The sequence below is a fragment of the Danio rerio genome, chromosome 22, assembly GCF_049306965.1.
Source record: "Danio rerio strain Tuebingen ecotype United States chromosome 22, GRCz12tu, whole genome shotgun sequence".
NCBI lineage: Eukaryota > Metazoa > Chordata > Actinopteri > Cypriniformes > Danionidae > Danio > Danio rerio.
The window spans coordinates 26292943-26354826 of NC_133197.1; the positions used below are offsets into that span (position 1 = coordinate 26292943).

Sequence of the window (61884 nt, forward strand, 5' to 3'; positions counted from 1 at the left end):
TAAACAAAAAGGATTTTTTTCTAATGGTCTGGTAACTTTGGTAAATAGTTTTTGTATTAATGGAAGAGCATGTAAAGGGATGTGTTGCTTTATTTTTCCTTCCATGATTAGGGAATTTAATTTGGAGGATTTGCTGAAAATAATGTAACAGCTGTTATAAATTGAATCTCTTAGCAATAAAAAAAACTGATTTGGCCAGATTGGGTAGCTTTACTTGGATAGAGGGAAATTAAGAACTGTTTAAAATGATTTAAGACCTACAACACAATATTTCAGTGAACTTAAGACTATTTAAGGCCTAATATTTTGTTTTTTATTTAATTTAAGACATTTTAAGACTTTTTAGGACCCTGCGGAAACCCTGTATACAAATTAATACAATTAAGCAATAACAGTAGCACCAAAAGGAATAGAATATAAAAACAAAAAAGCAGCAATATTTGTGTGTACCAGCAGATTTGTACATTTTTAATCCTTCATGATATATAGTTATATGTGAAATCATGCTGAAGTGTTGCTACTGCTGCATCTCCATTTGAGTGTAAAAGGTGTGTGTGTGTGTGTGTGTGTGTGTGTGTGTGTGATACACATTCACAGGCTCCTATCATAAGGGTTAATTTATTTTTAAATAGAGCCACAGTGTTAAAAGGGCTCACATGAGCTTCTATTTTGAAGTGTTTCTGGCAATCAGTGATCTCTTGATCTCTCGATGATCTCTTGATGATCTCTCAGTGATCTGTTGATTGTACATGGAAGTGTTTTAGTATCTTTATTTGTATAAGGTTTTTCTGATTACTTAATTTGTTTATTTTAATTTGTTGTAGACCACACCAACCCACAATGATACCCAAAGTGATTGTTAGCACTTGCATACTCAGTACTTGTTGGAAACTCTGTGGAAAGAATAAAGAGTCACAATAATTCTGGATAGATTGAATCTCATTTTCCCTGACAATAATATGATTATGTACTGTAACCTTTGCATGTGTTTAATGTATTATATTATAAAGACTAGCTATGTATTCAGAGTTTACTACAAATTCATACAGTACTGTGGCTATAGCAATGACTGTAAAAAATATGGACGACGCGACAGCCCTTTTTCCCATTGAACGCCTTGAGGGCAAAACGCCTGCTTGACGGGCACAAACTGTCGCAAAAGACTGCTGAAATTGGAGCCAGACATGCGCAGAAGGACTGTCTGATGGAGCCAGAGGAGGAGCCGCGAAAATGAGCAGAGTCGAGCTTCCAATCAAACGCTTTATGTAAAATCAACTACGCCCCCCGAACTTCTCAGCATGCGTTTGCTGTCATATCAACACAAATGGATGTAATAACGTTAACAAATATGAGGGTTTTATATATTCAATCGCGCCAGCTCCAGGCCGCAGCGCACAACTTACTCGCGGCGTCGCGGGCTGATTCCGGCTCGCATGCGGCAGCGCCTGCTCGCTCGGCCGCCGCATCTGGCTCGATTGACTCGGACTGGAATCGGGCAGTGAGTCCAGGCATCCGGAGTAGGTCCAGCAGAGGTAACATTAGTCAGTCTGAGCTCTAAGAGATAAGTCTCCGGCAGGCGAGAATCTAGCCGGAACTGTGTTTTGCTATCTGGGTGGCTAGGCGTGTATCAGCAAACTAATAAAGCCAGAAAAAAGCCCTGAACTTAGCGAATAAACAGTGTTCCACCAGGATCATGTATGTCAGAAACTATAGTTTACTGCTGAACTTATTTTGTCATGGTAAAATAACACAGAAATCGAATAATAACATTTCAGTCTACTTCAGTCTCCTGCCGAAGCTCAGACGCCGCGCTTTGAGAAACTGTCAATCACAGCTGTCAATCACGATGACACGCCCAGCATTAAATTACTGCTAAAAACAAACTGTTTACAAAAATGAAGATCTGCACCTATTTCAGCACAATAACCAGTGCCTTAATCAACCAGAACTATCTTTCGTGACATTTTATTGCAAGTGTAATATTTTTTTTTATTTGGGCTCAAGTCTCCTTCATTAACACGGAGGAGGCGGGCTTTATGACTTGTACTGCAGCCAGCCCCCAGGGGGCGATCTAACGGCCGAAACCTTCACTCAAACGTAGGCTTGCGGCACACTTGGGCTATAGCTTTAGGTTCTTTTGCATGTTAGAATATATTCCTAGTAGCATACAGCAGTCTGTATACCCGAAATTACGTTATCTGCTGATAATGACATATTAAAATGTACGGGAGTTCTACGCTAAGCTTACAACTGTTAAACACAATGTACGTCACTGTCACAAACTGTCAGAAGTAGCGTGAATGGCGAGACATTTACTTGGTATGTTTTAGTATAATGACTTTTAATGACTACATTTTCTGTTTTCTTACCTCCTCCACCGCGCTACTGTTCTCCGACACAGCAGCTGAATATTCGAGAATATTTCAGTAACTTTATGCATTTGGCAGCGTCTGATTTTAGAGCCCTTTTTTGCACTCTTTCTCTGAGTTTCTCGGCACCGCTTTTTCTTTTTACGGTACATCTCTGACAATTAGCTTGTGTGGCACTTATTGTTTGTTTTACATTCTTGCTAGATTTTGATTACATCCGTGTAACCTTAAATTGGGTCGGCCCCTCTCGAAACCAGCCGGCCGTCGCCGATTGGACCAAATGCTCAACATTTATTATTATTATTATTACTATTATTATCATAATATCACTTATGATTCCTTCGATATGATGCAGAATTATATGAATTAAAATGACTTGAATTAAATGACGTAAAAACTTAAATATGGCAGAGTGTGTGTCGCGAATAAAGTGTTTATTAAATAAAGAGTCAGGTGTCTTTAAAGCTTTGGAAAATGGCTCATAAAAAAGGCCGAGAACGTAAATGCTTTGTACAAGTCGAAATTAAAAAGTGATAATGGGAAGAATTCAAACCAGCAGTGCAGGGCTGGGATGAGGAGAGCCAACACAGTTTTGGTTAAAGCCACAAGGGAGCAGAAAAAAAGTTATGGTGGTAAAGGAGGTTTCCCGAGTGGAGCAGGACTGCTACTTTATAAAGGCTGTTGCACAGGGCAAGCAAGGAGCATGGACCTGCTGGGAGGATGTCTTGAACAGGGCCATATCCTGGGCAGATATTTGGCGAACTCCGCAGTCACGCCTGAGTTTTCTCGTAAGAGCAGCATACGATACCCTCCCCTGCCCCCGTAACCTTTCCCAATGATTTGGATCTGAAGACAAATGCCCCCAATGCGATAAAGCCAATGCAGGCCTGCAACTTATCCTGTCGGGATGCAACGTTGCACTGGCGCAGGGCCGTTTTAGACGGTGGCACAACCAGGTGCTAAGAAAGCTGGCAGAACATCTTGAAAAATGCAGAGTACAAGCAAACGCAACATCAGCATGTCCTCTGCCAAATATTAGGTTCCTCAGACCAGGAGAAGGGGGGCATATCACACGTACAAAGAGAACAAGGTGCCTGCTCATGTCTGGAAAGAGGTGGGAGATGCGCGTTGACTTGGACTCTCAGCTTATCTTTCACTCGGAGATCACACAAACAACTCTAAGACCAGACGCAGTGATTTGGTCAGCAGTGGCTAAGAAGGTTCTGGTGATTGAGCTGACTGTGCCATGGGAGGAGGAAATGGCAGCGGCGCAAGTACTCAGAATTAGCAGCAGAATGCAGAGTCAAGGGTTGGACGGGTACAAACAAAAATATAATTCATATATGTTTCTTGGAAAATAAAAATAAAAAATCTTTTTAAAAGGAATTTCGTCAGCTATAATTTGTATCTTAATTGTTGTGTATTTTTCGTTGGCCAGTTAACTACTACTGTAGTTAAAAAGAATAACGAACAACTCTCGTAGTGAAGTTCTTCAAAACAAGTCCACTATAGGCCTATGCTTCAGTGCCAAAGCACGAGTTGCCGTGAGATTGTGTTGGTTTGGTAAAAAAATAATCTTGCCTAAATAAAATTTAAGTTAAATATTCACAGTTTCAGAGAAGCCTATATTAAACTGTTAATATTATGACACATTTGAATAAGCAGGACAGGCTTTTAATAGAACAAACTCTGTTGGAAAGATGAGAGCAGTGGCGCCTGCAGCCGTACGGCTGTATATTGTGCGTACCAACCATGAGAGGGTGCAAATTAATGCCGCCTATTTATTTATTAAATAATGTAAATTGATTATTAAACAGTATACACTACAATATATTGAAAAAGTAAGAAAGAATAAGAATAAAAAGGTGGGTTTTAAAGTGTGTATGCATAGTGGGAGATGTAAAAAAAAAAGATATATATATATATATAATACAGATGAATTAAAATATTTTCTTTAAAGTTATTTTCTGGATTATCTTTTTGATATTCTGTCTCTCCATGTTAGAATACATCTACCATTAAAAGTACAGAATGATCATGTCTTCATTAGTGGGCAAACCAACAAAATCAGCAAGGGATCAAATACCTTTTACTCTCACTGTATATCTGTTTGTAGGTGCCGCTGCAATTTCAGACTGATAAACCTTACCTCGTTTACTCAAGTATATTGAACACAAGTGAAGATATTTTGAAGAATGCTGCTAGCTGGCACTCATCGACTTCTAGTAGCAAAGACAACACTATAGATGTCAATGAGTGCAGCATTCTTCAACATATTTTCACTTGAGTAAAGGATGGCAGATCTTTCATTGTTGGGAGAACTGGGAACACTAGCTAGTTCACTTCACTTATTAGCTAATATTTGAGTGTACTGTGCTGTGTGAATGTAACTCTAGCACAAACTGAAGCATAAGTGTGTTTCCATCACAGTTTTCCACAAAACTTTCACAATATTTTCTGAGTGTTGTTAAAAACTGTTGTGAAATGAAGACATTTCCATTCTAACCATTGTTCTGTGGCTAAAGCTCAACATTTGCTGGTCAGACATTGGGAAACCCCTGGCGCTAGTTCAGTAGATATTACAGTAGGATTACTCAAATCACAGTCAACACACTCTTATATTTCACATTATAGTCACACAAATGGCAGGGCAATGTGCTTTAAATATTACAGGATGCATCAATATTGTTCTATAAAGGCTAAATTGAGTCTGCAGTGTGTAAAACAGATCTTCTCTGTGTTGTTTTGTGTTGTGTTCACACTTATTGTCAGATCAACACACAGATGAAGTAGTTCAGGCATGTTTTGAGTGCATTACAGTCCCGTATCACTACGCTGAAGGATTTGACTTCTGTTAATGCAAGGAGCCGGTGTGATGAACAAAGAGCAGGAGTCAGAGATACAATTTATTGAAGACAATAGTTTACAGTTTGATCAGAAAACAGCTTCAACACACTCCATGGGGTTCACAGGCCGCTCTGCGTACAGTCTCAATTTCACAGAAATGATAGGAAGAGCAGCACACATGTGGTCAGTGACCAAATCAGATCATCAGGAATTCATACTTCCATTGTTTTCTGACATGATGCTGTTTTCTGCTTCTGCTTCCCACATTGTGCACTTCCTCCTGCGAGTGTCGCTGTCAGAGCTGCATGCAAATGAGGGCCGGCTGAAGCCTCCCTATTGGCCTATTAGCTCTAGATTGACAGCTTCCTTCTCCAGCCAATCAGGCGAGGAGAAAAGCTGACGTCACTCAAATGACGACCAATGCGCACAGGCGAGGACAGAGAAGTGTATAATAATTAACAATAGCTCTTAAATAACAATCTGCAGTGATCACACAACAGTGACAGAGAAGAAGAAAGAGGAGAAACTAAATAAACCAAACACAAAGCAAAAAAAAAAAACCTTACTTAACCCATAACCCAACCATAACCCAACCCTAACCATAACCTAACCCAACCATAACCCTAACAAACACCCTAACCATATCCTAACCTAACTCTAAAAACAAAAAGTCAAGTGTTTAGGAAAGAAAGAAAGAAAGAAAGAAAGAAAGAAAGAAAGAAAGAAAGAAAGAAAGAAAGAAAGAAAGAAAGAAAGAGGTGAGGTTTGTCCTCATTAGTAAAGATGATTACTCCTCTATGGTGTGCATGTCTAACTCTAAACCCTAACCCTGACTGATTATACTTCATTAACGAACACGTTTAACTATCAAACCTTTAACTATCACTAACTTACTCCAATATTTACTGATGTTTCATCAATGAGGACCAAAGATTTTCTCCAAACAAGCACGCACATTATCTAAAGAACACAAGCAGAAATAAGCTAAACATCATCAATAATAAGCTTATTAATATCAATAAACATCTATTAAAGTCATACTCTAAACTACACTTGTGTCCATAACCTATATCTAAATATCCCAGTCTTGACTAAACCGCTGTTATTTAGCAAACGCTGCTGTTCAAAATGTCCCCATTAAACTCCTTCAGCTACTGGTTTAAGTTAAAGCTCATTTGCAGAAATCCAGCGCTTGCTTGGAGAACAAGTGAGAAGAAGAAGAAAGCAGAAAAGTGTGAGCAGCAGCACTAGAAATAATCCTCATCAGATCTGAGAAATCCACCGCTGGGCTAAAATTTGTCTGTGGCAGGAGGCTCTTATATCTAGCGTATTCGCCCATATAATCCTGCCCCGCCAGCGCCATCTACACCACCCCATCCTATCTCTGTTAAAGAGAAAACGCCTTCAAAACCGGCCCACGACGCCCCTGTTATATGCGCTTATCTCACTTAAACCTGCCTAAAGTCCCGTTAGAGCTACGACCACTGTCTAAACTAGGCTTTCTGTCTTTATAAAGTATTGACGCACTACAGTAATGATATGCAGACTTTATCTTTTACTATTACTCCTACAGCTAGAGAAATAAAGCACACCAGTATGCTAATAAATCCAGCAGTTTGATTGATTAATCTGTGACTATTTCCCTTAATATGACTATTTACTCTACAGTCAGTGCTAACCCAGTTCAAATAAAACACTACGTCCTGTCTAAACGTCAATCAACCTGCTTTCCTTATTTCAAACTATTAATGCTGTCCTGCCGCAGACACATTCTACCCCAGCTGAGGATTAGCGCTAACACTCAATCTCCGGCGTCGCCTGTGCGCATCGGCCGCCATTAGAGTGACATCAGCTTCCTTCCTCACCAGATTGGCTGGAGGAGGAGCTGTCAGTCTAGAGCTTATGGACGAATGGAGACGCTTCAACCGGCCCTCATTTACATGCAGCTCTGACTGCATCCCTCGCAGGAGGAAGTGCAGAATTTGGGAAGCAGAAGCGGAAAACAACAAATGACAAACGTCAAACAAGGAAGAATGAAACCGTATCCTGCTGCTGATGGCCTCTACGTCATGCTGAACCACTCGTGCTCTAAAATCTCCTCTAAAACAGGTCCTGTTTCAGGGTGGAAACTGTATAACCGCCTCAACAGATCCTGGCACTCTGTGGAAATATTAAAGAGAGAACATGTTAGTCATGGATGCTCTCGATGATGATACAACACAGAGATTTATTCAGTGGTCTGGTGAAATTCTTGATTCTGATTTGCTGGAATGAAATCATTAAATCCAGTTTCAGTCAGTTATAATCAGTTCTAGATGAATGTGCCACATGCAAACATTAGCCATAACCATTTCATTGGATGTGTGCTTTATCTGGAGGCAATGGGGATCAACCAAGTCGCAAATACGGTCAGAAATGGATGAGGTAGCTAACACACGTTACTATGAGCTATAATATCAAACACACGACCAAATCGTAACAGACAGAGATTCAGTCAAATCTCCTGCAATAGTACTTTAACTTGTCTATGAAAATGACCATGGAATAAGTGGGATTATCAATGGATTACTGTTTGCTTTTGCTTCTGCATTTAAAATCCATGCGGCAATCTACTGACTATACATTACTTGTTTGAAAAAAGATTTGAAATTTAAAGTGAGAGCTTTTATTTAGAGCCATGATGACATATGGAGGCAGTAATGTCCAGCTGTTTCCTGTCCAACTGTTATACATATTATCCTAATAACACATGTTAAGTTTGACGAATACGGCAGGGTTGTACACTAAAGCTGTATTCCATTGTATTTCATAGACAGACATAGAGTTCTGAATGAGTGAAATCAGCTCAACACACCTGTTTACTGTGGTACAAACCACTTTTGTAAAAGTACATTATTTCATGTATTAAATAAATAAAACGCCACTTTTCTCATTCAAAATATGAACATATTAAAGCCGTAGAGGCTAATTTACATATTTCACAATCATATTATAAGTGGAAATAAGAAATGCAACACATGATGTTTACTCTGATGTCACTCGATATTAAAGTGAGTGCGCACACTGAGCGCTTCTGTCACCGTTTAACGCTGTGCATGACGGTACGCTTTAGTTAATGACATATGCACTGTGATGAGCTTTATATTTAGAGTTAATTGTGAAATAAACATAGTAAACTGTTTGTTAAGAGTTACATGTTCACTGGAGGAAACAGCTGTGATGATGAGAGGAGCGTTGAGGAAACTGTAGATACATGGGAAACCGACTGCTCCTCCATGACCCATTGGGGTACAAGTGATACAAGTGTTTCTACAGCAAAGAACTGCAAATATGCAGATATTATACCAATCTATTGATAAACACAGCTTCTGCTCTCACTCCACACGGCTGTGCTTTACTGATTAAATGACTAATTAGTTGAAAACAGAAGAGCTGAAGTTTGCTGCCGCTTTCTTATCAAATTTAAAGGGGACTGAGCTGATAATATAGTAGTGAACCATTTAGTGGGGCTGAGTGAAAATAAGTGGCCCAGCGGCACCCATGAGCTGCACCATGTGTAGTGTTGTTTTCTCACCTGCTGACAAACTGGGGTTAAATTGTGGACTTCCATCTCTGGAGAAACAGCCATATCCGTTGACCATGTATGACAGCATTCGTCTAACAGCCCAGACATGCGCTTTAACAGCAGAAAAAATATAGCTGAAGGGTTCCCCCTCCTTTTTACGGTATCTCGTTACTCCTGCAAGTGAGAGATTTTCATGTTAGTAATTCACAATATCTTTGCCTTCCTGACATCAGCATACATGCACAGGAGGTTACAGATGAAGGGTCAGTTCACCCAAAAATGTCATTCTGTTATTAATAACTCAGCCTAAACCCCTGAGACCTTCATTCAGCTTCTGAACACAAATGAAGATGTTTTGGAAGAAACGCGAGAGCTCTCTGACCATATATGCCTTCAGTGGTTTAACTGGAAATCATGACTTTATTGAACAGTTTCTTGTCCTCAGTGTCAGTATATTGCGCACACTTAGAAGAGCTCTGTGCAGTGACGTACACCGCTGATGTCCTCCTCTGATTGGAAGAAAGCACAGGCGCATACGAGATGATACATCAGCAGTGCAACTGAGAGCAACATGCGTGAAGGCCTCAGAGCTCTCCTGAACGTGCGCAATATACTGACACTGAGGATGAGAACCTGTTCAATAAAGTCGTTATTTTGGCTTTATGTGGAAATACAAGTATTCTCAGAATCTGACAATGCTCTGATTGATCCACTGAAGTCATATGGTCTGTTTTAAGGATGTTGTGGGTCCGTTTATAGACCTTTGCTGTCTATGGAGACTCAAAGAGCTCTCAGATTTCATCTAAAATGTCTTTATTTGTGTTCAGGGGTTCACGACGACATGAGAATTTTTCATTACTAAAGCTATCTTCATGTGTGTGAACTTTCCCTTTAATAAGCAGCACTAAAAGCCAACTCACCCAGAGTGGGGCATCTCCAGCAGCCTTTTGAAACATAAAAACTGTAGCCAAAATCAATCAGCTTGAGCTCCAGGGTCTTTGGATTGACCAGGATGTTTTCTAGATTCATGGACCCATGGAATATGCCATGCTCAATGCAGTGCTGTGCAGCAATAATGAGCTGCACGATCAGCTGCCGGGCAACACTCTCACTCAGGCAGCCATTGTTCTCCGTGATGAACTTCCCCAAGGTTATGTACGAGGACGCGTACTCCATGACCAGGTAGTTATTCTTTCCCTCCATGGCGTACTCGTACAGCTCTATGATGTACGGGCAGAGCGGAGGTTTCTTGAGGATCATCATATGACGTGCTTCTGGGATCACATATGTAGAATATCCATCCTAGAGAAAAATCAAGTCAGGAAAAGGTTAGATGTGAGTGTCTCATATATTTATGGCATTGTAATGTGTCAATAGCTGTGTTTCCATCCAAAGATGCTGATTAAACTCATGTGCAAAACTGGCAGATCATATAAAAGAATCAAGCAGCGTTTCCATCAATGAGTCCAAGAGAATTAAATCATCACTGAATTATAAACTAGCGGCAAATATCAGTCAGAGAAATGAGTTTCGCCACAGAAGACCAAGACCAAACACAATGAGCGCGGTAAATGCGGTGACTTTTAGAGACGGGAGCGCAGACAGATGCTCAAGACAGTTCTGGAGGGAATAATAACAGAAGAAGAAGAATACTGAAGCACTGTGATGACAGACTGACGGAGGACTGAGGCTAGAGATGGGTACCGAAACTCTGTACTTTATCAGTATCGCAGCTAAATTATAAAAGATCGAAGTATAGGAAAGCTCTGACGTTAACGGTTCTGCTATCGGTTCTGGAGAATTATTGCTGAGTAAACATTACTAACAGTAGAATAATTAACTGACCAACCTTTTCTAATTTGTGATATTCGTCTGCACAGTGGGAAATCTCACATGAGGAATGCTCATGTTTCTGCCCAATAGTACAACGGCGAGTGCGTCAAGTATAAAAGCCTTCACAGTTCTCGGCTGTGCATTCTTTTACAGGAAAATCTGTATTTATTTGTTTTACATTTATTGGTTTTGCTTTATTTTGCATAAATGTAATAATAAAATTAGGTGTTGTTAATTCTGTTCAATTGTTTTTTTCCTAAAAATAATAAGATTTATAAGAGAACAGTTAAAGTACTAAACTAATAAGTGTTATCAATAAAAGTAGTAATACCAATAAAACCTTAACGATACCATCCCTAGCAGAGGCCATCTACAATCAACATTTCAGATCTGACACACTGGAGAGCTGCAGACCAACATTAATGACACAAAGACCCTGAACACACATTGATATCATCACATGACCTCCTCTGACACAATCACATGACTTGTTTAATCTCCATGCTAGTGTTTATCAGGTAAAAATGTTCCTGATGCAGTTGATGAACTTTTTTTCTTCTGGAATAAAGTTTATCCTAGTAAGTTATGCGCATGACAACATGTTTGTGCATCTTGGTGTTTTCAGCATTGTTATTGTGAGAATCCTAAATGTGCATGAAACAGGTGGATGGAAACAGAGCTATGTTCACATATTAACTCAAACTCAACACTACATGTGACCCTGGACCACTACACCAGTCTTTTGTCATGCGGGTTTATTTTTAGGAAAACTCTAAATTCTGACTTTAATTAAAGATTTAGTTTCAGTATATATTTGTGCATTTCCTATCAGTGTAGTATTATTATCATATGTAGTTTACATGGAAATGTGCAGGACTTAGTTTAAGTTATTAACTTTAAAGCTGATTTTCTCATTATTCAGATGTTTTTCACCTTCCAGATGGTCAAACAGCCGCATCTCCATCAAATATTGTTCTAACAAAGCAAACATTATTGAAAAGCTTCTTTACTGATCTTTCAGATGATCCACAAATCTCAGTTTCAGACATTATGACTGGTTTTGTGCTCCGCAGTTCATCTGCAAAAGCTGATAACCCCCATTATTAGAAATGTCCAGAAACTCTTTAATATTCAGTCAAAACAGGATTTCTGGAAATGACTAAACACGTCCAGTTTCAGTCTTTTCCATAAAGCGTGTTGTTTACACTTGCACCCTTCAATACACAACATAAAAACATGACTAAACATGGAGTTCATCACTTCTCTTCAGATATTTGAATGCAAACTTACCACGTGGTACAACTCTCCATAATAATCCTTAATCACAATTTTTATGGCAACCTGCAAAGAAAGCATAAAGTCAAAACTTATTCAACCAGAGAGATGTCTGATCACACACACGCACACACACACACATACATACACACACGCACACACACACACACACACACAAACACACAAATGAAGTGAATGTTACCTTCTGGCCGTCAGATTTCCTTGTAGCCAAATAGACAGTGCCATGGCGTCCCTCTCCCAGCTTCTCTCCAAGCACATATCTGTCAAGTAAAGATCCTGAAGAGAAATACATCACATTTATGACATTGCTCACTCCTGTGACTCTTCTGCTCTAATCTAATAGTGAAAAATTCTGTAAAACTCTGAAAAATAATACAAAACCCTGCAGATTAGACAGAAAACATTATGACAGAAGACGAACCTGAGCTGCTGTCTTTAACTGATCTGCTGTCTTCAACTGATCTGCTGTCTTTAGCTGATCTGCTGTCTTCAACTGATCTGCTGTCTTTAGCTGATCTGCTGTCTTCAACTGATCTGCTGTCTTCAGCTGATCTGCTGTCTTCAACTGATCTGCTGCCTTCAACTGATCTGCTGTCTTCAACTGATCTGCTGTCTTCAGCTGATCTGCTGTCTTTAGCTGATCTGCTGCCTTCAACTGATCTGCTGTCTTCAACTGATCTGCTGTCTTCAACTGATCTGCTGTCTTCAACTGATCTGCTGTCTTCAACTGATCTGCTGTCTTCAACTGATCTGCTGTCTTCAACTGATCTGCTGTCTTCAACTGATCTGCTGTCTTCAACTGATCTGCTGTCTTCAACTGATCTGCTGCCTTCAACTGATCTGCTGTCTTCAACTGATCTGCTGTCTTCAACTGATCTGCTGTCTTCAGCTGAGCTGCTGTCTTCAGCTGATCTGCTGTCTTCAACTGATCTGCTGTCTTTAGCTGATCTGCTGTCTTCAACTGATCTGCTGTCTTCAGCTGAGCTGCTGTCTTCAACTGATCTGCTGTCTTCAGCTGAGCTGCTGTCTTCAACTGAGCTGCTGTTTTCTGCTGCAGTTTTCCCACTGCTGCTGCCGCCATGTTGGATCTGTGCTGTTTTCATTCGTTTTGCAGCAACTGTGTCTTGATTTCTGCTGTCCTGATCCAGAAATCCAGCCTTTCTCTTCTGTCCTCTTGGAACTTCTGTGGATTACAGTCAATAATGAATTATTAATAATCAGTTATTTCAATAATTGCCATTTATTTTACTCTGGGATTTAACAAATGGCAGCAGTGCTCCAGTTTTCCAGTATTTCTCCAGTCATAAAGAGTGGACTGACCTGAGCTGGACGCCTCTGTGTCGGCATCTACACTTGTGTTCTCCTGCTCTGCAACTCTGATGCGTTTCCGGCGGGCAGATGGTTTGCCTCCACCAGAAACACTCTGAAAAGCATCATCTGCTTTCCGCTTCTCTCCTCTTCCTCCTTATGTGGATGACAACACAATGAACAATACACTCTTCAATTAATCAATCATGTTTTATTATTTCATGGCAGATTTCTGTTGTGCTATCTGAGGATTCAAATATCTAAATATGGAGAAAATCACATTTAAGAGAGTAAAAGATCATTGAAACAATAAAATAAGCTGAATTAATTCACTGCATTAGCGGATTAGAGCGCACATTCATAGTTTTCTTAGTTTAGTTTATTTTTCATAGTTTAGTTCCTGTGACTAAAATAACTCAAAACAAATGTTCAGATAATATGACAGCTTGAAAAATTAAAATAAAACCAACATCACAGAAGAGTTTTGATCAAATCGTGAATCAGGATATCCCTTAAAATATTGTGATATCATCATATATGTCCATATGGCGCCCCTACAGCTTCCTAAAGCACACTGACCTGAGCTGCTGTCTTCTGCTGCAGTTTTCCCGCCACTGCTGCTGCTGCCATGTTGGATCTGTGCTGTTTTCACTCGTTTTGCAGCAGCTGTGTTCTGATCCAGACATCTAGCCTTCCTCTTCTGTGCTCTTGGAGCTTCTGTGGATTACAGTCAACAATGCATTATTAATGCTCAGTTCTTTCATTGATTGGCATTTATTGTATTTGGGGATCTGTTCAAATGGCAGCAGTGCTACTAGTTTCCAGATGTTTTGTCATGAAGCACTACTGAGAAATACTTTGCACAATACTGCATCGTTCACAGTTTTAAAGGCACAATATGTGAGACTTTTATAATTAAAATCTCCAAAATCCACTAGAGGAGTGATTCATGAATGATCTCGCTGTGCATTATGGGATAGAGTAGCGTCCACTGGATGCCCACTTCCGAATCTCTCCAGTAGTAGTAGGTCATCCGGGTACTTCTCACATGCTGTTTGTCAAATACTGTGAATTTAGACATACTACTCGGCTCACGTACTGTCTTAATGTACTGTTTAGTATGGAAGTGTGTGATTTTAGACACAGCCAGTGTGTGTGTTCATGCTAATGACGTCACACATCCTCTATTTCTGCTCTGTTTGTCTAGCGAGGTTTTAATATGTTTGTGTTTTATTTGACTGCACAGAGCAGCATTATAACAGAAGCCTGAAATGTAAAACAGCACACCTGATCACGAGCTGAAGAACCAGACGCGGTGGACTGTGGCATAATAAAAGCTCTGCTGCTTTGTGTCGTCGTGCACTGTGCCTTTAAGCTGACAAATATATGCTCATACAACTGTAGAAGAGTGTGACGGGAAACTGACCTGAGCTGCTGTTCTCATCGCTGGACGTCTCTGCAGCTTTGATGCGTTTCCGCAGAGCGTATGGTTTGACTCCATCAGAATCACTCTGCAAACCATCATCCGCTTTCCTCTTCACTCCTCTTCCTCCTGATGTGGATTACAGTCAATAATGAATTATTAATGATCGATTATTTCATTAATTGCCATTTATTTTACTCTGGGATTTAACAAATGGCAGCAGTGCTCCAGTTTTCCAGTATTTCTCCAGTCAGAAAGAGTGGACTGACCTGAGCTGGACGCCTCTGTGTCAGCGTCTACACTTGTGTTCTCCAGCTCTGCAACTCTGATGCGTTTCCGGTGGGCAGATGGTTTGCCTCCACCAGAAACACTCTGAAAAGCATCATCTGCTTTCCGCTTCTCTCCTCTTCCTTCTAATGTGGATGACAACACAATGAACAATACACTCTTAATCTAAACAATCATTTATTTTTTATGCCAGTAATGAAGCTTTTCAACTCGGAAAACTGGACTGACAGTTTCAATTTACTACAACTTCTATGTTAAGCTGCTTTGACACAATCTACATTGTAGAAAATAGTTTGGACTGTGGGGGAACCCGGAGCACCCGGAGGAAACCCACGCCAACACGGGGAGAACATGCAAACTCCACACAGAAACACCAACTGACTCAGCCGAGGTTCGAACCAGCGACCTTCTATCTGTGAGGCGAACATGCTACCCACTGCAACACCGCGTGGCCCTATTTAAATGATTTTTTGGCACAAATAAAAGTGGATAATTTTCACACATACAGTGTATTTCTGCCATTGCTTTAGCAGCTAACTGATTATGTATTATGAATTTTAAGTGATGAAACTGTAGAAAAGTGTGATTCTGTAACGGGAAACTGACCTGAGCTGCTGTTCTCATCGCTGGACGTCTCTGCAGCTCTGATGCGTTTCCGCGGAGCATATGGTTTGACTCCATCAGAAACACTCTGCAAATCATCATCCGCTTTCCTCTTCACTCCTCTTCCTCCTGATGTGGATTACAGTCAATAATGAATTATTAATAATCAGTTATTTTAATAATTGCCGTTTATTTTACTCTGGGATTTAACAAATGGCAGCAGTGCTCCAGTTTTCCAGTATTTCTCCAGTCATAAAGAGTGGACTGACCTGAGCTGGACGCCTCTGTGTCGGCGCCCACTCTTATGTTCTTCGGATCTGCAACTTTGATGCGTATCCGTAGAGAATATGGTTTGCCTTCACCTAAAATACTGTGAAAAGCATCATCCTCTTTCCACTTCTCTCCTTCACCTTTAACTGTGGATTAAAACACAACAAACATTAAACTCTTAATCTAAATCATGATTTTTATTGTCATTAATTCATAAAAAATACAAACATTGACAAAATCACTTTTTAAATTGTCAAATTAAGTTCTTAGCGGTGCAGATTATAAACATCAAACACTGAGTTTTTATACATTTACAGCGGCAGGTCTGTAAATAATCTTCATGAAACATGATCATAATATTCTCCTGCTTTTGTCATATTTCAGGCCCGTAGCCAGAGTGGGGGGTTCGGCTGGTTTGAAAGACCCACACCTCAATGGAAAAGGTGCAGGATTTGTCCTATACATGAGCTCATTTGTCCTATTTTGGCTGCTACATCACCATAAATTGTGAAAATAACCTGTTGAAAAATGCTTTAGGACTGCAAAAATGTCCACATTTTGAGAAAAAAGAGCCGCCCCTTTCACCAGGCTGGCTACGGGCCTGTATTTGTAATGTAGTTTGGCTATTGCTAACATAAGCCCTGGGTCCTGAGTCACATTTTTGCACAATTGAATAGTCATTCATTATTAGTATAGCTGTTAGTGTATTAAAATGAACATTTTCACTATTATACATTATAAATCAGACCCGTAGCCAGGGGGCGTTAAAGTGGTTTGAAAGACCCCTCCTCGCTGACATATGATCCAGAATTGTCCCAAGCATGAGCTCTTAGTCCTATTTTGACTGCTATGTCATCATAAAGTGTGAAAATAACCCATCAAAGAAGGCTTACAATAAATCTAAACAATTATTTTTCATGAGTCCGACATCCAGCGGTGCAAGAAAACATACAATATGACAACAGTGAAGTCATCTTTCACTACAAGTAGCCCAACGTTTATTCAGAATCTTGGACGTTTTTGAAAAAATACCAATAATAAGGTTTGAAGCCAAAAGCAGCCCATGTTAAAGTTAAATTTAATACTTATTAGGCTATTTTTTGTTGAACTTTCAAAAAGTTAAGCTCTACATTAATATTATTATGTTTTAGAAGGCCGAATTCTGACTGAGGAAAGTTGAATGTGCTGATCAGTTCATAATTTTCCCAAAAATGACAACAGACTACCATTTTCTCATTTAAAACTTGAACTCTTTTTAAAAATTACATATGATATCCTCTTAAGGCACTAAAGTGCAGTATTATAATCTCATTATTAATAGAAACATAAGGCTAATAACTGTAAAAAGGTCTACATTTAGAGAAAAGGAAGCCCCATTTCCCCCAGGCTGGCTACAGGCCTGTATATCATTATATATTCATTAGGAAGAGTTTGACTCTGACTCAAGAAAGACTTAGTAGGTTATCTGCATTTTACTCTGGTGTTTTATAGTATTAGACTGATGTTGTTTACTAAAACACTGCATCTGCATTTATATTCACTACCGTACCGTCAGGTTATCGACTTATGATCGCTATATTTTGGCTAAACAGCAGCACCGGAATAACAGACACCTGAATGTACACACAAACGGTTAAAAGCGACCGTCTGATGCGCTCACGGCAGTGTAATATTGCATGGTTGTATTTATTAATCCAAAATAAGTACACAAGTTATTTTAGAGTGTAAAAATAGAGTTTTAGTATCAAAAATCTGACATATAAAACAGGCAAATACAAAACACATGTGTTCTTAGTGTCTGGACTTACCCATCACGGTCTTAAAACTTTCCATTTCCGCTAGAATCTTGAAAGGTCTTGTAGACATCGTCTGAAATCGTTCAACTGTTTTGCTCGATGTGTTTATCGACCAAGAGCAACTTTCACAATCAACCTTCATTTCTGGTTCCAGCAGATTACTGAAGCTGAGTTTGTGCTTGTCTGCAGACTCTCTACAACCGTTAGAACGCGTTCTGCTGTTGCTAAGCAACGAGTCGTCTTTCCTGAGGGTCTGTGACCTTTACCCTATAAAGCAGCGCGTATTATCTTTAATACACAAGTTTCTAAGATCTGTATATTATAAACCTGATCACTCTTTTGATTGAAAGCCTGTTGTATATAGTCTGATACGTGTATTTTGCCCTCTTGTGGATTTTCATGATACTGCAGGCAGTGGAAGAGCTTTTTTGACCTTTTCAAAATGGCGGCGCTCATTGAATTGCTCGCAGGCGTTTTGGCTGGAAACTGTTCGCTTATTTCAAGATGTTATAGTAAGAACACAACTTTAAATGTTACTAACTTCTATTCCTTGATAGAAACAAAACATAATTATTTAATAATTAATTCTTTATGTTACAAATAAATTGTGGTAAAAATGCAGGTATCAGATTTGACCCAACAGGTGTAAAAGGTGAATTATTCATTCCCGAACAGTCATGTCAGATTTGTGTTGCGTCATCTATATCATACCTACTACAATGCAAACACAGCATTTGGATGATTGAATTAATCTAATTAGTGACTGAAATGCCATCTTACAGTACATTGCGGGTATTTTTACAATAATTCCTAACGGGTTCCAAACACAACTAATTTCGTCTTAAATGAGCATAAAAAGTTAGGATAGGGGGTAGGGGGGAATCCCTTATTATGGTGGCCATATCCTTTATTTTCACATCCCAATGTTGACAGGTATGGTTCTGTCCCGTATTTTTTATCATTTTTAAATGTATATTTTTTATGCAAATCATCCCACACACGTTTTATGAAGATGCCTCATTTCCAACTCTTGATTGGGTAATACTTTATACGTCATCGTTTGTTTGATTGGTTTTTGTTCCGTGAGGAGGGCGGGTCTGTTATGCAGAGTCTGTCAAGTCTTGACAGAGAGTAATGGCAGATGCTTCCGCTAACCCTCCGCGTCTTAAAATTTCAGAGTTTAAACGCAGGCGACTGAAAAAATACTGCAGCGAGTGGGAGAAAATAGATACCTGGCTGCAAAGTGCTGGAAATTGTTATTAAGCCAACTGCACGATTTGTCGGAGAGCGTTCTCTGTGGCTCATGGTGGTCTGTGGGACAACATGCCTCTGGAGAGCAGCATTCCCGCAATGACAGAGCTCGCAAAAATCAAAGCAGTCAGACAGTTCTTCGTACCTCAAGTCTCTCCCGAAGCCGGCATTGAAATGGCAGTGTAATTATTATCAACAATATTTAGGTTAATTGATAAATAATGTTAAAAATGTGACCCAATCTGTGAAAGCTGGAGCTGGAGTCATTTTTTATTTTTTTTTTTGTAATTTACTGTTTTATACATGAAATAAAAAACAGGCTGTGAAAATACTGATAATATATGTATTTAATATTAACTGAGTAAAACAATGTCAACAACTGAAATCACAGGGAAATGAATGGCTACAATCAAACTTTATCTCAGAATTAGTTGTGGCCTGGTTTTCACACACTGGGTCACAAATTGTAATTAGTACAAATTCTGTAAACACAACGTAAGTGGATCATAATCCAATGCAATATTATGATTTGTTTGTTAAGGTTAAGTCAGGCACATAAGCATTAATTTAATACTTTAAACATTTTATTTAATACACTAATAAACAACATAATGCTGCAAAGAAAATAAAGTAGTAAATTACAACTTTCCATATATTAAAATTAGAAATAGGCTCTACGAAAACTTTACTACACTGTTAACAATCCTGGTTGCCTTAATATTTTAAGCTGAATCAAATTAATCATAAGTTCTGACAGTTCTGACTATTGTCTTCAATAAAATGTATCTCGGACTCCTGCTCTTTGTTCATCACACCGGCTCCTCGCATTAACAGAAGTCAAATCCTTCAGCGTAGTGATACGGCATTCATTCATTGTACATATCACTGTCAATTTTACATTGTCCTGTATTATTATTTTTTTTTTGCACTGTCTGTATTTTGTCTGTCATTTTATTTGCATCTGTATTTTGTACAGTGTGGAGCCAGCACCTAAGCGTTTCACTCATCATAGCACACATGCTGCTGATGATGTAACAATAAAAGAGACTGTAATGCTCTCAAAACATGCCTGAACTACTTTATCTGTGTGTTAATCTGACAATAAGTGTGAACACAACACAAAACAACACAAAGAAGATCTGTTTTACACACTGCAGACTCAATTTAGCCTTTACAGAACAATATTGATGCATCCTGTAATGTTTAACCTATCAAAGGCTTTAAGACCAAGCGGAATCTGACATAAGTGAAGTCATCTTTCACCACTGACCTGTACTGTTGTTAAATAGAGAAAACATTCCACAAGTAACTTTTAAAAGTCTTGGACCTTATTCTTGAAAAAAAAAATGACCAATAGAAAAAAGTGTGAAGCACTAAAAGTGGCCCATATTAAAGTTAATTAATAATTTGCCTGTTGTTTTTATCCATGAATTTTCAAATGTACAATTTTTTTTTTACAAAAGAGGCTAGAAAAATCATCAAGTTCTACATCCGGGGTGTCCAAGCTCGGTCCTGAAGGGCCGGTGTCCTGGAGAGTTTATCTCCAACTTGCTTCTACAAACTTGCCAGGAAGTTTCTAGTATATCCAGTAAGAGCTTAATTAGCTGTTCAGGTGTGTCTGATTAGGGTTGGAGCTAAACTCTTCTGGACACTGGCCCTCCAGGGCTGAGTTTGGACACCCCTGCTCTACTTTATTCATTCATTTAGTTTATTTTCGGCTTAGTCCCTTTGTTGATCTGGGTTGCCACAGAGGAATGAACCCCCAACTTATCAAGCACATGTTTTACGCGGCAGAAACCCATCACTGGAAGGCACCCATATACTCTCATTCACACTCATACACTATGGACAATTTTAGCTTACCCAGTTCACCTGTACCACATGTCTTGCCTCAAGACGGTCGCCGGTTTGAGCCTCGGCATTTCTGTGTGGATTTTGCATGTTCTCCCTGTGTTTGAGTGGGTTTCCTCCAAGTGCTCTGGTTTCCCCCACAATTCCAAACACATGCGGTACAGGTACATTTGGTAAGCTAAATTGGCCGTAGTGTATTAGTGTGATGGGTGTTTCCCAGTGATGGGCTGCAGCTGAAAGGTTAATAAAGGGACTAAGCTGAAAAGAAAATTAATAAATGATGTTTTAATTATTCAATATTCAAACGGCCAAATTCTGCAATGGTATCTGGATGCAGCCTTTATGATGCAAGCTGAGATTGCATCAATCAGCGATGCAATGTTGGACACACTGCACTCAATGGAGTGAGTGACGTCACAGTGATGGGTGGGGTTAGGTGAGCGCATTAAATAGCATTGGATGAAGCTCAGATTGCACTGCACCAGGTCTGCATCCAGACCCCTCTAAAATTCTGACTGAGGAAAGTTGAATGTGCTGCTCAGTATATTTGCCTAATAAATGACATTAGGCCAATAATTTAAAGCTTTTACAGATCTTTTTTTTTCTAATGATATAGGATGTATTAAACATGTGTTTTTTTCATATTTCTTATTCTAAATCTTTTGGAAATATTTTTACACATAAAATATTGTGGTATGATGACCAAAATGTCTCAAAAGGCAGTATTTAAGCCTAATAAATAAATAGAAAATGAGGCGAATAACTGCAAAAAGTTTCACTTTTTTGGGAAAAACAACCACCCCTTTCACCAGGCTGGCTACGGGGCTGACTAAAGTAACTTAGTACAACATATATGGAATATTCTCTAACTTGCCGATAATTATTTAGATTCAACAATTGATCATATAAAATTTACTTTAAAAGGCAAAACAGTTTTCAGAGCTCAAATATACTTGCCTCATGCTATGTGTCTCTCTTCTTTGGATAAAAATATTAAATGCTAATTTTAAAAAAGAGGAAAAATCAAGAGAATATTTGCATATTTTTGCAATAGTTTGTTTGAATTTAATTTTATTATCTTTCCATTGTCTAATTATGTTCAGTGACTAAAGTATTATTGTAATATATAACTGTTTAATAAATCTATTTTCTTAAAATGCACCTAAACGCACTGCCCATATTCACTGAGAAATGGAGGAACATTCTCATTTTCAGATGGATGGGTAAAATGGAGGGCTCTTCAAAAGTATGTGGTGACATAACCAATTTCTAATATGGGTTTCTAGAAACAAGTGATGTAACACCTTCCCTCTTGACATAAATCCTCACTCTCCGATATGCCAAAGAGCATAGAATCTAATATAACATATATAACGTTAACCATATATTGATTCTAAGCTCTTTACCTGTGTTTAATTAAAAAGTGCTTATCTGTTGTCGAGATGGAGATTGGTGACCGGAAGTTCCAAAGGTGGAAGGAAGATGTACATCTTTGAGTAAGCAGACATTTCGCTGTCAGCTGTAGACAAGAGAAGTGTGTCAATTATCGCAGAAATGTCCTCTTGGAGTATCAAATAACTACTTTGTTCGCTAGATTTATCCAATATTTCGTTATTGGCCGCCGTTGAGACTCTTGCGAGTACGCGGCTCGCTACCGTCACCAAGGATCATCGTGATTATTCCGGTCAAGAAGTGAGAAAAAGACACGTCCCAGATAAGGTAAGACCTATCATTATTATACGAAATCCTTAGAGTATGAACTTACTTAAAGAAACCGTGCTTTTGAGTGTATAACGCAAGCTTTAGGACAAACTACCGTTATTCCTCTTTAACGGACTGTTATGTTGCCTAGTTACGAGACCTGTCAATCAACTCCTCACGTCATCATCGGCAGCAGGACAATTTTTCATTCAGAAATTAAAGGCCAAACACATCTTTTATAAAGTTTACATTGTTGTTCCTGATAAAATACAACGTGAAAAACGTTGTTTAAATAGTTTCCAGTATTCAAATATCTTTACTGATTTACACTCTTACTGGTCGCGCGAGTCCGCCATGTTTGTAGTTTAGCACCTTTTACCCGCGTCACCTACACCTATTTTTTACGGTCATTGGCAGACATGCGGTCTATAGGTATTTAACATTTTAATACCTATAGGTATTTAAAAATGTTCAACATTGCTTGCATATAACATAATCCAAGTATAATAAATAGAAAATATGTTTTATTGTGTATCATAAATGTAATTAGCATATATTGCTATATCTCAGATTTCTATATGGGTTCTTGAATTACATTTTCATGTTGTCAGCTTTTTTTTGGTCAGTTTGTCTGAACATAGGAGCAACACGGTGACTCAGTGGTTAGCACTGTCACCTCACAGCAAGGTCACTGGTTCGAGTCACGGCTGGGTCAGTTGGCATTTCTGTGTGGAGTTCCTGTGTTCTCCCCGTGTTGGTGTGTGTTTCCTCCGAGTGCTCCGGTTTCTCCCACAGTCCAAACACATGCACTGTAGGCGAATTGATCAACTAAATTGGCCACAGTGTATGAGTGTGTGTGTGTGAGAATGAGAGTGTATGGGTGTTTCCCAGTACTGGGTTGCGGCTGGAATGGCATTCACTGTGTAAAACATGTGCTGGAATAGTTGAAGGTTCATTCCTTTGTGGTGACTAAGCTGCAGGAAAATGAAATGAATGAAGAAAGTGAGGTGTAGTACACCAAACTAACATTGCTCTTGTTTTAACATGCCTTTTCGTCGTGTTTGGCTTTTTGTGATGATTGCGCATATATACACTAGATATCACATACGGACCCTGAGCATGCGTCAATATTGCCGCCATATTGGTACAGTGCTGCCAGGACAAAAGTCATTCAACCGCACTAGTCAAGACTAAAGTGTTGTTGAATAAAATCAGCAAACAATGTTAATGAAATATGACAGCAAGATGCTGCACTGCCAGAAACGTGTATTATTGTCGGCTAAGGGAACGAGTCTTTCATAACAGTGATTCATTCAAAAATGTATCGCTCCCTCTGTTAGAATGAGAAGTGAAAGCAGGAGAGGAGGTGTGTTTCAGGACATGGATTAGACCAAATTTAACAGAAAAACAAATTTGCATACTGACCACCGGGAAAACTCTTGATCAGATATATATATCTATAAATATATATATCTTTGGCTCTGGATGGCCACAGTCCCCCACTGCACACTGGTTTTGCATTCATGTCAAAGGAGCGCTACCCTGTAAAATGGCGGCTCTATTGACAACAGGGTAGGTGACGTAAAGTTAGTTTTTATTAAAAGTTCCAAAGGCCCACCTCAAAAGTAGGGGCGAACGTGCTTTTGCCATAGCAGGTCCTCGACTCTGGAATGCCCTGCCATTATAACTAAAAGGGCTCCGTCGCTGCCTATTTTTAAGTCTAAATTAAAGACTCATTAATTTTTAGGTCTTTTAAAGCAGGGGTTTTCAAAGTGTGAGGTGCGCCTCCCCTGGGGGGCGCCAGAGCATGTCAGGGGAGGCGCGGAAAAAAATATAATATAATAAAAATATAATTATTAAGTTTAATTATTATATGTATTTTTTATTATATTTAAACGTTTATTATATGCCTGCTAATACAATGGGTCGGTTTCTGAGACCCACCCCGATTCAAAGCTGTAATGAAGTTCACTGCCCTTTGGCAGGAGGGCCCTTTGGAAGGAGGCGGAGAACCGAAGCAGTTTTAAAGTGATTTATTAATGACAGTGACGGCAGCTCCGTCTAAACCAAAAAAAACGGACGGCAGATCCTCACGGAGACTGCCGTCAAACTGAAAGCAAAAGTAAAATATGTCCGGGTCCGGTCCTCTCTCGGCTTCCTCTGCCCTTGTTCCTCCTTTTATGATCCAGAGCTCCTTCCGTGGGATCTGAGGCAGGTGTGCACCGCAGGTGTATCCACTTACGCGGTGGCCTCACTCCGTTCCCACGGCGCTCGGCCACGCCCCCTCGCCACAAAAGCCTTCAAGTTCAGGGGTCCGTTCTTCGTACCTCGCTTAAATTATCTAAGATTATTTGGCAGATCCTGGATCTTTTAATCTTGATAACTGATCTCTCGCTAATTTGGTTCTTCAAACGAGTTCGCGAATCAGATTAGAATGTCTGGATGAACTGATCTGAGATCGCTGCGTGTGTTGTGAAGGACAGATCTATCGATCCTCGAAATCATGATCAGCAATGCAACGATTGGCTGACGGCACAGCAGCGTAATGACATCATCTGATTAATATTCAATTATCCATGTGAGCATAATTACATCAAATTAGCAGTAAACGGCTTTACATGCAATAACCTTCCACATGTGTTATTGGTAAAGGCGTCTGCAACTTTTGTGAAGCATCAAATCACCGGCATATTAACTATCAAAACATGTTTATGACTGCATAAATGTATTATTGCTTTAAAAAAAAGTCACATATTCTGCATTTCTATTATACACAATTTGTACTAAAGCGATCTAAAAAGTTCATATCAATAAGTTTTCTCTTTGCACCACTAGGTGGCAGTCTTTGTACTTTCATTTCGAGGGTGCAGATTGCATACTTTTTATATATATATATATATATATATATATATATATATATATATATATATATATATATATATAGTTTAAAAGTGTATATAACAACTACTGTAAGAAAATATCAGAATTCGGAACATACTTTCTGCATTATCTTTGCTTGAACTAAGCCGATCTAATCCTGTTTATATGACTTGAACCTGCTCCCGATCAGGTTTAAGCTAGCAGAACTGTTGCTATGACAACAACTCTCGGATCAGCTTTGAAGAACGAAACGATCCTGGATAGTGTCAAATCGTCAACATCCAAATCCAGCTAACCGAGTAATCCACGTACGAAGAACGGACCCCAGGGCTTAAACCCAAAAGACAACGATATGATGATCAGTATTTGAGTTTATGATTTACGTGGACAGGACCAGCTGATCAACCACGACCTTTATGTGTGGTTTGTAAAAATATTTTGGCTAATGACAGCATGAGACCCACTAAACTTCCACTGTTTTGACTGGGATGGACAGTTCTTGGAACTGTTCTATTCATATTGAACCATCATCCTAGTTTTAAAAACGTTATATTAAAATACTTGTTATTACTCTGTAAATAATTGCACTTTCATGCAAATGATGATAAAAGTGAGTTAACAGTCTGGCATCTGTCTGTGTCTTTATATATACTGTATATATATATATATATATATATATATATATATATATATATATATATATATATATATATATATATGTGTGTGTGCGTGCGTGCGTGTTTGGCTGGTTAGGCTGGTTAAGCTGGTTCGGTACAGTAGATGGCGGTAAAGTCTCAAAAACTTACCAGCCTGTCAGAGAGAAGAAGATGCAAGATGGCCGCGCGCATTACAGTCGTGAAACATGTTCACTGTGCACTTCTAATTACAAAATTGAGCTGTTTGTCTTCGGGAATAAGAAGATGCACGGCTCTGTCATTCTCAGTATATCGTAGGGAATTCACATCTAAAAGAGTACGGCGGAAGTTTATCGACTTTTTCAGGGAAGGTTATGGACATCGGGTGGTTCCGTCATCCTCCGTACGCCCGAGAGGAGACCCCAGTCTGCTATTCGTCAATGCAGGAATGAACCAGGTACACAAACTCACATTAGTATAATAACATGCAGAATAATGACAACTAACAGCCATGCCAAAGCTCTGTTTTTGACTCGTCGTACCATGGTGCTACAACATGATGACAGAGACATGTTGGGTTTGCATTTTAGATATTATTAACTTCAGAAAGTAAAAACCAAACTCCATGACTAATAAACGATAACTCCTTTAAATCATAATTTTTTTATTCGATAAAAAATTGAATATTTGATAAATAATAATTTTTAGTCTTTTAGATATGCAAAGGCTACAATTACAAAAAAAAAGCATAGTTTTAATACAAACACAACCACAAAAACATGTTTTAAATGAAAACGTTACCACACATTAGTTGAGGTAAAGTTAGTTTTATATTTGCACATTCGTTTAGTGACAACTTGTGACATGCTTACTATAATGTTTACAATGGTACTTTGAATATTATTCAGTCTGAAATCTCATGTAAGTATGCCTTGAAAACAACATTAGCACTTATTTGACTGTGAACAATGTTGCACTTTGATGGCCATTGGCTGCTAATATGATTTTACTATTTAGAATTTGCAAAGATTATTTTGTGAAATTATATTATGAAGGAGGAGGGCAAACTGTATGAAAATAAAACTAACTGTGTACCTCAATAAAATAACATTGGGGTAAAATTGGTGTTATGTTCACACACTCAGACTTTCTCCATAATATAATTTTAGACAAGTAGCCTTCTTAAATTCTCAATCATTGGGAAATATATTAGCAGCAAATATCAATGTACAACATTGTTCACAGTCAGTCAAATAGTGTTAATGCCCCTATAGCTAAACAATATATGGAGTGACACTTGTCATAAGTTGTCACTGAACAAATGTTTCAATATAAACCAACTTCTCGATCAAATTAACCACTGTTTTGTTTCACCAACCATAGTTTAACTATTGGTGTTTGTAGTTAAGTTGTGATTAGACATTTAAGTAAGTATGCCAGAAACATGGTTACTACAGTTTACTATAATAAATCCTTGTTTAGATTAAAAATAAACTAAGATTTAATATAATATAACTAGCATGGACATGATAAATAAACGCATGAATACAAAAGCATTTGATTATAGTATTTGCATAAACTCTGAGGTATTACACTGTTATGACAGATTATCCTCGCTGATAATGTAATGTAGGGCTGCACTATATTGGAAAAATCTGACATTGCATATATATATATATATATACACACACACACACACACACACACACACACACACACACACATACACACACACACACACAGTTGAAGTCAGAATAATTAGCCTCCCAGTTTATTGTTTTCTGTTTAAGAGAAATAGATTTTTCAGCACATTTCTAAACATTATAGTTTTAATAACTCATATCTAATAACTCATTTATTTGATCTTTTCCATAATGGCAGTAAATAATATTTGACTAGATATTTTTCAAGACACTTCTATACAGCTTAAAGTGACATTTAAAGCTTTAAATAGGTTAATTAGGTTAACTAGACAGGTTAGGGTAATTAGGCAAGTTATTGTAAATTGATAGTTTGTTCTGTAGACTATTGAAAAAAATATAATTTAAAAAAGAGGCTAATCATTTTGTCCTTAAAATTGTGTTTAAAAAATTAAAAACTGCTTTTATTCTAGCCAAAATAAAACAAATAAAACTTTCTCCAGAGGAAAAAAATATTATCAGAAATACTGTGAAAATTTCCTTGCTCTGTTAAACATCACTTGAAAAATATTTGAAAAAGATATACATATTGAGTAATCACAATATATTATAATTGAGTGATCACAATGCAAAATACTCAGGGTTGCCTTGTCTCTAGTCCAAATATGTAAAAATTATGGATATATTTATTTTAACTTTCAGAAATAATAAGACAGAAGTCTTTCTGTATTATCCTAAACAGTATTGGTTTATGTGAGTTAAAGAGCTGTAAAATATTTAAACATTACATAAATCTCTTGATTTTTACTTCAGAAACATCACGATTCCTTGCCATAAAAAATAAAAAGATAAAAATCTTATCTTTATAGGAAACTTACAGGAAGACCTGTAGGTTTCATCACACATTGATGACACAGTAACAATAATAAAAAGATTAATACATGAAGTCCAACATAAAATCTCTATAATGTAATGTGTGTTTGTGATGATGTGCTTTTTTTTTAACAGTAACCTCCCACAACCCTTTTGTATTTATATTTTATTCTGTTTTAATTACTTTTTGAGACCCTAGTCTACTGTAATGATGGTTTTGATGGTAGATGTTCACGATCTGTGCTGTCCAATAGTTTAAGCCGATTCTGCTGGGCTGTGCTGACCCTCGCAGTGAGATGGTCTCGTACCGGCGGGTGGTAAACAGTCAGAAGTGTGTCCGTGCTGGAGGCAAACACAATGACCTACAGGATGTGGGGAAGGACGTTTACCATCATACCTTCTTCGAGATGCTGGGGAACTGGTCATTCGGGGACTACTTCAAGGTTTAGTCAATAATTTCATTCTTTTAATTAGACTTTTTCCCATTTATTATCATATCTGGGCACATTATGTCTCCTGAATGAGCCACCAGCTTGTCAGTGATCTACAACTGTTTAGTAAATGCTCCACCATCTGATACCCCATCTGATAATATGTGCTGGAGATTTATTTACTTTGCATGAAAAACATCTTAGATTGATCACTAATCCCACCCAAAACTTTGCATTATCTTCTAAAAACATTATTGGCTCTATTTTGCTGGTCCATGCGCAAAGCGCAGGGCGCAAATGCTTTCAGGGCGTGTCAAAATCCACTTTTACTAATATAAGGACAGAAAAATCTGCTTTGCGCCGTGGCGCATGATCTAAAATGGTTGAGCTTATTTTCTAAATTAGTTATTTGTGTGTTTTGAGAATAAACCAATCAGAGCCTCATCTCCCATTCCCTTTAAGAGCCAGTTGTGTCGCGCCATAAGCACATTTGCTATTTACATGATGTAAAGTAAGTGTAAGAGGAAAAACGGAGCATTTTACTAGCAAGAAAACAATTAACCAGAGCATCTGCAGAGCAAGAATGACAGATAAGGCATCTCATAATCTACTTACACTTTCGCTCTCATGGATAGGGAAACCTTGCTCATGGATAGGGGAACCATATTCTATATTTATCCTTAATATTTTAATTTTTTTTCATATGTAAAGATATTTGCATATTGCTCTACAGCTTGTGTGTATTAAGCAGTGTGTAAGCCAGGCGCATTACTAACGCACTCTGCGCTCGACTTTAGACCTGGTTGGTTTTGGTCTATTGAAAAATCTATTATAGTTTCTTAAAATAGCAACGCGGCAGCAGTGCGCCTCAGAATGCCTTCCTTTTTAGACCAGAACACCTATGGGCGCACATATGAGCGCAAATCCATTTGCTATTTAAACAGCGTGGAGCAAAACATCAAAACGACTCTTGCGCCAAGCTGAAACTAGCAAACAACAATTGCGACGCAATTGTATAATCGGGTCCTAAATTTTCACTTTTGTGTTCCCCTCCAAAAAGCCAAAAAGTATTACGTTCTTTTCCAAAACTTGTTGGATTTTTCTGGCACTTGACATTCACTCTCAAAACGTATCATTTTCTTGTTCAGAAACGTTTGCAAATTATCAGCGTTGAAGCAATTTTTGGGGGGTTCTCCCAAAACCTTTGTGTTCGACCAAAACCATTCTCCAAAATAACCTCAACATTTGCTCGCAAAAAAATGGTGTGTTCATTCCTAAGTATTAGACGTTTCCCTAAAAACTTTACATTCTCCTCCTAGACTGCAGCTCTGCACAAGAAGTTTGGCCAGAGGAGAAATGGTCGTGCCCAACTGAGCCTGGTTTCTCTCGAGTTTTTTTTTTATTAGTGAAGTTTGTTCCTCGCCACCGGCCAGCTTGGTTTGGGTCTTGTGGAGCTGTGGATCAATGGATTTGCTCTTCAGTGTTTGGACTTTCAGCAGTGAAAATTAAACCACTCTGAACTAAACTGAACTCTGAAAACTGGACTGACACAGTTTCAATCTACAGAACTATGTTAAGCTGCTTTGACACAGTGTACACTGTAAAAGTGCTGTAGAAGTGATGAATTGAATTCAAATTTTTTTGTTTTGCTGAAAAGACTTTTCATTACTTCAATTATCGTTTGTGTTTTAAATAACCCTCTCTTTAGGAGCTCCAAATTTGAATGTATTTTTTTTATAAATTATAATGCAGGTGGAAGCTTGTGCAATGGCCTGGCGTCTTTTAACGGAAGAGTATGGCATTCCTGCGCAGCGCCTGTATGTCTCGTACTTTTCTGGAGATCCAGCTAATGGTCTACCTGCTGATGAGGAGACACGGGACATCTGGCTCAGCATGGGGTGAAGATACTTGATTAAACTGACAAAATACATAGGTTTTCTGTTGGAGGTTCACTGAATTGTGAAATTTCCATGCAGACTGAGAGCGGATCATGTGTTGCCATTTGGGATGAAGGATAACTTCTGGGAAATGGGAGAGACGGGCCCATGTGGCCCCTGCACGGAGATTCACTACGATCACATTGGCAACAGGAACGCTGCCTTACTGGTCAATGCAGACAGTCCAGATGTAGTGGAAATCTGGAACCTGGTATTCATGCAATATAACAGGTAATTAAATCTTTCTTTATGTAAATGACTGCATTCATGATGAATTTTTTTCAATTGATGAGTCAAATACAGTCATATTCATAAAATATAGTTTTATTGAACAGGATAAATTACACATGCTTAAACCCCAAATTCTTTTATTAAAGCGATAGTTCACCCCCAAAATGAATAAATCCTCAGCATTTAATCACACTTCAGTGGCTTCAAGCATTTAGAAATTTGTTCTTCATAAAACAAATCTTCTTCAGAAGATATTCTGAAGAGTATGTATATATTATGGAAGTCAATGGCTGCCTTTTCTGACATTCTTCAGTAGATTTTCATTTGTGTTCAACAAAAGAAAGGAAATTAAACAGGTTTGAATCAAGTGACGAGCGAGTAAATGATGACAGAATTTTCATTTTGGGGTGAACTGTTTCTTTAAATAACTGATTAGAAAAAATGTTTTTATAAGTTAATGTAAGAGCTTTACAGATTTAAGTTTAATTGTGCATGCCACCGTGGCGCAGTCGGTAGTGCTGTTGCCTCACAGCAAGAAGGTTGCTTTTTTCCCAGAGATGGGTTGCAGCTGAAAGGGCATCCGCTGCTTAAAGCATGTCCTGGATAAGTTGGCAGTTCATTCCGTTGTGGCGACCCCGCAATAATAAAGGGACTAAGCCGAAAAGAAAATGAATGAATGAATAAATAAATGAATTGTGCTTGTGTAATGTAAGATTGTAATGAAAAATGTGTATTTATATAGCTCATTTAGGACAATGGCGCCAGTGCACTCGCCACACACCAGTTATTGGTGGAGTAGAGAGACAGTGATAGAGCCAATTCAGTGGATGAGGATGATTGGGAGGCCATGATGAGTAAGGGCCCTTAAAGAGAATTTGGCTAGGACACCAGGGTTACATCCCTACTCTTTATGAGAAGTGGCATGGGATTTTTAATGACCACAGAGAGTCAGGACCTCGGTTTAACATTCCATCCAAAAGACGGCGTCCATTGACAGTATGGTGTCTCCTTCACTTTACTGGGGCATTAAGACTCACACAGACCGCAGGTTAAGCGCCTCCTGCTGGCCTCACTAACACCATTTCCAACAGCAACCTAGTTTTCCCATGTGGTTTCCCATCCAGGTACTAACCAGGCTCAGCCCTGCTTAGCTTTAGTCTTGGGCTGCAGGGTAATATGACTGCGAAATATGTTAATGTCATCAGGTTATGTTTACCATAATTCTACCATTACACTAAACCCCCACCCCCTATATGCAAGCATTAGAGACTGAAGCTTGAATTGAATCTCTTATTGAACAAAATGTGGCAATACCATTGCTGCATTCCTAAAGTATTCAGTATTTTTTTTTAACCAATTGTTTCAATGAATCAATGAAATCATACATTACATAGATAGTTCACCCCAAAATTTAATCACACTAAAATGGTTCTAAAATTTTATGAATTTCTTTCCTTTGCTGAACACTGTAAAGTTATTCTGAAGAGTTTAGGGGAAAAGCAGCCATTGACATCCATGGTAGAAACAACAAATACTTTATAAGTGAATAACTGTTTTTTGAGTATACTGTCTTTTTAAGACAGGACTTGCCGCCACATACTGTTAGATTTAGGCCCAATCCCAATTCTATTTTCATACTTCTACCCCTTCCCCGTCCACTTGGCCCTTAAAACCGAGTGTGGATAGGAAGGCCTTCAAAATTTTTCATTAAGAATTGGGACAGCACTACAACACCGGCACACGTCATCAGATGTCATTGCGATATCGTGCTTCATATGAGATCAGACAGATCGTGACTGCTGTAGTTATTCCAGTTGCGTTGTTTTTTTGGTATTTATCTTCAGGAAATCACAGAAGGCATATATTATGTTATCATAACGATCCAATGTGGCAATAAGATCGTAACTGTACTGTGCATTTACACAAGTGGCCAAATTCATCAATGTAAACACAAGAAAACAACATTACCATTATAGCAGACACTGTTAAAAGCCCATTCCTAGCCACTAGACTTTTCTGACAGGGTATTCGAGAGTCAGAATGTTGTGGGACTGCTGCACAGGAGTTATTATTATGGATTATAGATGGCGAAATTTAGCGGAGGTTTTTTTTTTTTTTTTTTTTTTTTTTTTTTAAAGCATGCCAGTAAAACATGTACATCGTTATGAATATATTAAAACATATGCTTGTTTGTTGTAAAAAATCGTAATAATGACAAAAAATACAAAATACTTTCGGGTGCAACTATCCAGGCATTGTGTTTGATGTATTTGGGAAATTTTCTTACCGCTTGGTTTCGAGTGTGGTCCTGAAAAATCTTCATTCAAAGGGCTATCTACACCTTCCCCTTAGCCCTACACATACAAGCTAAAGAGAATTGGGTAAGGGAAAGGGCTAAGTGGTAGAGTGGGATTGGGCCTTAATTTCAGTATTGCGTATCAACAGCAGGCCTAAACAAGTCAAAATACCAGCACAATAACACACTTGGCTAAATATTTGCTAATCCTTAACAAAAATAGCAGTGTTTTTGTTCAATATCACAAACTCTTTGTCTGTCTCTCTGTGTTACAGGGAGAGCAATGGTAGTCTGCGAGCTCTTCCCCAGTGCAGTGTGGATACTGGCATGGGTTTAGAGAGGCTGGTGACGGTGCTGCAAGGCAAACGCTCCAACTACGACACAGATCTCTTCACACCTCTATTATCTGCCATCCACCAGGTTTTTACTCTTCATTTCCACCCAAACAAATTAAATGTCCGTTTTCGTTTACACACCCTCCACTTTTGAAACCACGTTTTCGACACATTTGAAACCTGTTTGAGCTTCTTTCTTAAACGCAAAAGGAGATATTTTAAAGAATGTTAGATAATAAACAGCCATTGACATCCATGTTTTTTTCCCCTACGTTGGATGTCAATGGCTGCTTTTTTCGGACATTCTTCAGAATATCTTGTTTTGTGGTCAACAGAAGAAAGAAATTCATAATCGTTGACAACCACTTGAGTGTTAGTAAATGAAGGAATTAAACTTTTTGAGTGAACCATCCCTCTAACTTTTTACAGCAATAATATTCTGTCTTTAATACCAACATTATCTGTATTGTTTGTGTGTGCAGTGCTCTAAGGCTCCCGCATATCAGGGCAGAACCGGAGCGGCTGATGTGGCTCAGCTGGACATGGCCTATCGGGTCGTGGCGGATCACATCCGAACAATCTGTGTGTGTATCGCTGACGGAGTTTACCCAGGCATGGCAGGCGCTGAGTGAGTTCGACTCAAACAAAGGCAGAGTTTATTCTATTATTACACGATAAATCACTTTTTATTGTCACATCACCAGCAGAATGTGCGACTCGTTGGATGGAAATGCTACTTCATTTGCACATCTTTTATTCGATATTCCAGTTTTGCACATACATTTTATTCACATCTTTGGATGGAAACAGCTGTAGATGCATCTTTTAAATAGCATATCATTCATGTCATGTTCAATAATTGTAATATTGTGGTAATGAGCATGCACAATATTGATATTGTAAGCCGATGGCTGATAGACATCGTGATGCTGAGCCAGCATCGCGATCCTCCACCCCCGTCGCAATCCAGCTCGTGCAAAATACACACTTGGGCACCATTTACTTGAATACGACTTAGTTTTAAAATAGCATTTTAGAACGAAAACAATCCACATCCACACTGGCGTTTCACCTAGCATTTCTGAACAGCCATCCTTCCACACGATGCGGCTGAAAATGCACATCATGTGACCACAAACAGACACACACACTTGTCTGAGCTCCAGGCAGTCATAATTTTAAAGTGCTTTTAAGAATATTCAGATTGTTGAACTGGCAGTGTTTGTTCATCACACTACCAAATAATGATGACATGTATATATTTCATTTTTTTTTACATGTTAATTTGGTCTACGACACTGAAAATTCTTTGCCCCTTTATAGGTATTTTTTCATAACTCTGTACTTTAAGGCTCCATTTGTTAACACCGGTTAAATTAATGTCAATGACAGCTGCGAAAGACTATTAATATTATGTTATGCTAATTGTTTATTCATTGCCTAAGAGCACATTAAAATCAAACGTTGTAATCGTTTATTTAATGGAGTTAATAATGCAGTCGTATTTTTTTAAAAATAACTCTATCATGTAACTGTAGAAGACACACCCTATTATCTCTGACACTTTAACCAACACTTGAGCCAGTTTGCAAACTTGCAACAGACACTTTCTTACAATCGTTCCATATCTCTAGAAGAAAAACAAAAATATTTTGCATTTCTGAGTGGGCTTGACAAACCACCTGTAGAAACATTTTTCTTTCTATATGCACCAGACACTTCACTTAAATTCCATTATATAAGGATTCAATAAGGAAAGCATTGTTTAATGTGAATGTACCATAGTCTTGTGTTTATATTTCTGGTTATGTTTATTTCGTTACACTTTGTTCACACATGTAGCTGAATGACAATCAAACTCAACTTGAACTAGATAATATGACACGTTTGTGTGTGTCATATATATGTATGTGTGTGTGATGATTTGAATGCGTTAACTAACATATACCACTGCGTCTTTTGTAAAGGCTTACCTATTGCACTTTTTATTCATTTTGTAATTTAATTTGTCTACTCTAAACATAAAGTTGAAGTTGGAGTTATTAGCCCCCTGAATTATTCGCCCCTGTTTACTATTTCCCCTAATTTCTGTTTAATAGAAAGAAGATTTTTTCAACACATTTCTAAACATAATAATTTTAAAAACTCATTTCTAATAACTGATTTATTTTATCTTTGCCATGATGACAGTAAATAATATTTGACAAGATATTTTTCAAGACACTTCTATACAGCTTAAAGTGACATTTAAAGGCTTAACTAAGTTAATTAGGTTAACTAGGCAGAAAAGGGGAAATTAGGTAAGCTATTGTGTAAGAGCAATTCCGTGCAAATGTCAACCTTGCCATAAAAAAATTTAAGTTTTCAACAAAATACGGAAACGGTTTCTGGGTTTTTTGTGTAAGTAAGTATTTTACAGTACTTTAGAAATACTCAAAATGCATTTGTCAATGTTTTCAAAATATTCTATTTGTTTTACCAATATTCACAATTTCACATCTGTCACATCAGAGAGATGTCACACCCATAACGACACTTATTCCTCATAAATGTAAAATATTACATACGATAAAGCCAATCATTTTTGTTTTGTAGAGAGTCAATAATAATAATAATAATTCCTTACATTTATATAGTGCTTTTCTGGGCACTCAAATCGCCTAACACAATGGGTGGGGAATCTCCTCATCCACCACCAGTGTGCAGCATCCACCTGGATGACGCGATAGCAGCCATTTTGCGCCAGACCGCACACCACACACTAGCTGATTGGTGGAGAGGAGACAGTGATGAAGCCAATTGAATATGGGGATGGTTAGGAGGCCATGATGGACAGAGGCCAGTGGGAAGATTTGGCCAGGATGCCGGGGTTAAACCCCTACTCTTTTCGAAGGACATACTGGGATTTTTAACGACCACAGAGAGTTGGGACCTCGGTTTAACGCCTCATCCGAAAGACGGCGCTCACTGAGCAGTATAGCGCCCCCATCACTATACTGGGGCATTAGGACCCACACAGACCGCAGGTTGCTGGCCTCACTAACACCACTTCCGGCAGCAACCTAGCTTTCCCATGTGGTCTCCCATTTAGGTACTATCCGGGCACAGCCCTGCTTAGCTTCAGTGGGCGACCATGTGAGAGTTGCAGAGAGCTTGTGTGCTGTAAACCCGCAGACTTTTTTGTCACATCCATAACGCATGTTTATTTTCCACATTTAAACTACAAAACGTGTTTACTGATTGATATTTTTCTGGTCCCTTAACTCTGTGGTGTGTTGTTCTGGAAATTATAAAGTAATTCCAATATAATGTTGTCCTTAAAATGGTGTTTAAAAATTTAAAACTGCTTTTATTCTAGCTGAAATAAACCAAATAAGACTTTCTCCATAAGAAAAGATATTATCAGACCTACTGTGAAAATTTTCTTTCTCTGCTAAACATCATTTGGGAAATATAAAAAAAATCAAAGAGGTGCTAATAATTCTTACTTCAACTGTATGTACAGTAAAGCAATATACAAGTATTTTGAGGGGGTTTTACATTTGTTAAAGTAACCTTTTTTTGGAGGTTAGATCTATATTTTAGGTAATATTGTCAAGTAATATAACTCTTCTAATGTGTAAATGTTCTACAATATGCTGTCTTTGTGTTAGGCTGGTGTTAAGACGCATCTTAAGACGTGCGGTTAGGTTTTCTACAGAGGTGCTGCAGGCTCCTGAGGGTGCGCTGGCAAGTCTGGTGCCCACTGTAGCTCATCTACTGGTGAGACGATCGAGATGATTGCACTGGGTTATTTCTGTCATCACTGCAGTGTCTTTGCTTTCATATTCTCATTGTTTTTACTTTTCTCAGGGTGATGCCTATCCTGAGCTGAACACAGAGTCTGATAGAGTAAGCATGCTACAAAAAAAAAAAAAAAAACAAGCTTCCTGTCTTACAATACTTACTGTTTTTGTAACATTTATTGTGCTACAGATATTGTTCTTTCGAACTTTCTGTGCATTAAATAATGCTGCTTTTTTTACTTCACGCAAAAATAATTATGGTTTGAAATATGAAGAAAGTGTCTCAATACAAAATGTTTTAAAATTTGATTATTTTTATTTTCTATCAGAGGAGTTAAATAAAAATATATATTTTGCTATTGTATTGTTAAATAATTTATATCATACTAATGTTTTACAAGTTTTACTGTGTTTTATTTTAATAACCAAAAAACTAGAATACTGAATAGTAGTGCATTTAAATAACGCTATCTAGAAATTATCAAAATAACACTTTTTAACTTTAACTTTTTAAACAATATATTTTAGACCAAGTAGTATTTATTAGAAAAATCTTTTTTTTTTTTTTTAGCTGTAATGAGTATTAACATCAAAATAATGAACTGCTTAAGTCTGCGTAAGTCTTAATATTGGTGTTGTTTCATATATTTTTATGCACCCTTTTCCAAAAATGATGTATGATTTATAAAAGTCCTATCGGATTGATTTAGTGCACATGCTGAATTTTATTCTTCCTCTCCAGATCATGGATCTCATTAATCAGAATGAAGCCCACTTCCTTTCCTCGCTGAAACAGGGTAGGAGGGTGATTGACAGGACTCTCAGCAACATGGACGAAAACTCTTCTTTTTTTCCAGGTAAAATCTATTAAAAACCAGTTACAGTTGGTATAATTCATAATGCATTCCCTTCTCTTTTACCTGAGCAGTGTCTGCAATGTTCTACCTTCTGTGTCCATTGTTTTTCTATTAATCAGCCTCGGTTGCCTGGTCCTTATATCGCAACCTGGGCTTTCCTCTGGATCTCATTGACCTAATGCTAGAGGAAAAAGGCAAGATTGTTGATAAAAAGGAAATGAAGGTGCTGGAAGATGAATATGAGAAGGTACTAGTATTAGCATTTTTACTAATATTAGCCTTTCCATAATACAGAATATGATTGCTGGATGAATAGTTAGCTATGTTTCTATACAAAAATGCAAATTACACTTATGCAGAATATCACAAATAAAGCACCGTTCTCATCCCATGAAAACTTGTGATTGTCTGATAAACTGGTGCCAAATTTCGAAAAAACTACCTTTGCTGTGGTAGGAGAAGCCACTGTGAGCATTTCTTCATCTATTATAAACAACTGTGCCTCAGAAAACAAAATGCAATGAATGTGTGGTGGCTTTTGGAGGCAAGAGACACTGTTTAGGACTACTATGCTACTGGGCCCAGAAAACTGCAACAAACAAATCCTGATCACAGCAGTTATCAAACATTCAAACAAAAAGGAAAAACCCAAAACAAATAGGCAACTCGAGCGCCAAAAATAAATAAATACGCACCTCACTTCACAAACAAACCCGAACGCATGATACGTTCACCACGCATCATAAATAAAACCTCCGCCAAAAATAATAAGCACTTCCATTCATAGATATTGCTGCTTCTATGTCTGCATCAAAACGTACTCGTACACTCGCACTTTCAATACAGCGCCTAACTTCAAGGAACACCGCTACTTCCTCTGAGTAAGACTAAGCAGCATGAAAAAACACATTTTTTTACAAAACCAGCCTCGAAGCAAACAACCTTGCAGCGCACTCTCTACAAACTCACAGCAGCATGACCCCTTGACCCGGAATCACCTGCATGCTGACTGCGTGACAAGGAATGAATGAAAGAGAGCGAACCACCATCCAAGGCTCTCTAAATATCCTTGTATCAGCTGACAGCTGTAATCCAATCACACGTCGCTCGTATAATAATAAAGAAAAAAGAAAAAAAAACTAATGATGACTGTCACACACTCAACACAGTTCTGGTTGGTAATAATACAGAACCACTATGATGACAGACTATGGCTGAGGGATTTTCGAATGACCAAAACATCATTAAAATTTCCATGATGCATTATGTGATGTTTCAAAATGCGCATAAAAATAGGTGGATGGGAGCATAGCTATAGACTGGTTTATTGATTGTTTATGTGTGTATATGGGCTTATTAGAGTTGTTGTTTTTTTCTCAGTTGGGTCTTCAGTCAGAGGAGGATGAAGGTGAAAAGCTGGACCAGCTGGACCTTCATAGCCTGGCGGAGCTACAACGGCAAAGAGTTCCTCACACAGACGACTCTCCAAAATACTGTTACAGTGTGGGGTCCGATGGACAATACGGTACTGAACAGTGAAAAGATCTTGTTTGAGAATCAGAGAAATCTTTAAAAGTGTGTGCTCCTGACCACACATGGCTCTAAAAGTTTATAAAATGAAGTAAATAGCATGCTAAAAAAACACACTCAACATGAAATTCAGTTCTGAAAACACAAGATGCACCTGACCGCAGTTTTGTTGACATTAGAAAGGAGCGATGGACAGCACCTTTTTGTTACTAGGCAACCACTGTATCAACAGTCTTGGTGCTGGAGCGAGTGACATATCTTCTGTACCAGTGGATTCTGAAACGTAATGACTGTGATTGGCCGCGAAGATCATCAGTTCACCGAACTCACCACTGTTTACTGACTGTCACCACAGATACAGCAACATTGGAGCATTTAAGCTGCGATTTATCAGCGGATTGCTCATATGTCTGCTTATAGACTAACCAGCTGATCAACTTGACTTTGAAATGCTCCAGTGTCTGTATCTGTGGTTACACTCAGTAAACAGTGGGGAGTTCAGTGAACTGATTTCCTTCACCACCAATCACAGTCATTTCTGTTGAGCATATGAACACAGTGGCAAATCAGCGATATTTAAGAACGTGCTCTTTATCACTCAAATGTTCGCAGGAAATTGCCATTTTTAAACTTCAGTATTGATTGGTACCGAATTCCAGTATCGTGACAACCCTACAACACGGAGTTGACTTTTTCCAACTACAGGCAAACAGAGCATAATGACAAAAACACTCGCAAAACGCTCCCAACCATTAGAAAACCATTCAAAATAGGTGCTTCTCAGTGCAAAACATGCATTCGGTGTGATCAGGGCTGTAGCTAGCAAATCTCAGTTCTCAAATTCTTCACACCAAGTACCACCTCAGAACATATTTGTCTCTCTAAGTACCACCATAAAAACCAGTATTTCTTATGCAGTAGTGTAGTAGGACTAATTAATCAGCTACAACTGCGCACAGTACAAAAATAAGGCACTATTATTCCTAAGGAAAAAAGTATTAATGTCGGCAACTTTACACATTTTATATAATGTTTGAATATTAACACTGCACTGTGCTTACAGGTAAATAAAAAATATTAAATAAGAATAAGTTGTACTTGTAAAAGTGCAGAAATTGTACTGTACATAAAAAGTAAAAAAGCAAAAAACTCTGCTGTACTTAATTATAAACTCTTAAAATATATAGTACTTCTTCAAACAGTGTATAGAGCAGTCAGAATACCAAAAACACTAAGGGTGTGTCTTAAACCGCACATCACCACACGGACCAGGGAGCCTGCCATTTAAAATTCTGTCTCCATCGCTTAATTATTCCAGTGCACTGAAAAGTTCACTCTCTAAAAAATCCTACAGTGCACATTGTAAATCAGTGAGCATTGCTGCTCACTGGGTTCCCTAATAGGAGTGCTGAACTGCCAAACATAAATGACCAACTAAACAAACCTAATGACAAATGAGAGACTTTCAAAAATAAGTGACTCATAAATAATAAACGTATAAATAATAGGGACCTTTAAAAAATAAACATTGTTTATATTAAACCATACAGTAAATGAAAATGGTTAGACAAACACGGAAAAATCTCACAAACATTTATAATTAATCGAAATGTTGCCGCTATATAAAACAATACATTTATTGATCTATATTTTAAAAAAACTGTGAAAAAAGTTCTGCTGTTGTTCATGAAATTAATTTTTTTATGTTGTATAATGAAAACATTCTCATGTCACAATTAGTGTCCCAATGTGTAGTGAATCAAGCTCCTTACTATCCTTACCAGTGCTCAAATTTGTTGATTCCAGCTGATTGACATGCATCCTGAAATGCTTTAGAAATATAGTAACATTCTATAACCACTCAGTTACTACGCACTCCCTCAAAACTCTTTTAGCAACCACCACTTGAAACTTTTGCATTAACTTTTCTTGTTCCAACTGGACTTTTTTTTTTTTTAAATAAAAGTTTAGTTTTTAGTAATTGAAAGAGCCCATTCAGACCAAAAGTGAAATAAATATGGCTTAAAGTAATGTGTAAATTCCTGTCTGTACAGTAAACTAACCTTTCAGCTGTGCTGCCCGTCATTATTTTTTACTATAGTGTAATTGGATCATCTAAAGGTCAGCAGCAAAGACATGGCTTAAATTGATCAAATGTAATTTAAATGGGTTAAGGATATTATTCAACACATTTAATTAGAGCGGGTTTGTGTAATAATCTGTATTTTTGTTTAACTTATTCATATGAATTGTTTTTGTGCAAGTCAGATATATAAATGCATGTTCACATTTAGTCTAGAACCACAGTAGCCATCAATGCACAAGACACCTCTACAGTCCTGATCATACTAAATCCCTCAAAATGCCTTAACCACACAGCTTTATCGCAAATCCCTCTCAGCAATCTAAGGCTGGAAGGCATCAAGTTACAGTGCATCCGAAAAGTATTCATAGCGCTTCACTTTTTCCACATTTTTTTTATGTTACAGTCTTATTCCAAAATGTATTAAACTCATTTATTTCCTCAAAATTCTACACACAATACCCCATAATGCAATGCGAAATAAATTTTTTAGAAATTGTTGTAAATTTAAAAAAATTATAAAACCTGAAAAATCACATATACAAAAGTATTCACAGCCTTTGCTCAATACTAAGTAGATGCACCTTTGGCAGCAATTACAGCTTTTAAATATGATGCCACACGCCTGGTACACCTGTCTTAGGATTTGTTGCCCAATACCTCTAAAGCTGTATCAGGTTAAATGGGAAGCGACAGTGTACAGCCATTTTCAGATCTCTCCAGAGATGTTCAATAGGATTTAGGTCTGGGCTCTTTGTGGGCCACTCAAGGACATTCACAGAGTTGTTGTGAAGCCACCCCATTGATATTTTGGTGCTGTGCTTTGGATCATTGTCCTACTGGAAGATGAACTGTCTCCCCAGTCTGAGGTCAAGAGCACTCTGAACCAGGTTCAGAATGTCTCTGTACATTGATGCATTCATCGTTCCCCTCTATCCTGACTAGTCCTCCAGTTCCTGCTTCATCCCCACAGCATGATGCTGCCACCACCATGCTTCACTGTAGAGATGGTATTAGCCTGGTGAAAAGCGGTGCCTGGCTTTCTCCAAACGTAACGCCTGACATTCACTCCAAAGAGTTTAATTTTAGTCTCATCTGACCAGATAATTTTGTTCTTATGGTTTGAGTGTCCTTCAGATGCCTTTTGGCAAAATCCAGGCGAGCTGGTGGCTTCCGTCTGGCCATTCTACCATACAGGGCTGATTGGTGGATTGCTGCACAGATGGTTGTCCTCCTCTCTCCACAGAAAAATGCAGGAGCTCAGACAGAGTGACCATCGGGTTATTGATCACCTTCCTGACTAAGGCCCTTCTCCCCAATCACTCTGCTTAGATGGCCGGCCAGCTCTAGAAAGAGTCCTGGTAGTTCCAAACATCTTCCATAAGGATGATGGATGCTTTTTCTTTCATTTTTAATAAATTTGCAACAATTTCATAAATGAATTGAATACATTTTGGAATAAGGCTGTAAAATAAAAAAAAATGTGGAAAAAGTACCGCAAGGACAGAGAACGGGGCTGTTTCTCAATTCAAAGAATACAGAGAACGGACTTGCGTTCTTCTGGTGTCCTCGGAAGAACGAACTCAGGAGATGGTGAGGACAAAGAACATGTCCTGTGAGAAATGAGATGCTGCATTTTTCCTGATGGTCACATGACCTTCACGTGTTTTTAATGGAATATTATTTAAACATTACAGCATTCATACAGAGATGTATTGTTTTTCCCCTTTTCAAAATATATACTATGCATAAATCATTATAAATATACATTGCACAATACAAATAAAATAGATTTTAATACCAATTTCAGCAAATAAACACCCTTAATGTGTTTATTCCTATATTAAGATGTCCATGGTAATGTTTATATTCACAGTTTCATTTAGGGAAACTCCTGAGGTAAATAAGTCATATCTCTGAACTTTAATAATAAATCTTAATAAAATGCTGCGCTTCCCACCTCCAGTCACAATGACTTCTGGGACTTCTAGAGCGAGATCGGTGCCAAGTCTGCATCGTTGCGTCCTTGATATCAAGAACACATCCGGGAAGTTTCACGCATCCTCTGTTCTTGCAGTCTTAAGTATTGGAACTGAACTTTGGCAGCTGATGATGACGTTACACGAGGACACAAGATCGCTGAAGACCGCATATTGAGAAACAGCCCTAGGTTGCTGCCTTTGATATCCTAAAATCCTGTTTCATTTATGACAGTGGAGCTAAAAAAAATTAACATGGCGTCTCACCCATGACATTTGTGTGTCATTTTGCGTTTTCAGACAAGCCCATATGAGCTTGTTTACGTAACACCACTCAACACCTCCGTTATCAAATAGCCACATGCTAAAAATCTTGTAACCACATAGGAACACATTAAAAACACAGAGAGTGCCAAAAATACATGTAATACAAGTAACAAACTCCTCAGTAACTACATGGCAATTTTTTAAAACAACTGTAAAAACAAAAATAGTTTGACAAACACTCATAAGACCTTGGCAACCATAGAAGTGTGGTAAAATACACTTAAATACTCTGAATACTCTGAACACTTAACCAAACAGCTCGAATTTGGAAATAACCCCCAAAGGAATATGCCATAACCACTCAGAAGACCTCAAAAAATGCATGGCAACATATTTGGCACACAAATGCCAACACAAACAAAGCACCAAAACTACATCTTGTAGCAACATGTTAAGCTCTTAGCATACCTCAGGAACCACCAGCACTTTACAGCACACTCAATAACCCTTTAACCCTGCTAACATGATAAAAAAAAACGCTTTGTACACCTTACAAACTAATTAGCAACATAATAAAAGCATTTAGAAAACCAAAAAAATTGCAGAAATGCTAAAATTCATGTTAAGCTTTAAACACATCAGAATGTTAAAAAATACACTGAATAATTTGAAGACTGTTGAAGACTGTACCGGGTTGCAGCTAGAAGGGCCTCCGCTGTGTAAAAAAAACATGTTGGAATAGTTAGCAGTTCATTCCATTGAGCCACACTTTATAAACAAGGGACTAATGCGAAGGAAAATAAATGAATTTTGAACACTTGACCACAGAACTTGCATCACACTGGTGGTGATGCAGTATAAGATTAAACAAAAAACCGAACTGTTTTGTTCTTTCAGTGTTTGAGCCCTGCAAAGCGTCTGTCCTGGCACTTTACTGTGATGGGGCACTGGTTTCAGAGGTGCGTCAGGGTCAGCACTGCGCTGTGATCCTGGACCAGACCAGCTTTTATGCAGAGCAGGGCGGACAGGCCAATGACCAGGGTTACTTCACCAAGGATGGGCTGCAGGTTCTTGTTCACCTCCCACCTGAGATGTCTTATTTTTATTATGTTTGATACCGGGGCAAGATAAAGACACAGCTTGTGGTATTGTTTTCAGGATGTGTTGTTCCCTGTAAAGTGTGTCCGTCTCGCTGGGGGTTATGTGGTACACAAAGTCACAGCAGCAGAGACTTTGAGAACTGGAGATCAAGTGCATCTTCACGTGGATGAGGTGGGAACATGTTGCATTGCATTTCCACTGTCACACATGACAAAAATTTATATAATTAGTTTTACTATAATTTCAAATACAGTAAATGCTCAAACATTTTTTTGTTTTCCATAAAAAAAAATATATTTAGAATTTCATATAAAATAAATAGCACTAACTGAAGATTAGTGTACAAGAATGAAGATTATTCTCTTTCACTCTGTTTGTATATTATTAATATTAAGAGTTGTTTTTTCAGGTTTTTTTGGCATGTTGGTACAGTTTAGTAAAAAGTTTTAAAAAGAAAACGGTAAAAGAGCTGCTAAAGTTAGTTACCCCTTCTATTTTCTCTTCAAACTAAAATTTTGTTTAAAAAAAAAAAAAAAAACATTGTTACTGCCTATTTTTAACTACCCAAGTAGGGATGCAACGAATGCCCAATTTCACTATTAACCGCGTTATCAATCGTAAAGGCTTCTTAACACCGTGTTCCTGCATGGAACAAAACTGCAGTAACTAAACAAAGATATGCCAACTGTGCACTACTTTAAAGTTCCAAGCTTGTACACCGAGGCTAATACCCACACACACTGGATTAACTATGGCTGAGGCTATTAACTAAGGGCTGTTCAGATATTGCCTATACGCAAATTGGGAGCGACACTGAGTGCGAGGGGCATGACGCGCTCACGCACATTTTCCATGCTGCAAACGCACCACAAGTAACGTGACAAGAACTGGACCGATCAGTTAGGGCTGTGCAATTCTCGACATTCAGAACCTATAATCGAACTCATAACCAAACTTCTTTCTCTACAGCATGTGGAGTCATGTAACCCTGCTCTGTTAACAGCTGAGGCTGATTTTATACTTCCAGTATTCAGCAACATCTGATCTCTGGTCAAGTAGGATGATGGCCCATACTTGAGCCTTACTTTGCACTACATTGACGATGATTGGACGTATATATAACGGCATATTTTCCATTACATTCATATTAATATTTACATAAAAATATTTGTTTAAAGAAGATACAAGAAATGCGCTGTTTAAAATATGATTCACGGCGTATGCAGGAGTTATTTTATTTAAAAGAGATCCTACTTATTTTCTATTTTAAATATTAAAAACATTAATATTACTTTTTTTTTTTTTTAGAAGTTTAAGTTATTTATTTTCACTTTTTATAAGAAAAAGTGGCTGTTGGTTTTAGGCAGTGTGTGTTTTAATTTCAGTTCTTCAACGTTGAAGTTCAATAAATAGTTATAGATGGTAGATAGTGTGTGTTTACTTATCAAGTAATGCACCCTTCATTTAAACATCTCTTACTTCTAATATGTGAGCATATTTACTGTACAAAACTTATCTGTCAGCTTTGAGGGCTTAATTTTAATAAATAAATAAAATAATTGTTTATTAATCGTAATCGAGTTAAAATGTTCAATTAATCGTGATTTGATTTTAAGCCAAATCGCCCAGCCCTACGATCAGTTTTACCAAACAATATAGTAATATAATTAATCAAAAGTGCTTTTTAGACAGAGGTTCAGCCGCCTTTGACAACATTTGTTCTCTTTAAAAGGGCAATACTTTGCTAATATGATTTACATTAGACAAACACAATAGTTTTAAATTATTCTTATTTTTATTTATTTATTTTTTTTATTCATTGTTCTGTTGTTAATTTTTTAGTGTTAAATTATTACTTATGTTTAAATACCAAAATCCTCTTCCACTTATTTTTAAATCCAAAGATTTTATTATTTGGTTACTGAGCAGCAATATATAACACTTTAAAATATAAGGAGTTTTCATGTGATTTACTAAATTAGCAGTGTTTTGAAATTAATGAATGCATAATAATCGGGATAACCGTGAAACTGTGATTATTCCTCAGACTATGGGCTCTATTTTGACGGTCCATGCGCAGAGCGCAAAACGCAGGGCGCAAACGCTTTCAGGGCGTGTCAGAACGCATTTTTGCTAATTTACGGACGGGAAAATGCGCTTTGCGCCAAGGCGCATAGGCTAAAAGGGTTGAGTTTATTTTCTTAATGAGTTATAGGTGTGTTTTGAGAATAAACCAATTAGAGTCTCACCTCCCATTCCCTTTAAGACCCACCTGCGTCGCGCCAAGAGCGCATTCGCTGTTTACAGGACGCAAAGTAAGTCTAAGTGGAAAAAATGAGCATTTCACAAGCAAACAGTTAACAGTTTTTTAACAGAAAACTGTTAAACAGAGCATCTACTGCGTGAGAATGAGAGATAATGGAACTACTTTCACATTCGCTCTTGGATAGGGAAACAGACATCAATTAGCCTATAAATAAATAATTTCGTTTGTTAAGCGCAAAAATTTGTTTCAAAACTATTTCTAAATTCAGTTCTAATTTCCAGCAAACGAATAAATGAACAAAGATGACCAAGTGTGGTCAAAATACTGAGTTATTTCCAAATACACCTGCCATGCCCCATATGGTCTAAAACCTGACAGGTGGGCAAATCTAAGCTTGTTTTTAATAAAACAAATATAAATATGGATATAATAAATAATACTGCTAATAATAATAACATTATACAAAAGCAAATTGTTATGAATGAACTGAAAAAGCCTCCCGAGATGAAGGCATATAAAAGCAGTGATTTTTTATATTTATGTAGGCTAGAAAATAATATGTTTTGTAATATTTTAACCCTTATATTTATATCCTATTTCTATTCTTATTATATCCTATATATATATATATATATATATATATATATATATATATATATATATATCCTTAATATTTAAATTTTTTCACATGTAAAGATATTTGCCTATTGCTCTCTTGTGCGTTGTAAGCAGTGCGTAATTGAGGCGCAACTCTGCGCCGGAGTTTAGACCGGGTTTGTTTTGGTCTAATGAAAAATCTATTATAGTTTTTCAAAATAGCAACGCGCCAGCGGTCTGCCTCAGAACGCCTCTCTTTTTAGACCAGAACGCCTATGGGCGCACAAATGAGCGCTAATGCATTTGCTATTTAAACAGCGTAGCGCAACGCCTCAAAACGACTCTTGCGCCAAGCTGAAACTACCAAAAGAGTTTTGCGCCGCGTCTTGCGCCACACTGCGCCAGGTGTATGATGGGGCCCAATCTTTGTACAGCCAAAATCTATGATGGTTGCATCCCTATACCCAAATACCTTTTGGTAAATGTTGCATTTTCAACTGTAGGCTTGGCGGCTGGGCTGCATGATAAATCACACCGCCACCCATGTGCTGAACTTTGCTCTGCGAGAGTTGCTAGGTCCCATTGTCAGCCAACGAGGGTCTCATTGCAGTGCGAATCGTCTACGCTTCGACTTCAGTGTCAAGGTACAACATCTGAATGGCTGTCTCAATGATTTAATGATTTCCAAAATGGCTAATGCATGTTTTTCTACTTGTTTCAAAGGGCACCCTGACTGTCTCTGAGCTGCAGAAAGTTGAGGAGCTGGTGCTCAATATCATTCGTCAAAATGCAGATGTGCACGTAGAGGAGGTTCCTCTGTCGAGTGCTAAACAAATTGCTGGCCTGAGGACTGTAGATGAGGTACCTTGGAATAGCTTAATCATCAGGCTTAGGAATCAGCTAATATTAATGTAACAAGTGGTTCTCCACACCCAATGTGAGGTGTTGACAACATTGTGTGTTTGTTCCAGCTCTATCCAGACCCAGTGCGAGTGGTGTCCGTGGCTGTGCCTGTTTCGGATCTGCTTGCTTCAGAAAGAGCTGAGCAAACTTCAGTTGAGCTCTGCTGTGGCACGTAAGGCTGTTTTGCTCCTTTGTACTGGGGTAGCAAAGCAAACTCTCAAGGGCTAAATCTCGGTCAAACCCAGCTGACAGTTGGCCGTTGGGAAGTGTCAGGCCACCAGTGAGCAACTCTGTGGCTAATTTGTTCGGGGTGTTCCACACGGTGCCTCTCATCGAGTTTTTGTCAGGGCAAGTTTGCCCAATCCAGCATGTAAATTTGATGTCGGTCATCAGCGTTAGAGAGCAATCTAATTGGCAAAGAATTAGAGCACAAGAACAAGTGATGAAACCAAGCAAAGAGGCAACACAAAGAAGTCGCCTGTAATTTCTCACATATTTGCAAACAGTATCAATTATTAGATTATCAGATATATTTGCACCAGCTAATTCCTCCATGGTGAGTAGCGAGTATTAAACGCAGCTTTTATTTAATGTTTTTTATGTGCGCATGTCACGTTCTAGTTTCCCTTTGTGGAATAAGAAAACGGACTACTGCCCCTTAGGGGTGTGGAGCGTCAGCTTGTTTCAGTCAGCTGCCATCCGTTTGGTGTGTTATGAGAAGCTTTTTTATCCAAACGAGACCAGACAGTGAGAATGCAAAGCGACAACAGAGACGGTTTCTTGAGCTAGTTCTTTGATGTCCGCTTGGTGCTTCCTGGGCTGCATCCAAAAGATAAAAATAGAGTTAGGAAGGAAGCCAAAAAAAGCCAGATCGATAAGCTTTCAATTCAACACTTGATTAACTGAAAGTTGTGTGATTTTAAAGAATTTATGCTAAACAAATCAAATTTTATTTATTTGTCACATACACTTTCGTATAGTGAAATTGAACCCCCCCGACCGTACACAAACATCACAATTTTCAGGGGAAGACAGGTCACAGGAGGTAGCATTTAGAAAGGGAAGTAAGATACATCTGGAGAGTTAGGCTGAAAAAAACATACCCTCTAACCTTGCTCTTGAATTAGAGCAGGGTAAGAACAGGTGTGTGTGTGCGTGTGTGCGTGAGTGCGTGAGTGCGTGAGTGCATGTGTGAGTGTGTGAGTGTGTGAGTGAGTGAGTGAGTGAGTGAGCCTACAGAGTCCAACAGGTGTTCTTGACGATAGCAGGAATTTCAGAGCGTCTCCTTATCTTGCTATCCAGGAGAGTTGTTTTTCTCCAACCGAGGCCATCTGTATGGAACAAAATCAATGCCTAAAGTCTTGAATTAAAAAGCTTGTTGAATATCACAAACTGAAAAAAATAATACACCGTATTAACAAGTTCTTGCATTTTAATGACTGTGTGTATGCGATCATCAGCTGGCTTCCGTTACATAAGGGCAAATATAGATGACTAAAACCTCATTTACTCATTTTACTCATACTTTTTATTATTTATAATGTCCAAGGCATTGATATTAAAATTAAATGCTACTTTTGTGCCTTTATTAGCCTTTTTCTCGCTTGTTTACTGGGTTAAAAATCTTACATTATTCCATCTCCACCTGCTGGTGAAAGCTAGAGCAGCTGGCGATCTTCAATCTGCAATCTATTGCTTCTCCTGCAGTTCCCGGATGTAATGTTGAATTTTATCAGTCGAATTTGATCCACTGAATTTATGGAAGCGAATATTAGAACTGAAATAAAATGAACTGAAAATTACCTTTTGAATATTATACATCGTATTTTTAAAGGGTATTGAATATTTTGTAAGTGAAATCTGAAAATTGAATATGAATTATTGATTTTTTAAGTATGAAAACATGTTTGAAATATTTTTCGTTGAAATATTCACAGCTTAAATAAACAGATATGTTAAATTTCAGGACCTAAAAATACAAACCATGGAATTCAAGTCATTAAAATGCAAGAACTTGTTAATACGGTGTATTATTTTTTTTAGTTTGTGATATTCAACAAGCTTTTTAATTCAAGACTTTTGGCATTGATTTTGTTCCATACATCTGGCAGGAGGAAGAAGGGAGCCGAAAACAGTAGGAAAATACTTCAACTTTAGGTCGATATCCGCCAATTTCACAGATATTTAATGTCCATCACTCGTCTCCTGATCTGGCCAAATCTTGTTGCAGAGCCGTTTCCAAACGTACCTGGAGGACAAGTTGGCTCTCCCGAGCCCAAACTTCTCGTCGAGAAGATGGTGTCAATTGCATTCAGAGACCAGTTGATCAAATCCATAATTCCTCATTCGTTTGGATAGCAGGGCAAGGAGAACCTCAGAGATAGAATAAGATTAAGACAAGAGGAGCTAGCAAGGATAGATATGGGACGAACGGGGAGGAAGTGTGACCACCTTCGCCGAGAGCCAAAGAAAGAATGTCTGCATTGATGTACCTCTCCAGGGACAGGGTTGGCTACCCTTACTTAAGGCCAAACCATCAATACATTGAACATTTTTCAAGCTAAAAACCAAGCTCACTGTTATGTTCTTGTTTCATCAGGCATTTACTGAGGACGGGAGCAATTAGGGACTTTGTTGTTGTATCTGAGCGACAGATGATGAAAGGCGTTTGCCGTATTGTTGCCTTTACTGGAGATGACGCCATAAAGGTTTGAAGATCCAAATATGTTATTTTGTACTAGTTCAATTTTGTGATGCTAACTGGTCCCGTGTTCCAGGCTAGAGAGGCAGGCCAAGCCTTGCAGGAGGAGTTGGAGTCTCTGGAGGCCCGGATGGGATTGTCAAACACATTGTCTATTCAAGAAGCAAAGCGGCTTTCCAAAGAGGTTGGCCACCTAATCAATGTACGTAACTATCCATAACTTCTCATGTTTGATTCTGATCACAATTTAGGAGTTTGAATTTGTTTTTGCAGTTGAAGGCAACAGTTATTAGCCCTCCTGTGAAATAGTAATTATTTTTCAAATAGTAAAGTGGTGTTTAACAGACCAAGGCAATTTTCACAGTATTTCTGATCTTTTTTCATCTGTATAAAGACTCATTGCTTTCATTTCTTTATTTTCTGAATATTATTAGCATCCTTAAGATTGTTTTGATTGACTACAGAACAAACCACTATTTAATTAACCAAGTTAACCTGTGTGCACTGTTCAAATTTAATACCCTTTTGTTATGTTAGGGATGAAAACATCCACTAAAGTAAACTGCTGTAAAAATGCATCAGATTATTATTATTTTTTTATTTATTTGCATAAATCTGTTAATGAACCACAGTCCTGATTGTTTTTAAAAATTCCAGGATTTTAACTCTCTAATTGTCAAAGTCATAAACGATGTCACTGATTTGGTAAAAAAAAAACCCACAAAATTCTAAATTATACAATATATATTTTATATATATAAAATTATAAATTATATTTTTAATGTAAAGTGATTGTGGACTGATTTTTTTGTCAATGGGTCAAAAACAGCCACAAACAGTAAATTAGAGAGAAAAACACTTGCATTACAATGCATCAAAGGCAATGTTGTTTCTTATCTTTCACATGTTCAAGACTGTGCTAAAAGGTTAAGAATACCTTCCACAATCACTTTTTTATATTGAAAACAAGTAATTCTCTGTTTTTTTTTTTTTCACCAAATCAGTGACATCATTTGTGAATTTGGCAATTAAAGAGTTAAAATCCTGGAATTTTCTAAACAATTTAGTAGTTTTGATCAGGACTGAGGTCGAACAGATTTATGGAAATTGTTTTTTGAAAAAAATATTAATCTGATGTTTTTTTTACAGCAGTTTAATGTAGTGGATGTTTTCATCCCAAACTAAAGAAAAATATTTGCCCAGTGTATCATTGAGTTTTTAAAAAAATGTCAAAGCATTTTCCCCAAATATGTGTCACAATAAGATATATCACCAAAAATCATTTTATTAGCTGAAACACAGAAAAAGTTATGGCCAAATTAAGACTCACCCCAAAATTTTACTCAGTATTTACACACTCTCATGTAGTTTTAAACTTTTTTATTTTATTTTCTGTGTTCCTTAGAAAACAAAGAAGATATTTCGAAGAAAGCTTGAAAACGCTGACGTCCATGGTATTTATTTTTTCTACTATGAAAGTCAGTTATTACAGGTTTTCAGCTTTCTTCAAAATATCTATTAACTGAACTATAGATAGATCTATTAAGTTTAACAGAAGAAAAATACAAATAAAGGTAGAGTAAATCATGACATAATTTTAAAAAATTGGGTAAATTGTTTCTTTAATTCACTCTGTAATACTAGTATCTTGGAAAATGTGAAATATTATGTACTGTCATCATGGCAAAGATAAAATAATTAGTTATATATTATGTTTAAAAATGTGTTAAAATAATTTTTACATGGGAAATAATTCATTTCACAGGAGGGCTCATAACATTGGCTTCAACTGTATCATTTTTATGATGTCTTTTAGGCAGTTGATATCACACCTATGCCACAATGGAAGAGACTAGAGTTGCAGACTCGTCTGAAAGCGATGCTGAAGAGCAGCAATAACTCTATTCGAAAGTTGGAGATCAAAGAGGTAGATTAGAGTTTATAATGCCCATCTAATTATGCCAAAAGAGGTTCACTAGGTGGTTGTTTTTTGTGGCTCCTATTTCAGGCTGCCTTAAAAGCCAAGGAGCTGCTGGACAAACACTCCAATAAACCTGTCGTGGTGGATTTGATCCAGACTGACTCTATTTCAGTAAGTACGACCTAACCAAAACTTATTCATGCATCTTTAACGTTTCTCACAATATTTATTTCCCTATAGTATAGGACACAGTAATAAAATACGACAGGAAATGTGTCATAAATTCATCTCGATAAAGTCAGGTAACTTTATTATAGGAAGGTACACACAATAAGCCAAAAATAATCCAGACAACTGTTAGTGTGATAACATGTACACCACTGTTAATACTTTGTTAGGCCTCTGTCATACAGGTTTATGCAAACTTAGTATCTTCTCAGACTTTTTTTTGGTGAGTTTGCCTGTAGTTTATACTGTGATTTCTGTATTTGTAGGCTTATAGTAGAGCTAAGTGAAATTGTTCCAGCTCTTTCTGAGTGATAAACAAAAATCAGTCAAATAAATATGATCACTACTTAGCTCCACTGGGATAGTTTTATCAGCCGCCTACAGAACAAACCACTGATATCCAATAACTTGCCAGTTAACCTAATCAATGTAGTCAAGCCTTTAAATCACACTTTAATCTGAATACGAGTATCTTGGTAAGTATTATGTATCCATATCCTGTCACAGTGGCAAAGAAAAAAGAAATGGGTTGTTAGAAATATGTTATTTAATCCCTTCTCTGTTAGGTAACACTTTTTAACATTTAACAGGAATGCTTATTGTTTTGACTCTCGCAATATATGCACATTTGTAATATTTTGATCGATTCAATACGCTTACTTGTATAGCGCACTTTTCACAATAATTGCAGCTAGTTTCAGTATAATGTGCAAACTTAATTTGTGTGCCTGTGTTTAGGTTCTAATGAAGACTGTGGTCCAGCTGAGCAAGAGCACTCCAAAGTCCTTGGTCATGTTGTTCTCTCACTGGGAGTCATCAGGGAAGCTGCTCTGTGCCTGTCTAGTACCCAAAGTACAGCAAACACATCACACAACACACTCACCCTCAAGCCCCATCCTCTGTGTCTACTGTATGAGTATATTCTTTCACAGTCAGATGAGTTTTACATTTAATGCTGGCTCTTTCATGCTGTAAAATTGTTTTGGGATCACACTTTAGTTTATTGTACAATTCGCACTATTACCAAACCGTTAACTAAGACGTTTAGCTCAATACACTAGGGGTGTCAAAATTAATTGTCTGTTCGATGCACTGCGATGCAAACAACAACAAAAAAACAACAACAACTCGGTATCTGTTCAGTAGTAATCATAACCGGTTGTTATGTACTGACGTCTTTTCTGTTAACGCGTGATCAATCATAGGCGATTTAGAGCCAAACAATACTCAAAAAGCAGGCAGGATAATTTTTACTTGGTTTATTTGCTATAAATGCTAAACGTTGCTCTGTGCATGTAAATGAGTTTTGTTTGATACATTAAAAAAAATAGTTTTCTTTGAGCGGTTAAATGTGGGGTGCTTTCACACCTACACTTTTGTTTCGAAACCTGTCTCGTTTGCCCAGTTAGCACGGTTCGTTTGGCATATGTGAAACCAGCAATTGCCAAGGATCCACGCCAAATCAATCGCTCTGAGATAGCTTGAATGAGGTGGTCTCGGCTCGATTGACACGAACTTTGGAGCGGATCGATTGCAGTGAGAAAGCGATCCTCAAATAGGCTACGTCGCGCACCCTTCTCACCCCTCCCCACCACACCTCTCCTCACTCTTCAGACACGCATTATCAGACATCGCATCTTGTGAAACACCACTAAACCACCACCTCTCCTGACAGCTGAGCAGGACTCTGCAAAATAAACCCTGACACACTGACTTATGTCTTTTTGCCATGACATAGCCATAGAAGCTGAAATGGCAATAAAATTAAAACTCTCTCTCACTCTGACCAATGTGAGGAGAGTTTACTCACACGTGACTTGTTTTAGCTCTTTTGGTCCGATTAGAAACTTCGCAGTGTGAAAGCGAACCGCTCCAAGAGCAAAGAGCAACTATGTAACATTTGTAATCTCTGTTTTGGAACAACTGAATCGATTCACAGGTGTGAAAGCACCCTTAAAGAAACAGTACACATGTTTGATTGCTTGTATTAAAATTGTATTTCGAATAATATATAAATATATTTAGAAATTATTCATTTCATGCACTTTTGGAAGCTTTAAAAAAGGCCACTATCCAACACCATTATAGAGCATAGAAGAATCTGCATAATATGTAAAACAAACATGAAAATATATTAAAAAAAGTTTTTATTTTTAGAATTTTGGCAGATTATTTTGCTTGCTTTAAGGAAAAACTCAGAAAACACTATTTTTGCTTGCTTAAATGATGCTTCTTGATTTAGCTTTTTTTTTTCAATATTTGGACTAGAAACAAAAAGCTCTAAGTAAGAAAAGGATTTTTTGCAGTGTGTACAAAAAGGAGGGCTTGGAAGTGAGCAAATTATGGAGTCATTTTCAGGTGAACTGTTCCTTTAATGTAACTGCTCTGGTATAAGATTGACTTCATACTCTTATTGTATGGCTCTAACAAGAAGAATTAAGGAAGGAAAAATCCCACCTTAAAGGTCTTTGCACACTGAAGTCGTGAAGAAATTTTCCATATTCATATGCAAAAAACCTGTTACAAAAACAAACTTTACATACCTGAGTCTGATGCATATAAATTAATCTATTACGAAAAAACTCAAAACATTTCAGAGTCAGCTCAAGCAGTGATACTTTGTTCTGCTCTCTTTTCCAATGTAGAAAAAGAAAGAGGAATAGGCTACATATTGTGTTCATCCAATACTGCATTGAGGAAGGAGAGTTCAGCTCATTATCAAAGAGATGAGCTGTGATTATCCTATTTATTTCAGGAAATCTTTGAAATTTTGATACATTGCTTGTGATACTTCAATAATTCAAGGACACTTTTTTGTGTCGAAGCAATAAACCGAAAGTGGACCATGCTTTCTATTGTAATGTCTAAGGGCAGTACGTCAAATGTATGGACACACACTCACACGCACTAAAGAAGTGCGCCAGTCATTGAATCCTGCATAGAGGTTTTCAGTTGCATTCTGTATTTAGCTTTTTGCTTGTGTGGTGGCTCTGAACTGTCAAAACACCTCTCAAAGCACAGTTATCATATAAAAAGCAAAAAAAAAAAAAAATCAAACCCGGTTCAAATATTTTTTTATGACGGACAAAAGTTTTGGAAGTAGTGTGTCAATACAATTGACAACGCGAGGTCGAATTTATTTTTTAACTTTTGAAAACTTACTGAAAATTATTGACGAAAATTTCGGATTCAGTGTGCCAAAACCCTAAGCTGAATTTATACTTTCACCTGGCGCCGCATCGTGCACCTCTGCTGACTGCACGCACACCTCGCGAAACGGACGAGGCTTTTATACTCGCCGCGTTCGCCGTTGTGATATTCTTTAAAATGACAGGGGGCAGTCAAAAGAAGCTGACCTTAAAATCAGGCAGATAAACAGAGAAGTAGAAAGTTCCATGAACTACGACATATCATTTATTTCATTTAGTATTTCTAAGCTAATTATTTTTATTGTTTTTATCAATTATTTTAATGAATATAAGGATTTCTATAACCATTAAAGATTTTTAAATCAGTCTTTGATGCATCACTTGCTTTTGTTCATATCTCGGACAGTTTTACCTATTAAAGTTTATAGCAAAATAAAAGAGCACACTTGCTTAAAAATACAGAAGTTTTTTTTTAGATTTAGCCCGATCCACAATTCACACATTACTGTCTGGCTAGTTTCTGTCCTCTATTATGCTAAAAGGCAATAATGGTCCAACATTACTGACCATTATCACCAATAAAGCCTACAGAAACAGGCATCAGTATATTGTAAACGATAGGTTCAAATATTCCTTTTCAGTTATCAAACAAATAATCTGTTCCTTAATTATAGTTTTGTAACTATTAAATTGTTTTAAATTCACAATTGTATACATCAGTGTAAAAAATCTTTGGTGGAAAAACATATACTTGTGATTGTTTACCTGGTCTCCACTTTTGCCATGTCCTCTTGTTTTTTAAAAACTTGTCCTTCAAGTTTTTCCAAATCTTTTAACGAAAACTTTCTCCTTTCCCACGGCTGTTGCTATTTCTAGCCAATAATTATTGATCATCTGGTTATCTCTATGATCAGAATCTAAAGATGTCTGTACAGTCGTACTGTTTCAGACAAAATTTCTTTAAAGTGTTTCATATTAAACTCAAATGCGGCGCCGCGCTCTGTTCATTCGAGTCTCAAAAAATGCCCTGCTCACCACCAGCCAAAATCATGTCGCGCGCACCCAAAGCGAACATCCGCAATCTCCACAATGACATCACATTCGCCGTGTGCACTCAAGCGAACAAGCGGACACGTCGAGTATAAACCAGGCCTAAGACTTAAAGCCACTAATAAAAGGCTATATTCCTAACAAATAGCAAGCAAAATGGGATCAGTGCTTAAAAAATAAACTGTGAAATCCATCCAGTAGCAGGAAAAACATCAAACAATTTATTTAAACTCAGGATATGATGAGGTTGTTTACACAAGATGCCATACTGGACGCACAAAACTCACTTATGGACATTTACTAAATGGAGAAGTTCCCCCCAAAATGTCAATACTGCAACAGAAACCAGGCTGTTAAACAAATATGTTTGGAATGCCCTAATTGTAATGTTATCAGACAATGTTTTTTATCTGGAGAAACTTTAAAGGAAATATTTTTAAATGCGAATTCTAGAATTTTAGATTTTTATCTTATGTAGTATTATTTATTGCTGATGATATATATATATATATATATATTTTTTTTTTTTTTTTTTTTTTGTATTTTTTTTTTTTGTTATATTTTTTTGGATATAGAATATTTACATAGCTATTTATAAAATGTTGTAAACTTGATCTGGTTTGTGAGGAAATGGCCAGAGAAGCTGATATGGCAATACATTGAAAACTCTTTCTCTTTCTAGGGCTCTACTGGTGGCTCGGCGATCGAATGGGCTCTTTCTGTGTGTTCACGCTTGGGTGGAAATGCAGAAGGTGCAAAGGACACCGCTAAAGGTGTGGGGAATGCAGTCAAAGTCGAGGATGTTGCAGAGATCCTGCACTGGGCTGAAGAATTTGCACACAACAAAATCAGAAACGTGCCCCGAACTGACTAATCTTGGGTAATCATAGACCATTTTTACCACAGTGGATCTATTTCATCAAAAATATTACATTTTCTGTGACGCATCTTCCTTTGTTTTAAAAGGATAAGGCACATTTTTGTTTGTTAAAAGCTAATTTTGATATTAAATATGATTAAATTATTTATTCCCATTTTGCGTTCACTGTATAATAGTAAGTCTGGTGTAGAAACGTGTTATTGAATTAAAGATATGATCAAGAATGTTTCATTTTAAAGTTAAACATTAATACATTATTGTGTTTTTTTGCCTTTAATGCATTTATTAAATTGGATGGTACAAATAAGACAGCAAAGCGCTGTGTTGAGCGTAGGCAACAGGATCGACTAAAACCTTTGTAAACATTTTATTTAAATTGCTTTGTCTGAAAAGTAACTTAATTACTCAATAAGTAATTAAATTGCTTGATTTAATACTACTTAAAACATATATTTATATAGTGGGTACAGAAAGTATTCAGACCGCTTAACATTTTTTACTTTGTTATATTGCAGCCTTTTGCTAAAATCATTTGTTCATTTTTTTTTTCCTTATTAATGTAGACACAGCACTCCATACTGACAGAAAAACACAGAATTGTTGAAATTTTTTGCAGATTTGTTGAAAAGAAAAGCTGAAATTTCTGAAAGTTTTCAGACCCTTTGCTCAGTATTTAGTAGAAGACATGTAGACATGATCAAGACGATCTACTGCAGTTCAAACTGAGCATTAGAATGGGGGAAGAAAGGTAATTTAAGTGATTTTGAACATGGCATGGTTGTTGGTGGCAAACGGGCTGGTCTGAGTATTTTAGAAACTGCTGATCTACTGGGGTTTTCACACACAACCACCTCTGGGGTTTACAGAGAATGGTCCAAAAAATAGAGAAAATATCCAGTGAGCGGCAGTTCTGGGGGTGCAAATGCCTAGTTGAGGAGAATGACCATACTGGTGTGAACTGATAGAAAGGCAACAATAACTCGAAACAGCAACCATCTTGCTGTGAGGCGACAGTGCTAACCACTGAGCCACTGTACCTACTTTTTGGAATTTTAGTAACTGAATTTTTTTGTTATTTTAATAACACCCAACACTGCATCCAGCACAATTTCAATGTATCTGCACAAAAAAAAGATTTTAGCTCCTTGTTAAAATTACTCATTTAAAATGAGCTGAAACAACTCAATCTTGTTAGTTTTTTGTTTGTTTTTTGGTGGAGGAGGGGGGACAGCTTAATTGTTTTATGTACAATCTAATTAAATTTGTGAAATCGATTAGGTTAACTTAATTGATTTGAGTTGGGGCAACATGATTAAAGTGTGTGGAGTCCTGCATTTTTTACAGTGTGGTCACGGTGCATGAAATAAAAGCATTGTTCTGTGAGTCAGAGTCAACTGCATGCTAGAATCACCTACATGAATTATGTGACATTAGAGAACCATCACATTCAGTTGTCGAAGTGACAATCGCTGTTAAGTCACAGATGATCATTTATTAAGCCTAATAAAATTAATTGTGATTTCATCAACAGACTATTTTTTTTTTGATGATGATGATGTTTATGGTTTCACTTACATGTTGTGCATCAATAAGTTTTGATAACTTGACAATAAGACTTTTTTTTCCTGTTGCACCACATACCGAGAGAGATTAGGTTGAGTTGATTAGATTGTGATTTGGTGACTGTTGAGGTCTACACTGAATTCCCTGTTCAGCTTTGAGAACCAGTTTGACGTGCTTTGTGATGTGGAATGGTATACTGGAGATAACATGACAAAATACGGGGTTATAAAGCAATGGATGTGGTCAGTATTTGTACCTACCCACAATGTGTCAACAAAACACCCCCTGCACATTTACACCACCCAGCAGCAGCATGAACAGTTAATTTAAGGTTGGATTATAAGGTCAAATTCTTGATTCTGCCATCCGAATGTCACATCAGAGTACCAGAGTACCTGTTTTTCTATCCTCCTTTGTCCAGTTTTAAGTCTGTGTGACTTCATTTTGTCTGAGTGGTGTGTTCTGCAGCTGAGCAACTACATGCAAGTGAAATAAAAAAGAAGTTTTAGCCAAAATGTTAAAAGCCTTTCTAAGTTGTTTGTATAGGCTTGTATTTTACAGTACTTGAAAGATACTTAAGATAATTCTGAACTCTAGTTTATTTGACCAAAATCACACAGTTTCACATCCTGAAAGTTTTTCCCCTCATAAATAAAATAAATACATTTTGTAGTATATAGAGACAGCTCTTATCCTTTTAAATAATATTATTTCTTCCGTTTAATTCACAGTAAGCTATGTTGTATGGTGTAAGCTCGTGTACATTTTGGTCACCTCCATAAGACTGTTTCCCTCATTTAAAATGCAAATCACGTTTACATGTTGATATTTTTTCATAATCTTTAAATTTTTAGACGTTTTGGAAAATATAAACAGATGATTCTGTGTACTGTTAACATTCTCTGTGAATTTGTTTCAAGTTTTTTTTTACTGCAAATGTCACATTCACAACACTGCTATGCTCAGTTGTTGTGCTCACCTAATTCATGTTTAAATGGCTGTGATTCTAACAGACAGAACCAGTTTGGCCATCTAGTGTTTCTTGGTTTTCCCCAAACGATCCTTTGTATCCCCTGAGTGTGTGAGTATGGGTGTGTGTACATTAGTGAGTCATCAGTTTCTGAAATTCTCAAACCAGTCTTTAGACCAACAATCATCACTGTGACCGCAGTCAATCATCCCACAATGAAGTTCAGTCAAATATTCTTTACTCCTCATTTTGATGCTGGTTTTCATTGCAACAGATAAAACAATCCACATAATTGCACATAATTGCTCGCTGAGAGATGCTACCATGTGATTTGTTAATTATACATCTGCTTTGACAGCTGGCATTTATTGGCAGCTATTGTCTTGACAGCAAGT

The 61884-nt window shown here is 37.6% G+C and overlaps 2 protein-coding genes and 1 long non-coding RNA gene across 9 annotated transcripts; 1 reads left to right on the forward strand and 2 right to left on the reverse strand.

Moving 5' to 3' along the window:
• Positions 1-5265: 5265 nt before the first annotated feature.
• Positions 5266-17712, reverse strand: LOC141380277 (uncharacterized). 2 transcript variants are annotated; one of them, XM_073937718.1, is made up of 13 exons: positions 17611-17712; positions 15802-15948; positions 15536-15661; positions 14911-15054; positions 14645-14770; positions 13798-13935; positions 13231-13374; positions 12332-13093; positions 12092-12186; positions 11905-11955; positions 9702-10083; positions 8791-8955; positions 5266-7376 (listed from the first exon to the last, which is right to left on the reverse strand). In XM_073937718.1, exons 1-13 carry the CDS (start codon positions 17666-17668, stop codon positions 7279-7281), a joined length of 2436 nt encoding a protein of 811 aa, XP_073793819.1. In that variant the 5' UTR covers positions 17669-17712; the 3' UTR covers positions 5266-7278. The 2 variants fall into 2 exon arrangements, with proteins under 2 accessions (XP_073793819.1, XP_073793821.1); XM_073937720.1 differs by lacking the exon at positions 14911-15054.
• A 968-nt stretch (positions 17713-18680) lies between these two features.
• On the reverse strand, positions 18681-22566 carry LOC141380283 (uncharacterized). The gene is made up of 2 exons (XR_012398046.1): positions 22466-22566; positions 18681-22219 (listed from the first exon to the last, which is right to left on the reverse strand). It is a non-coding gene; the product is annotated as an uncharacterized lncRNA (long non-coding RNA).
• aars2 (alanyl-tRNA synthetase 2, mitochondrial (putative)) lies at positions 21342-59220 on the forward strand. Of its 6 annotated transcripts, XR_012398034.1 has the most exons (25): positions 21342-22196; positions 22295-22419; positions 26225-26373; positions 28684-28872; positions 30613-30758; positions 30837-31028; positions 33600-33744; positions 34142-34287; positions 37313-37421; positions 37512-37550; positions 38187-38301; positions 38421-38548; positions 39682-39826; positions 45058-45227; positions 45319-45432; positions 48628-48768; positions 48848-48985; positions 49096-49199; positions 51627-51735; positions 51805-51930; positions 53134-53182; positions 53545-53655; positions 53737-53820; positions 54616-54729; positions 58759-59220. XR_012398034.1 is itself a non-coding variant. In XM_073937714.1 (23 exons), the coding sequence occupies exons 1-23, from the start codon at positions 22821-22823 to the stop codon at positions 58948-58950; spliced, it is 2919 nt and encodes a 972-aa protein (XP_073793815.1). In that variant the 5' UTR covers positions 22613-22820; the 3' UTR covers positions 58951-59220. The 6 variants fall into 6 exon arrangements, 3 of the variants coding, with proteins under 3 accessions (XP_073793815.1, XP_001332388.5, XP_073793816.1); XR_012398033.1 differs by having other exon boundaries at positions 22140-22419; XM_073937714.1 differs by lacking the exons at positions 21342-22196; positions 22295-22419; positions 53134-53182 and adding an exon at positions 22613-22833.
• Positions 59221-61884: the final 2664 nt, after the last annotated feature.

What these genes read in the sequence shown, in the direction of transcription:
- LOC141380277 (XM_073937718.1), bottom strand. Translation starts at nt 17,668, where the DNA reads ATGTCTACAAGACCTTTCAAGATTCTAGCGGAAATGGAAAGTTTTAAG. An exon ending in CGATGAGAACAGCAGCTCAG is followed by an intron (nt 15,055 to 15,535) that starts GTCAGTTTCCCG and finishes CATCCACATTAG; the next exon opens with AAGGAAGAGGAGAGAAGCGG. An exon ending in TAACCCCAGTTTGTCAGCAG is followed by an intron (nt 7,377 to 8,790) that starts GTGAGAAAACAA and finishes ATATTTCCACAG; the next exon opens with AGTGCCAGGATCTGTTGAGG.
- aars2 (XM_001332352.10), top strand. Translation starts at nt 26,116, where the DNA reads ATGGCCGCGCGCATTACAGTCGTGAAACATGTTCACTGTGCACTTCTA. An exon ending in CATTCGGGGACTACTTCAAG is followed by an intron (nt 28,873 to 30,612) that starts GTTTAGTCAATA and finishes ATTATAATGCAG; the next exon opens with GTGGAAGCTTGTGCAATGGC. An exon ending in CCACTGTAGCTCATCTACTG is followed by an intron (nt 37,422 to 37,511) that starts GTGAGACGATCG and finishes TACTTTTCTCAG; the next exon opens with GGTGATGCCTATCCTGAGCT.